The 70,944-nt window shown below is 48.2% G+C and overlaps 4 protein-coding genes across 4 annotated transcripts; all 4 read right to left on the reverse strand.

Annotated features, from left to right (window-relative positions):
* Nucleotides 1-3,846: 3,846 nt before the first annotated feature.
* Nucleotides 3,847-4,942, reverse strand: LOC125136622 (myeloid-associated differentiation marker-like). The gene is made up of 2 exons (XM_047797466.1): nt 4,708-4,942; nt 3,847-4,620 (listed from the first exon to the last, which is right to left on the reverse strand). Exons 1-2 carry the CDS (start codon nt 4,940-4,942, stop codon nt 3,920-3,922), a joined length of 936 nt encoding a protein of 311 aa, XP_047653422.1. The 3' UTR covers nt 3,847-3,919.
* A 5,715-nt stretch (nt 4,943-10,657) lies between these two features.
* LOC125136623 (myeloid-associated differentiation marker-like) lies at nt 10,658-24,004 on the reverse strand. The gene is made up of 4 exons (XM_047797467.1): nt 23,889-24,004; nt 23,582-23,754; nt 12,321-12,602; nt 10,658-11,232 (listed from the first exon to the last, which is right to left on the reverse strand). The coding sequence occupies exons 1-4, from the start codon at nt 24,002-24,004 to the stop codon at nt 10,658-10,660; spliced, it is 1,146 nt and encodes a 381-aa protein (XP_047653423.1).
* A 6,016-nt stretch (nt 24,005-30,020) lies between these two features.
* Nucleotides 30,021-47,038, reverse strand: LOC125136624 (myeloid-associated differentiation marker-like). Its single transcript, XM_047797468.1, is given in 4 exon segments — nt 30,021-30,085; nt 45,325-45,394; nt 45,396-46,172; nt 47,033-47,038. Coding segments are annotated over 4 exon segments (918 nt in total).
* Nucleotides 47,039-56,635: 9,597 nt separating this feature from the next.
* On the reverse strand, nt 56,636-57,574 carry LOC125136625 (myeloid-associated differentiation marker-like). The gene is given in 1 exon segment (XM_047797469.1): nt 56,636-57,574. A coding segment is annotated over 1 exon segment (939 nt).
* Nucleotides 57,575-70,944: the final 13,370 nt, after the last annotated feature.

Raw genomic sequence — 70,944 nt, forward strand, 5'->3', positions numbered from 1 at the left:
CACTCAGCACACAACAACATGTACTGAGTGAGTGGAATTAAAGCCGCTGGGGAGAAGATCAGGTGCACAGAACAGAGGTGGTCTCGGCCCAAGTCCTGAAGACCTGAAACACTCAGACGGTGGGAGAGAAGGAGGGAGAGAAAGATGGAGGAGAGGCTGAGGGACTGGAGGAACATCCCCCCAGGAGAGGTTTGCTGAATTGTGCTGAGAGATCTGGTGATGAGAACATGAATATACCTTGAGTTGCCCAGTGGGGGCTCCCTGGTGACCTAGTGAGTGAGCAGGGCTTCCTTGGAGAGGAGGGAAGAGAAGGCAGAGAGGGGCTTGGAGCAAATGAGAGGAGGGAGAATGGAGAGAGGGGTGTCGGTCATGTTCAAGGTGCTTGTGGAGAAAGGGTGCAAAGCCTATAGCCTGGAGGGTGTAGGGTGGAGGGTTTGCTTTTGTTTGGTTTTCAACTAGGAGATGCTGCCTCATGCCTTGTGCTTGATAGGTGCCTGGTGCATAGCAACCCCTTGATAAATGTCACCAGTGTGTCCCTTGGTCCTCCTGCTGTGCTGGGTGTGATGTGCCCTCAGGGAAGGAGAGGAGCTCTGTCAGGTGGGGAAGAACAGGGAGGGAAGGATGTTCAGGTCGCACACAGACCTCTGGTTCCCGGGTCAGTAAGGATGGACTCATCACTCCTCCTCCCTTCCTTCCATCACTCGCCCATCTCCTCAGTCACTGGCAGAGCAGCGGGTCTGAGGCCAGTTCTGGGAATAATGAGGTGAGCAGTGGAGCAGCCCTGCCCTCAGGGATGTCACAGGAGACAGCAGGGTTAGGGGAGGGGAACCCAGGCAGCTCTGGTGTGAGGACGAAGGAGGGAGATGGTCGGGGGCATCCGGGCAACATCCAGCTCATCCTCCTCCCTGGTCCCCAGGGCCTGGGACAGCCCTCGGCACACAGGAGATGCCAGATCCATACGGACTGAGTGCAGAACAGCTTCATCATCACACTTTGCTATTGTCTTTCAAGCACTTGCTGTGATCCAGGTCCTGGTACATCATTTCATCACTTCAATCACCCTCTGAGGTGGCCATGCTGAAGGGGTAGTCTGGGTTCCAGCCTGCGTTGGGGACAGTGACAGGAGAGGAGTCTATGGGGTTTTCGAGGTGGAACCAGGATGGAGGGGTGCTGGGCATCCAGGGCACAGCCCAGGGCAGCTGGTCCAGGCCCCGTGTGGCTTGGCGGTGCATACTGGATGCTCTTGCAGGCCCCATCAGAAAGAATTCTGATCTAACCTTGTGCCTGTGTGTAGGCATAGGGAAACTCCCAGGCTAGGGGTCTAATCAGAGCTACAGATGCCGGCCTACACCACAGCCGCAACAACACCAGATCTGAGCTGCATCTGAGACCTACACCACAGCTCATGGCAACACTGGATTATTAACCCACTGAGCAAGGCCAGAGATCAACCCGCAACATCATGATTCCTAGTGGGATTTGTTTCCGCTGCACTGTTGCAGAAACCACAAAACCCGTGGCAATGAAAGGAGACAAATAGCACTCAGAGATATGGAAAAGCAGGGCTTATTCAGCACTGGTGCAGGATCAGAGGAGTCACTGCCAGAGTCTGAGCACCAGGTCTTTGTTCTCAGTAACTTTTATACCCTACAAGGTCTTGATTTTCCCATGTAAGCATCCCGGACCTCCCCCATCCCCAAGCAGACAGTGTTCCTCCCTAAGAAACTGAGCAAGCAAGGTTACAGAAGCAGAACTGATAAGCAATGCTGGGTACCTGATTAGCAGGGCTGCTGGCTTGGACAGAGCGCACACAGTTGTTACATTATTACAAGAAGGGTGGCATAGTGACCAGCATAGCTGGAAAGGCTTGCAGCTTCCTTCTTAGCCAAGGGGGGGAGGGGTTGTTCTTTAGTTAAAACTGCATTTCAGCACCATGATGGGAACTCCGCCATTGGAGGATGTCCTAGAGCAGACACTTCTGCCCTTGGGGTTCTGGTTAACACACAAGGCACATGCACAATGCACCCTCCTTAGGAGGCAGGAGGACCAAAGAGCAAAGAAAACATTTTAGGTTTAAATTTTTTGTGCCTTAAAATGTGCATTTTATTTCATTCCTTCTTAAGATGTTCCTGCCATGTGAGGCCCCTGGGTGAGGAACCCCTGCTTCCTCCCAGGACAGGAGTGAGAGGCAGCTGTGAGGGGCCTTCCCCTCCCCTCCCCCACAGCTCTGCTGGCCTGGCCCCTCTGCCCTGCTGACACTGGGATGCTGGCCTCTGAGGCTTTGCACTGAGAGCAGGCAAGGAAGAAGGCTTGTGGTGCCTCGCAGCCACCAGTTCCTGTAAGGAGCTGCTTTCCACACCCTGAGCGTGCACAAACATTTACACAGAGGCCTCCAGGTGCTGGCAGGGCCCCTTTCAGACCTAGGGGGCAGGATGTTGGGCACTGGGGTGAGGCCAAACTGCCAGTGTCCCAGGGCTGGGCCAAGCCCCTAAGACTCTGCCTAAGATGGGAATTGGGAGGCAGTGGGGCAGGCTTGCAGAGATGCTGGTTTGTCTGAGAATGGAAATCTACTCAGTTTCTTCTGAACTCCAGGCAAATGTGGGTCAATGAGGAAAAGTTGATTTTGTGCCTTTGTCTTTTATTTTCGGATTGAGGTTAAAAAAGGACATCACGGCTCTGGGAGAAGGGACAATTCTCTCTCTGATGGACAGCAGAGGCTGATGGGAGCCAGGAGCTCCAGGAAACCTTTTAACAATGATATGCATTTGTATTATTGCATTATTTGGGAGTCCCAGAGAAGCAGGAAGCAGCAGCAGAAAACAACTGGCCAACAAGAAACTCATGTGCGCAGAGCACCGTCAAGCAGTACAAGTACTTTGACTCTTCCCATCCTCCCGCTCCCCCCAAGAGATCTGAAAGATACTGTCCCTTTAAGAGTATGCTAGTTTGAGAACACAGTACTTTTGGCCCTTGTGATGAGAAAAAAGAACAGAAAAGCTACCCAGGCTGGCACCACCTTAAGCCTGGCAGTGGCCATTTCCTCCTTGCAGAGGCAGGGCCAGCTGTCTTGCCACTGAGGCTGGTGGGTCACAGGCTTGTCCCTCACAAACACTTCACACAGTTGTCTTGAAGACAATGCACTCAGTCCTTGGCCAGTTCTGTTTTTGACTCCCCAGAGAGCAGCGGGAATGGAAGGCACCTGCTCCTTGCTACCTTGTAAATGGGCTCTAGTCAGAGCATTTTGAATAAGCCTGCAACAACTCTGGAGCCAGTTTCAGGTGGGACTGGTGTGCTACCAAGCGGGCAGGGCCTCCGCCCCAGAGTTTCTGCTTCAAGCCTCTTGCTCACTGGAAATTATTGACCTCCACAGTTTTTCTTTTTTGTTAATGTTTAAAGGGGAGGTACACTGCACACCAGCCTCCACTGAGAGAAAGGGGGCTGAATTCCTAGCCACCCACCCCCACCAAACACACACCCCCAACTAATGCACAGCAGGGGACAGGCGGCTTTGGCCATGAGGCCCCTCCCAAGGCCCAGGGTAGGAAGAGCTGCACAGGGGCCTGTGTGATGTGAGTTCAGCACCTTAGGGGATGAGGGGGGCAGAGAAGGAAGACGTCTCAGGGCCCCTATTGATCCGAAGAGGAAAGAAGTGTCAGCGCACAGGAGATTAGAAAAGAACAGACGACCAGAAAGAGCCAGAGCAGAACATGTAGAAAAGGTAAGAGCAGCAAGAGGAAGAGGGAGAACAGGATGTGGGCCACCAAAGAAAAGAGGAAGGGAGACAGAGCAGAGGAGGGAAGGGGACAGAAAAGGGAGTGAGACGAGTGGGGAAGGATGGGAGAAGGGAGCGAGGGGAGCCAGGAAGAGGACCTCAGGGGGCATCAGACTCCAGAAAGATACCTCTGGTGAGAAGAGTGACTCAGGAGCCCCTGGGAGGATCTTCAGTCCCCACAGAAACCCGACAGGACCAGAACACCAGGTCAGCCACGTAAAGGAGCAAGTTGATGGCAGTCAGGACGGTCACAGCCAGTCGCTGGTCCCAGGGGCACACGTAGTAGCTGGGGTCACCCATAGTTGAGCAGGTCACATCGCTGGACCGCTGGGGCTGGCCACCCACCTTCTCATCAAACTGGTAGAGAGGCCAGAGGACCAGTGCGCTGGCGTAGAGGCGGACGGAGAGCAGGGTGAGCCCCAGCTGGAAAATGGGGAAGGGGATGGGCAGCCTGTATTCACAGTCCCCCAGGTTCAGCACAAGGACCACGGCGGCCTGGAGGAAGCAGATGGTGTACACGGCCACGCACCACCTCAGGGCCGGCTGCTCCTGGTACAGGGAGGTGTTGCTGATGAAGGCGAAGATGACACAGGCCGTGAAGGTCTCCAGCACCTTCAGCAGGCCTGGCACAGTGAGCACATAGTAGGTGACATCATTGAACCAAAAAAATCTCCAGATCACTCCCACTTCCATGGCATAAAGCAGAAATGCGATGCAAGAGAATACAGTGGCAGCGATGGCCCGGTCCCAGTAAGGCCCATAAGGCGGGAATTGGACGTAGGCGATGGAATCGATGATGGAGGCAGAAAGACAGAGGAGAGCAGCATAACAGGCGAAGGTGCCGGAATGTTTCTACCAGACAGATTTTTTTGGTTCAATGATGTCACCTACTATGGGCTCACCATGCCAGGCCTAACAGGCATAGGTGACAGAATATTTGTACCTGACGGAAGGAAAATCAGACGTGAGGTTCCAAATCTGGAGCATGAGGATGATGAGAGTCACAGCGAAACAGAAGCACCAGATGGACAGGGTCCAGTTACCTAGAGCCCCCCGCCCGATGCCCATGTCAGCCACCAGGGAGAAAGCCACACAAGGGGAGAAGAGCGGACACACTTGGAGGCAGCAGTCCGATAAACAATCACGTTCATCTATCAACCAGGTGGACATGGTAGGTGTGATGTTCAGGCAGGTTGAGGTCACAGGAATGCCAGTGGTCTTTGCTGAGGACCCAACAGAGAAAGATCCACTCTGGAGATGGATTCAGTCAGATGCTTGGAAGAGGCTCAGGGGCCTGTGGTGGCTGAGGCTCAGGATCTGCAGAGTTTGAAGCATTGGCCCAGATGCTTGGCTAATGGCACAGCTGCTCCAGAATGATGGTCCCACTCATCCCCCTTGGCCTTGTCAGGGGACTCGTCTGATCTCAAACCTCACAGCTGGGTTGGGTCTGGCCTCAAACCATGAGCATTTTTTACCTCGTTGAGCTTTTTGCCATTATCTATGGAGAAACAGGGTAGGAGGGTCCTTATCTACAATCCCAGAACTTCAAGTCTCTCAAAACTGTCAATGAATTTTTTCTTTTTAAATTGTTTTGTAACAAATTTTGATCTAAACAGACATAAGAAAATTAATGGTCTTTGTTTGATTGACTTAGTGGGCATTTGCAAAAGGGCAGTTGAGGTAATACCAATGTGTTTTATTACAAGGCACTTTCAGACCCCAGTGAGGTGTTATGTCCTACAGAGTAGAGGAACGATGTCACGTGATGAAGCTGAAGAATTCTCAGTTCGGGAGCATATCTAGAGTAGTGGGTTCTAGGGATAACTCCATTTATTGATGAGAAATCTAAGGTTCAGGAAATCAGTTGCTTTCTTAAGCTCCAAAGGCGAGGAGTGGGCACCCAGATAACGATGCCAATGATATGGGTTTGAGCCCTGTGCTCTCCAGCCCAGCATTGCAGCAGGGCCCATGGGTGCGAGCCCACGACCAAAGCTGGGTGCTCTGGGAACCCAGGACCCACCTCAGGGCCATGGCCTCCTTCACAGCAACCTGAAGGGACAAGAGTCTGGCCTCTCCTCCCTGCAACCACCCCTAGAAGGAGCTGCCACCTCAGGGGACACAGCCCCACCCAGAGGAGGGCAGGTGCAGAGGTGAACAGGGAGAGGTCATGTTTATCTAAAGCAAGAGGTTTGCCTGAGTTTCCCCACCGTCCCTTTTCCATTCTAATCTGTGAACATGGTGAGAAAAGAAATGTTTCCATTTCTGGCTTGCATATAATGGAACTCAAACTTTAGGCTACCAGCCTGTTTGTGACCTATCAAATGTACATTGTACACCGGCTTTAATCATTAAAGCAAAGGGCTCGTTGACCAGAAATAAAGACTCTGGACACTACAAAAAGAGACTAAATGTCCCCCTTCCTGGGACACCAGTGCTGGTTCTCCTTCAGGGACAAGACTCCTTCAGCAAGAGCCAAGGCCATACTGACTCACCGTGTACGTGCTGATCTGGTTTCCTGAAACCTGCAAGCAGGGAATCCCTGGCTTGTTAGATGTTCTCTGTTCTGACTGTGATGAAAACCACGCTTCTCTGGAGCCTTTTCCCAGCCTTAGGAGAGGCTGTCTTCTGGACCGTCATACTCAGTTTGGCTCAATTAAAACTCTTTTGTATTCTTATTAGACATTGTTCATTGATTATTTTCACCAACAATGGATGGTGTCCCCATCGAAGCATATTCTAGACTTGGTCGAGACCTGCCTGCTAAGTAGCCGCCCATGTTAGACTTGGAATACAGTGAGCTGGGATGGCAGTGTGACCAAGCAGGACCCTGTGGGGTCTTCCTGGGACAGACCTCTCCCACCACGTCCACTGCCTGCCTCTTGTTTGCAGAAAGTATTTAGTCTCCCAGCTCTCCCTCAAGTCACAATAGCCTGGTTCAAGAACTAATTATTGATAGGAGGTGAACATATAATGACAAAAAATATCAGTTGGGCCAGGAGGATTGTCAACAATTTAAACAGGAAATCTGTCATTTGGCAGTCACAGAATCTTTGGTTCCTCCCTGAAGTACACAGGTAACAGTATGTGATGCATATTCCAGAGTTCTGTTACAGATACTAAAGTCCCCATGAAACAGAAGTTAACTACATGGTGACCCGGAGTCCGTAGTCCTCAGACTGACTGGTGCCTGAAGGTTAATGCTATTAACCCCTGTTTCCCCACCCTGTGACTTCAAGGTCAACCAGTCAGAGAACTGTGATCAAGCTGATCGCACAAATCCTCTTTCAATTTGCCTTTTAAAAAGCTCTCCTGGAGTTCCTGTTGTGGCTCAGTGGTTAATGAATCCGACTAGGAACCATGAGATTTTGGGTTCGGTCCCTGGCCTTCCTCAGTGGGTTAAGGATCTGGCGTTGCCATGAGCTGTGGTGTAGGTCACAGATTCGGCTTGGATCCCACGTTGCTGTGGCTCTGGCGTAGGCCGGCAGCTACAGCTCCGATTCCACCCCTAGCCTGGGAACCTCCATGTGCCGGTTCTAGAAAAGGCAAAAAGACGGGGAAAAAAAAAAGGCTTTCCTGAAACCCATCTAGGAGTTTGTTTTTTTGGAGCATAAGCTGCCCTAGACCTCTTATCTGGCGCCTCACATTAAACTCTATACTTTCCTTCACCACCACCTGGTGTCAGGAGGTTGGCAAGGGAACACAACTCCCACTTATGTTTAGTAGCACAAATGGCTGGGAAGATAATGACCTGGGCAAAGGAAGAGAGAGGAGGAGGTGACAAAGGGCAGAAAAGGAGGAGAGCATTTGGACCAAATGCCCTTCTCTAGGTCGGAGCTCTCCCCACCTTATGAGTCTCAGACACTGAGGGACCCAGGATTATGACCAGGGGGCCTTGGAGCCATGTGACCACCAGGCCCTAGTGCAGCTGTACAAGCTTTTCTGTAAACTTTTAAAAAATAAGGCAAAGAGTGTGTTTTTCATTTTTGGTATCTAGAATAAAGAAAGAAATTCCACAACTCTTTAAAGACAACACAATTTTAAATTGGCAATCTTCCTAAATATTTTAATACAGCTTACTGATTTAAATGACACAATATAACAACTATAATGGAAAAATAAAAATCAGATATAAAATCAAATGATGCAATATTTTTATACTTCTATAGATATCATAGAATTGTAATTTAAAATTTTTAATTTCTTATTTTACCCTCTGTACAAATTTAAGTCTTGCTCCAGGATTCTGGCCTATGAGAATGGTTACTGTATTCCAAAAATGAAAATTAATGCAAGAGGGAAATGATTTAGATGCACTAAATTCACCTAATCAGTCATTGTGGTACTTTGGAAAAATTTATCAGTTGTACATTGTTTGAAAATATAAGCTGAAATATTTTGCAAATACAGATATGTGAATGGTAGGTAAACACAAAAAAAAGTGCTCAAAAGCATTAATAGTGAGAAAAATTCAATGTATAACCCCAGTAAGATATTAGTTCACCCCTTAAACATATACAATTATTGTTTCTAAAAACAGTGAACAAAAGACAAGAAACATGAGTCAGTACCAAGTTGTCTTAATTTTCACCTGAAGAAACTTGAATTTTATTCTTTAAAAATGTTTGAAATTTTTGAGAAAGGTAATTACATGATTTTTAAAATAAAGTTTCAGGAAGATTAATCTGACATATATTCACAGAATGGCTAATTTAATAAAAATAATATAACATAAAAAATAAAAAGCATAGTACTTCCTTTACTAGAAAGGAAGTATTAAAGTCCCTAAAAATATGGAATATATAAGATAAAGAAGTAATCTGATTGTCCAGTTGATGAGTTTAAAAATTTGGGACCAAAATTATCTTGCCAAATCGTCAGGAGTCTGTTCCACAGTTTAAATATTTTTATAGGACCCTCCCATTAATAACATTTTTACTTTGTTTGCAACAGTTGTTAACAGTTAACAGTTAAATGGCTGGGAAGATAATGACCTGGGCAAAGGAAGAGAGAGGAGGAGGTGACAAAGGGCAGAAAAGGAGGAGAGCATTTGGACTGAATGCCCCTCTCTAGGTCAGTGCTCCCCCCACCCTTGTGAGTCTTATTATCATACTGTAAAAGACAACAATTTATGAAAAGATGCTCAATATCACTAATAATTAGAGACATGCAAATCAAAACTACAATGAGATACCACCCTCACAGTGGTCAGAATGGCCGTCATTACAAAGTCTACAGATAACAAATGCTGAAGAGGGTGTGGAGAAAAGGGAACCCCCCTACACTGTTGGTGGAAATATGAGCTGGTGCAGCCACTATGGAAAGCAATATAGAAGTTCATCCAAGAACTAAAAACAGAATTACCATATGATCCAGGAATCCTACTCCTGGGCATACATTTGGACGAGACTATAATTCAAAACGATTCATGTACCCCTATGTTCATAGCAACATTACAACAGGCAAGGCATAGAAACAACTGAAATGTCCATTGGCAGATGAACGGATAAAGAAGAAGTGATACATATATGCATCACTTATATGCTATACATATAAACATAGAAACAACTGAAATGTCCATTGGCAGATGAACGGATAAAGAAGAAGTGATACATATATGCTCAGCCATAAAAAAGAATGAAATAATGCCATTTGCAAGCAATATGGATGCAATTAGAGATTATCATACTAAGTGAGGTTAAGTCAGAAATAGAAAGACAAATACCATATGATGTCACTTATATGTGGAATCTAAACTATGGCACAAACAAGCCTACTACAAAAGGGAAACAAACTCACAGACATTGAGAACATAATGGGTGCCAAGGGGGAAGGGGTGTGGGGAAAGGATGGACTGGGAGTTGGGGGTGAATAGATGCAAACTATTACATATAAACATCAACAAGGTCCTACTCTATAGCACAGTCACTTAAATTCAATATCCTGGGATAAACCATAATGGAAAAATAATATTAAAAAAGAATGTGTGGGAGTTCCCATCTTGGCACAGTGGTTAACGAATCCAACTAGAAACCATGAGGCTGCGGGTTCAATCCCTGGCCTCGCTCAGTGGGTTAAGGATCCGGCATTGCTGTAGCTATGGTGTAGGCCAATGGCTATAGCTTGTATTAGACCCCTAGCCTGGGAAACTCCATATGCCGCAGGTGTGGCCCTAGAAAAGACAAAAAAAAAAAAAGCTTGTGTTTGTATATCTGTTTGTATGTATGTTTGTATATCTATAAATATAGATATACATATGTATAATGGAATCACTTTGCTGTACAGTAGAAACTAACACGATGGGGTAAATCAATTCTACTTCAATTTAAAAAATTAATTTTCCTAAAAGACAATGTTTTAATGTATTTTTATGTAATTCACATTTTTACCTCTTTACTAAGCCCACTGTTTAGTTTTGCTAACTTTGGTATTTGTCATTAACAAGACATTCTTTTTCTTCTTCTTCTTCTTTTTATAGCTCCACTATTGCCTATAGAACTTCCTGGCCTAGGGATTGAATTGGAACTGCAGCTTTGGTCTACACCACACCATGGCAACTGGATCAGAGATCTCAGCATCCCTATTGACAAAGAGAAGGCAAATGGGAGCAAGAGGCAGTCAGGACACGAGATGAGAAAACTAAGGATGACCAGAAAAGGGCCAAAAGTCAGAAAATATGAGGCAGAAAAAGAGGCAAACAGGATGTGGGCAACCAAAGAGAATAGGAAGGGAGACAGAGCAGAAGAAAGGAAGAAACAGAAAAGAGAATGAGATGAGTGGGGAAGGAGGTGAGAAGGGAGAGAGGGAGCCAGGAAGAGGACGTCAGGGGATGTGGGACATGAGACTTGGTAAGAAGAGGGAAATGGGAGCCCCTGGTCTGATCCTCAATTAACTAACACAAAACAGGTCGATGGAGTACACGAGGTCAACCATGTAAATCAGCAGGTTGATGGCTGTCAGGATGGCCACAGCCAGTCGTTGGTCCCAGACACACATGAAGATCCCACTGCTGCAGGTGGCATTGCTGGACCACTGGGGCTGACCTCCAAACTCCTCGTTGAACTGACAGAGAGGCCAGAGGACCACAGCAGTGAAGTAGAGGAGGGTGGAGGGCAAGGTCTGCCACACAAAACAGGTGAAGAGTGGCCTTATGTCACATTCACACTTGTGTCCCAGGATGGCCACGGACACCAGGATGGAGCAGATGGAGTACACGGCCACACACCACCTCAAGGCAAGATGGTGCTGGTACAGGGAGGGGTTGCTGATGAAGGCGAAGATGACACAAGCCACAAAATTCTCCAGCCTTTTGAGCAGGCCTGGAAAGGAGCAGGAGGCGGCCTCAGTGTGGACACAGGTCCAGACCACTTCTATGGCATAAGCCACAGAAGCGATGCAGGAAAATGCAGTGGTGGCAATGGCGTAGTTCCTGGGGGAGCCATCAGGGATGAACTGAAGGTAGATGATGGGGTGTCGGGAGCCATAAGGCTGCTCCAGTGAAGAAAGCAAAGCCACGGTTGGCACCTGTGTGAGGCTTGTCTGGTTAGCAGAGCTACAGACAAGCTGAAGAAAGAAGAAGGATTGCAGAGCAATCCCTTGAAAAACATCGGCTCCAGGAAAATAAAAATGATATCCCCTAAAAAATATGTTAATCTATTTTTTCTGTGTTTATCCTTCTTTTTCTATCTTTGATTCACAGCTTTCTTACAGTTAAGGATTTGCCCCGGGTACGTAAAACACTTGAACCAAAACAGAGTGAAGTTATTTAAACAATGTAATGGAAAAAGCCTTTGTTTTGGAGTAACAATTTATGGCACCTATTTTGTGAGAGTATACAGGGGAAACTTATGATTTCAGTTCCTTTACTTAAAAAGAAGTTTGGGGCTGGGAAAAATGTTGTTTGGCCTATAAATTGCTATTTTCTATAACAGATATATTTTTTATCAAATAACAGTGTCACCTGTAACTTTCATCCCTTGTGGGGGCATTTGTTAATTTTTGGGTATAATACTCCTTTCAATTGAAATTGGTGGTTTGGAACTTATGTAAATCAGCACAATAGGTTAAATGCTTAGCTTGCTGGTGCCAAATAAATCTTAGTCTCAAGAATGTCGTGAGCCCAAGGCTTTCATGCGTTTTTGTTAACTACATACGCCTTTAGTTAAAGAATGTTAGGTATCATAGTTTATTACTTATTAAAGCTTTGTTCTTAATATAAAATAGAATAGCTACTATTGTTGACCTTTTAAGAAAAATACAGTGTGAAACTTTGTTTGTAATCTTGAAGGAAAATCTAAAGTTGAAAGGAACATGTTTTAACTAACCTTTTCTTTTATCTCAGGTGGAGGGAACAGAAAGGGCTTTAAATCAAATGTTAATGTCAAATCTTACACGAAACCTGATTGTGATATGGTATAAAAACTGATGCTTTTCATTTAATAAATTGGGTCATCTGCAGCATGCAGCTGAGGAATTGGCTCCAATTCTTTCCACGCCATTTGTAGCCCATCCTCTCCTTCGGCACTCCCTGGCTGCTGGGGCTGGACCTCGGCAATGGGGTAGGTGATGGAAGCTGAGAGGCAGAAGAGAGTGAAGTAGCTGGCATAGACAATGAGAAAGCTGTCCCAGGAGTAGAAAGCAGAGTCCAACTCCAATAACTCGACTACAAGGATGACGAAAGTCACTGTGAAGCAGAAGCACCAGATGAACACAGACGAGTTATTTAAATCCTCATTCCAAGCGCCGGCAATGACCACCAGGGAGAAGGCCACACAGGTGGAGAGCAGCTGCAGGAGGCGGAGGAAGTAGCCTATGATGGTCACAGAGTCCAGGCCTGAGGGTGATCACATGCGGTCGTGGTGCTCAGGTGAGCCACTGTCAGCAGAATGGCCGCAATCTTCACTGAGGACCCACCAGAGAAAGATCTGCCTCTGGAGGTGGACGAAGTCAGACACCTGTGGCGGCTGAGGCTCAGGATCTGCGGAGTTTGAACCACTGGCCCAGATACTTGGGTAACAGCATGGCTGCTCCAGAATGATGCTCCCCACCATCCCCCTTGGCCTTATCAGAAGACTGGTCTTATCCCAAACCTCACAGCTGGGTGTGTCTGACCATGAACATTTTTTAAAACCTCTTTGATCTTTTTGCCATTATCTCTGGAGACTCGGGGTAGGATGGTCCTTATCCCAAACTGCAGAACTCCGAACATTGAAGAAGAGTTTTAAAAAATTTTGTTTGGTAAGATCATTTGACCTGAATGGACATGAGACAATTTATGGTGAAAGTTTAAAAGATCAGTTGTGGAAATGCTGCTGTGTTAGATTACAAGGTACTTTCAGACTCCCGTAGGGTGTTACCTTACAGAGTAGATGTACCATGTTACCCGTCTGAAGCTAAAAATTCAGTCTGGAGCATACCTGGCCCCAAAGTTCTCAGGACAGGGAGTGTACGTTGTACTGCTAACCCATTTTACAAGAGAAACTCAGGTTCAGGGAATCGAGTGCCTCCCTAAGATCCCATGACTAGGAAGTGGGCACCCACATAACAGTGCCAAAGCTGTGGGTTTGAGCCCTGTGCTCTCCAGCCCAGCATTGCAGCAGGGCCCATGGGTGCGAGCCCAGGACCAAAACTTGGGGCTCTAAGAACCCAGGACCGCCCTCAGGGCCACAGCCTCCTTCACAGCATCCTGAAGGGACAGGAGTCTGGCCTGTCCTTCCTGCAGCCACCTCTAGAAGGAGCTGCCATCTGAGTGGACACAGCCCCCCCCCCCCCCCAGAGGAGGGCAGGTTCAGAGGTGAGCAGGAAGAGGCCCTGGGGGAGAGCAAGGCAGTGGGGACAAGATGACATGGGAAGTGGGAACCGGTTTGCACCCCTCCCCCCAGGTTTGCCTAACGTGTGCTCTCCCCCATTTGGGAAGGAGACACCAACACTCATTTCATATGTGCACACAGGTGTGTAAGGGTGTCTGCAGATGTTTTTCTTGTTTTATCAACATGAGCCCGTGTCACGCACACTGCATCCTGCTTTTCTACCCCTGCCCCCAGGTGCGGCTGGTCCTCTCCAGTGGCCTGAGTCCTCTCCATCCCCGTTGCTTCTTTCTTTCCTTTCTCCATCCTGTAGGCATTTAGACAGAACACCCTTCTCTAGATCAGTGCTTCCTCCCCTGTGAGTCTCAGACAGTGGGGGACACAGGATTATGACCAGAATCCACGTGACCATCGTGCTCTAGAGCAGGAGGTGTGCAAGCTTTTCTGGAATCTTTTAAAAAATTTTTAATTATAACAAAAGCTTTATTTCATTTTGCCTTTTAGGGCCACACCTAAGGCATATGGAGGTTCCCAGGCTAGGGGTGGAATTGGAGCTATAGCTGCCAGTCTACCACAGCTCACAGCAATGCCAGATCCTTAACCCACTGAGCGAGGCCAGGGATTGAACCCACAACCTCATGGTTCCTAGTTGGATTCATTTCCACTGCACCACGACGGGAACTCCAAGGCCTTATTTTTTCTATATCTGGAAATTCATCTTGGCTTTCATAGCTACTGCAACAAATTATCACAAGCCTATAGGCTTAAAACAACAGAAATTTATTCTGTCACTTTTCTGGACTCCTGAAGTCTTAAATCAAGGTGTCAGCAGGGCCGTGTGGGCGATGCTCCAGGAGAAGGTCCTTCCTTTCCTCTTTTATCTTCTGGAGGCTGCTCAACTCCATCTCTGCCTCCACCTTCACTTGGTCATCCTCTCTCAGCTCTGTGTGTGCAAATCTCTCTGTCTTGTCTTTTGTAAAGACACCAGTCACCCTCAATCCATGATGATTTCCATGTCAATATACAAATTATTTCTGCAAAGGCCCTGTTGGGTACCAGTTTTGTTAACTTCCCAGGCTGGAGTTGTTGTGAGACAAGTAGGCAAGAGTACAGCCATTTTTTGGAAAGGCATGGGGACCAGTCTTGTGCCAAACAGGCCTTGCAAGCTAAAGAACGAAGCCCTGAGGGCCTGAGCCCCAGAGGCAACAGCCTGGCCTGCAGAAGTAAAATATTAACTTTATCTCTGTTATACTAGTGCTATACCTAATTGCCACAAGAAAAGAAGGTATAGCTATAGCTTAAGACCATAAGATGGGTTTTAAAATTTGTGTAGCACAGGAAAATATACTCAATAGTTTGTAATAACCTGTATGGGAAAAAAAGAATGGATATAACTGATTCACTTTGCTGTACACCTGAAACTAACACAACATTCTAAGTCAACTATATTCCAACAAAAATTTTTTTCTTTTCCTTTTTTTTGGGGGGGGCTTTTTAGGGGCACACCCAAGGCATATGGAGGTTCCCAGGCTAGGGGTGGAATAGGAGCTGCAGCTGCTGGGCTACACCACAGCCACAGCACACAGGATCTGAGCCACATGTGTGACCTACACCACAGCTCATGGCGACGCTGGATCCTTAACCCACTGAGCAAGGCCAGGGATCAAACCCGCAACCTCAGGGTTACTAGTCAGATTAATTTCTGCTGTGCCACAATGGGAACTCCTACTGCAATAAAATTTTTTTAAAAATGGATGGAAGCTATTTAAAAAAAAAAAAAAAAAAAAGAAGCCGCAACTATAAAATTAACCCTATCTGCTCTGGTGTTTCTTCAGAACATTCTCCTTCTCCCTCCCACAGCAGCACTCCCTATGCCTCATAGCACCTGTGGAGCCACCTGCTGCTGATCAAAGAAGCTTGATGATTTCTGGGAATTATGTGTGATCATGAGATGAACCCTGCCTTTTGTGAGAAAAGCAAATTCTCCTTGGGGAACTGGCATTTTCTGCTCACCTTCTCCTTTGTACACAAGAGATTTCTTTTAATAAAAAGCTTTGCTAGGAGTTCCCACTGTGGCACAGCAGAAACAAATCCAACTAGTGTCCATGAGCATATGGGTTCGATCCCTGCTCTCGCTCAGTAGGTTAAGGATCTGGTATTGCCTTGATGTGTGGTATAAGTCACAGACGTGGCTTGGATCCCATATTGCTGTGGCTGTGGTGTAGGCCGGTGGCTGCAGCTCCAATTCCATGCCTAGCCTGGGATGGGAACTTCCATGTGCTGCAGGTCTGGCCCTAAAAGGAAAAAAAGAAAAAAAAAAAAAAGCTTTGCTTGCCTAAGCATCTTATGGAAATGATATTCATTTCTACAGTGTTGTTGTCCAAGAATCTGGAAAGGGCCTTAGAGGTCATGCACATTTGCCCCAAACCCAAAAGAAGAGAAGACCTGAGACTTTGATTTCTCTGGTGGAGACTTTAAAAACAAATCCAAAACTCCCATGGAGGCAGAGATCAGCCTTGCCTTTTGCTCTTGCTGAAGAGTGTGGTTTTCCTGGTCTCTCCTTTGCTCTGAGGCTGCAGGCCACATGGTCCTGGCTTTAAGGAATTGTCTCAGCTCCAGCTCCTTACCTGGTGTCATCCCAAAGCCTCCTTCCTGACCCAAGTGGGCATAAAGACTGGCCTTCCATTGGCCAGGCTCAATTCTCCCTTCTCCCTCCTCCCTGCCACATGCAAGCAGAAGTCACAGCAACTCTGCCCCTTGAGATTTGAGATCCTTTAGCAATCATTTAATCGAAAACTCCTTCCTCTTTTCTTTGCCTTCTTAACTCCATTTTTTTCTTTAAGATATCACCTCCTCCAGGAAGTCTTCCTGCATTCCACTGGCTCTATCTCCCATTGTTTCACAGTGACACTTCTAAGCCTTTGCCCTCTGTGAAGCAGCATGCTTGAGCGGGACACCACAAGCTTACCTGGACACGACAAGTGAGATAAGGAGAAAGAGGGATGGTGCAGGAGCAGCAGATAAGGCTCAGCACGGATGGGCCTGGATGAGGGAAGTACGCTGGGTTTTAGCTGTAAGTGAGGCTGCCCTTACCACCTCTAAGGAGGGGTTGCTCAATCAGATGCCCACTTTGGAGCGGACACTCTGGCTGTTAGGAGGAAAATGAAATGGACACCCAAGAATCTGGGTGGAGGCTGGTAAAGCTTTTCCAGAAATGGATCTCTTACAATTCACCTGAGTCAGGAAACCTTCCCTGGGGTGATGTTCCTTCTGCTGCTCAGCCTCTCCTCCGTCTTGCTCTCCATCCTTCTCTCCCATTGTCTGAGCATTTCCGGTCCTCAGGACTTGTGCTGAGTCCACCTCTGCTCTGGGTACCTGCTCTTCTCCCTCTAGACCGTGGCTGTAGAGTCCACACAGTCAGCAAATATTGTTGTGCACCAAGTGTGTGCCAGGCACTATTTGAGGAATAGGATGGAGAACAGAGAACAGAACCAATAGTTTCTGCCCTCATGGAGCATAAGTTCTAGCACAGAAGATGGACAATATCCAAATCAATACGTAATACCATGACATGTGGTGATAAATGTAACAACAAAGGGAAAACAGGGAGCAAGAATTGTTGGAGTGTGGGGAGGTGAGCAAGGCGCTGTATTAGGTGTGGAGGAAATGGGGGGGGGGCTGCTCTATTAATGTGACATTTAAGAAGTTACTGGATGCAGTGAATAGGCTCTATGATGACAACTCCCCAGTGTGAGCCTCCAGAGCTCATCTCTATTGACAGAGAAGGTCATGTCCATCTCTCTCCTGATCTCTCCCTCTGCATAGCTCAGGGCACCTCACACTCATCGCGTCCAGTCCCATCTCTTGAACCCCCACCCCCAACTCACACTGCCCCTTCCCCATCTTTCCCGTCTCAGCCATGGCACCACCTTCACAGATGCTCCTCACAAAACCCTCATGAATCCACCCACTTTTCTTCGTCTCTAGAGCCACCGCCTGGTCCAGATCCATCTATCCCCTCACCTGGACACCTGCCAGAAGCTTCTATCTGATCCCTCCATCTCCGCTCTTTGCCTCAATATCTGATTTGAATGGAACTCAAGCTGAGACACTTTGAAGGCTGCTCTTTCCTTCCTTAGGAGGAAAAACAAACTCCAAAGTTCATCTCCAAAGCCCTGCAAGCTCAGACCCCTCCCCACCACTCCACCCTCATCTCCTCCCTCCCTCCAGACACTGAGAACTCCTTCAGTTCCTTCTGGCCATCTCAGGGCCTTTCCCCTTACATCTCACCTGCCCCCAACCCTGAACTGGGACCAGAGCTCAGCCTGGCACATGTACCCTGTGCTCAGTCAGTGCCAGTCTAAGCCTCGGTTTCCTCATCCAGAAAATGGAGTTAACAGCATCTGCTCTTAGACATGAAAAATCTTGATTCCACCCTGCAGAAAACTTCTCTGGCAACTTAAGCAGAGAACAACTCTACTAGGAGGATGCTGAGTCACTTGGAAAATTATCAGGGAGGGGCCAGCTTCAGAACTAGCCTAGACCAGGAAGAGGGGGTGCTGGGCAGCCAGGGCACAGCCAAGGGCCACTGGTCCAGGCACCGGGGGCCTTGGAAACACACACTGGATTCTACTGCAGGCCCCGGGATTGGGAATTCTGATAGGACCTTGTGTCTGTGTATTGCCTGCCTTTAAGGTGTGTGTCCAGGCCCCACTTATGGGTCAGGTCAAATATTTATCTGGCCTTTTTAGTGTCTTATTGAGGGTGAGGCACAGCTACTCCCCAAGACTCCTGTGATGGGGACATCCTCAAATACGGTGGGAGTTCTGGTTCTCAGTTCTTCCTTTCCATGATGGCATCCATGGGTTGTTAGGAGGATTAAATGGGATGAAACAGGATTCAGTGATTCTCAAACATTTCCCTTAAGACAGAAGGGATGGAATGTACACTGGTCAGGAGTTTCAGCCTGGAACATGGGGCTGAAAACTCCTGTAATACTCACTCTGCAAACACCTCCATGGGCCGGGCCCACTTCTCAGCATGGGGAATGTATCAGTGAACAAAGGAGAAGAATTTCCTACTTAAAGGATCTGTGTTGTAGCATTTATCTTTAAAGCTGTATGTTTTACTGGGAAGTGAGTGCAGAGTTTTGCACTCTGTTTTATAATACAGCCATAACATGTTTCAGTCCAGAGGAATGCTTTCCTACTAACGGGCTCGTGTCTGTCCTGGCCTATTGGCTAAAAGATACAGAAATCTGTGTCTTCATGTGCCTATGTTAGAACAAGTTCTAGCTGACACCAAGAACAAAGCTTAAATCGAATTTGTGGGAAAGGAATAGAGAAAGCTGGGGTGCCAAAGTCTTGGGGAGGGGGCAGAGGGTAAGAGAAATAATGGAGGGGTCTGGAGTCTTGCCAGCCTCTGCCAGGGTCTAGGATCAGAATATTCTGGGAGTTCCTGTCGAGGCTCAGCAGTTAACAAACCTGACTAGAGTCCCTAAGGACGCAGGTTTGATCCCTGGCCTCGCTCAGAGGGTTAAGGATCTGGCTTGCTGTGAGCTGTGGTGTGCCATGAGGCTCAGATCCCAAGTTGCTATGGCTGTGGCTCCATTTGGACCCCTAGCCTGGGAACCTCCATATGCCTCAGATGCAGCCCTAAAAAGCAAAAAAATAAATAAATAGAAAGAATATTCTGAATGCATCTCCTCTTTCTGAAGTACCAGAAAAAGCCAGACTTCTTTCTTTTCATGGATTTTCATAAGGAGTTGTCCCAGACTTGGAACAAGAGTGTTCCTGGGGGGCAGTGGTCTGGGTTGATGAGCAGCTGGCCTCTGCTCATAATGGACTTGCACCACTGTGGTCATCAAGTGTCCTGTGGGATGGCTTCTTCCTCCAGCAGTGGGCAGTCGGGAGCCCCAGGGGCAGGCAGCCTGCAGCCAGGAGAAGGGGAGTCACTTCCCTTGGCAGTAGTGCTAAGAGGGTGATGGTGGCCCAAAGGCTGGTCAGAGTCGAGGCAGGGATGGAAAGAGGCCACAGGGAGCCATCCACCCATGATCAGCCTGTTTGACCAGATGGGTCATTTAAGAGAACTTCGTTCCCTGAAGAAGCTCACTCCCCTTCCAGGCAAAGCACTGGAGGGACTTGTGGAAACAGATGCTGTTTCGATTGGGGGTGGGGATGGGCCTGAACTAAGCTTTCCCCACCACCCACCCCTGCTCAGGAGCAGACCCAGAGAAGACCAACTGGGATCAACCCTCACCAGCCCAGCCTGGCTCTGGAAGAGGCCTCAGATTATAGCTCACACATTCTGTCAGCTCAGAAAGGGTCCCTGAGCCCTGGGGCTGCAGCGGGGTGGTGTTGACACGACAGTTGTGAGAGGTGACACACACAGTGCTCACTGCAGGGCAGGTCTGCTCCAGATGCCCTGGTTCCTCCCAGCAGCCCTGTGAGCCATGTCCTCACTGTCCCCATCTTCCCAGGCACAGGGAGTGTCACTGGCCCAAGATCATATAACTAGTAAGTGGAAGAGCTGGGATTAGAACCCAAGTTGTTGTGTTCAGGATCTAAACTCTGCCTGGCATTGGCTTTGTACATTTTACCCAAGAGGGAAAGAAGCCAATGTTTCCTCAGCTTCAACCCTGTGACTAGGTGACTTGTTACCACTATTTCATTCATCTTCAGGGATATTATTATTGTCATCCCCATTTCATAGGTGATGAAACTGAGGCTCAGAGAGGACATTCCATCATTTCCTCAAGGTCACAGAGTTCCTCCTGACAGAGCCTGGATTTGAATACAAGTCTGTCTCCCGCAAAGCTCAGTGCATAATAGACCCTCAGTGAATGCTGTGCCCCTGTGCTCTTGGATCTGGGAGTCGTCTCCTGGACCCCTGCGTGTTTCGGTCTTGCTGCAGCACTGTCATCTCAGCCAGACCATTTCCTGTTGGCAACCCAATCAGACAATGCCAGAGAGAGAGTGGAAACCCAAGGTGGGGGCTGATTGGAGCCTTGCCGACCCCCCCTGACCACCTGCATCCCCACAAGGGATCTTCAGACAGGAGCCAGCCTGTTGTGGGGTGGGTATCTAGGTGCCCAAGTTCTCAGAAGAAGGCCCTCTTCTCTATTCAAAGATGGATGGAGAAGGCTGGCTCCATGATTTCTCCAACAAGCTGGTCCAGAGCCAGAGAATAAGAATACCTGTACCCTGGACTCTGTCCTGGACATGGCTCAGACTACAGTCTGGGGCATGTGGTAACTGGAGTCATCCCTGCCTGGAGGAAGCTCTGACCCACTAGACTGGGGCTTAAGCAGCTCTGGCTCATTGCCTGCTGGGCTTGGGCACCGGGGGGACCTGGCATCAATTGTGTGCTAAGGGGCTAAGGGAGACCTCAGCCTGGGAACCAGAGCACCTGGTACTGCCTCACTCTGCCACACACAGGGGGCTATGGAAAAGTCCTGCCACCTCCCTGGGGTCAAGCTACACCTTCTCTCCGAAAGAAAGGTGAGACTAATCACAGCTTTCTTTTGAGCTCTTAAGTGAGGAGACTGGACCTTGTCTTGGAATTGGGACAAATGACCCTCAACCCCCACCAAAGACAAAGAATGGAGCAGCTGCCCTCCTGAGCCATGAGGCTTAGACAATGAGCCTCAGTTGAGCCCACTCCTGGGCAAGTCTTTTACTAAAGCATAGAGGCATCGCCATCCTCCTGGGAAGGGTGGTCCCAGGTTGGGTTCAATTTAATTCAGGAAAATATCAATATGGGATTCTGCACCCAGAGTTCTTGAGGTCAGTGCATACTTCTTTTTCTCAATGAAAAAAATTAATCAATAGTTAATCAAAGAAAGAAATGGAAAATCTATTGGAGCCAATCGGAGGATTATAACAGGGCAACAGTCCTTCTGAAAGGCTGAGACCTGTCCCCAAAAGGTGAGGGAGGATGTATGTGATGTTGGCAAAGGGGTACCTGCAACCAAGCACACATCGAGTAGAGTGTAATACTCTTCCCAAGGAGCAACTATCCCAGTTGATGGTTTTAGAGCTTTTCTTAGTATGGAAAGATGCAAGAAACTTAGTTCATGAAAATATCTCCTGAACATATCTGAGGGCTGGTTCTGCCAGTTTTCCCAGAGCACCAAGTGTCTCGTCCTGATCTTCACACTGACTTCCTTTAGGGTGGATGGGAGGTCAGCAACTGCAATGGCTCATGACTTGCTTCTCAGAGAACTGAGCAGTGAGCAACACTCTTTATACCCAAATCCCCTCCCTTTGGTTTTATTTTCAAGCAAAACTTAGGAGGCCTTGTTGACCTATATGTCCCAGAGTTCTGTAAACACTCATCCCGAGATCCATCTAGAATCTCGTTGCCAGGCCACTCAAGGTGCCATTACTCACCTAGTCCTGAGAACAGGAGCAGAAGCCTCTGGACCACCTGTCCTAACAGTCTGTCAGGCTCGAGGCAAGGGTCTCCGCTTTTTGCCTCTTCCTATTTTCGGTCACATTCTTAAAGTCATGGGTCTTACGGAAACACATATCGGGTCAATTGTTTCAAGTCACCTTATCGTCATTATATTTATTGGAGGCTCCCACACACATTTGTTAGTGCAAGAAATGATAATCTTGTAAAATAGGAGGAATACAAATAATACAGCTAGTGACATTAATAAAGTCCTAATTAAGTAGTATCATCTTCTAGGGCCTTTCATGACTGAGGCCAAAAGAAGAAAAAACTTACCTTTCTGGGTGAGTAGGTATTTCTACCCTTGGGGAGGTCTGCTTAAAGATAATGCAGAGACACCATGCACCCTAGAGGGGAGCGAGGAGGCCCAAATGGGCAGAGAACAATTTTCTGTTTAAATTTCCCCTGTCTTGACTTAAAATATGGAAGTTATTATATTAGTTCTTAAGATTTTCCTGCCAAGGGGGCCACCTCCGTGAGCCCTCCCCATCCACCCAGCCTGCCTCTGGGTGGGGAACTCCTGCTTCCTCCTGGACAAGAGGGAGAGGCAGCTCTGAGGGTCCTTCCCCTCCCCTCCCCCACAGCCCTGCTGCCTGGCCCCTCTGCCCTGCTGACACTGGGATGCTGGGCTCTGGGGCTTTGTGCCAAGAGTGAAATAGGAAGAGGCTTGTGGTGCCTCCACAGCCACCAGTTACTGGAAAGGGCTGCTGGTCTCGATGCTCATAGGTCCAAGGGTACATATATACTCTCTCTCACACACACACAGGCACATACCTTCAAAGAAAGGCATCCAGGGGCAGGCAGGGCCCCTTTAAGAGCCCAACCTCTTGCTTCCCAAGGCAGGGCCCCTCCCCAGGATCAGGCTGAGGTCAGGGTGGGGGATGGTGGGAGGGTCCAGAAGAGACCTTGGTTTGGGTGAGGAGGGCAACCTGCTGGGCTGCTTCTGCACTCTAGCCAAATGTGGGGCAATTAGGAATGTGGATTGGGGGGTTGTTTTATGTTATCTTTCTTTTGAAGCTAAATAAAGAATATTATGGATGTGGGAGACAAGACTCCTCTCTATTAGTGACAACAGGGACTGATGGGAACCAAAAGCTGTGTGGAATTAAAAAATACATCTGTAACCAACTGTAATGGAAAAAATAAAAATCATTTAAGTAAAAATTAAATACATGTGTATGTTTTCATTCACACACATGCATATAGATCACATTAAGCTTTGGTTCCAGAGAAGCAGGAAGCAACAGCAGAAAGAGACTTGCACGCAGAAACATGTGTGCCCCACACACTCAAGCAATGTGTTTCCCTTGACTATGGCAGCAGCTATCCTTACCCAACAACACACTACCTACCCCAACAAAATTGAAAAAAAAAGAAACTTCTCCTTTAAGAATTAGGCCACACAGTAATTTTTGCTCTCCAGACAGAAAAAAAAAAAAACCAGAAACTCCAGGCTCACATCAGCTTTGAGGCTGGCAGTGGCCACTTTCTTCTCCCTGCAAAGGCAGGACAAGCTGTTTTTAATACCAAGTGCCAGTGCCAGTCCCAGTACAGGCCACTTCAGTGGCATAAACCACGGAAGCCGTGAAGGAGAGTACAGTTGTGGAGATGACTTGGGCCTGGCAGGGGCCGTGAGCCGAGAGCTGGATGGTGCTGGGGTAGGTGATGGAGACCGAGAGGCAGGAGACAGCTGCGTAGCAGGAGAAGGTGACGCAGAAGGCTTCCCTGGAGAAAGGTAAGCAATCCTTGAGCTCCCATCACTCAGCTATGAGGATGATGGGGTTCATGATGAAGCAGAGGCACCAGTTGAATATGGACCGATCACCTATGGTCCCCCTCTGGGTGTCCGCCCTGAGCACCAGCAACAGGCAGTGCAGATAAGGAACAGCTGCAGCAGGCGGTAGACAAAGCCCACAAGGACTGAGGACGACCACAGAAAAACCATGACAGGGGTACTGGACCCCGCCACCAACATGGCTGTGGCCTCTGCTGAGGACTCGCCAGAAATAGATCTGGCTCTGAAGATGGATTAAACCAGATGTCTGGAAAAGGCTCAGGATCTGTGGAGTTTGAACCAATGGCCCATACGCTTGGCTAACAGCACGGCTGCTCCAGAATGATGCTTCCCCTGCCATCACCCTTGGCCTTGTCAGGAGACTGGTCTTATCCCAAACCTCACCGCTGGGTTGAGTCTGACCTCCAACCATGAATATTTTGGATCTCTATGAGCTGTATGCCTTTATCTACAGAGACATGTGGTAGGATGGTCCCTATCTGTTACCCCAAACTTTCAAGGCAATGAAAATAGAAAAGTAATTTTCTAAAAACGTCTTTGATTCTAAGCTTTGAAATGAAAAGCCATGAGACAACTTAATGGTCTTGGTTTCCCTTAGTGTGAACATCCAAAGGGGCAGCTGCAGAAGTACTTCTGTGCTTGATCACAAGGTACATTCAGTGTCCAGGGGGCTGTTATATCCTCTGGAGTAGATGCACCGTGTCACCTGATTGAAGCTGAATGAGTCTCAATTCTGGAGCACATCTGACTCAAGGACTTGAGGAAAGGGATTGTGGATTATACTGCCAGCCTCGTTTTACAGGCGAGGAAACTTAGGCTCAATGACAAATCATTTAGGTGCATTACATTCGGCTTCTCAGTAATGATGTTGTTTAGGGGAAATGTATAAATTGTGCCAGTCGATACTTGTGCTATATAGAAAAATCAGAATGAATAGAGGAAATAAATGATTTACTTTAATAGCATAGTTTAATTGAAAACAACATGATGAAATATTTTGAAAGACACCTGTGATATATGAATGCAGATAAAATACATGAAAAGGTACTCAAAATCATTAGTAATCCAAGAAATGCAGATTATAACCCCAATGAGATAGCACTACAATTGTATGCAATCTTTATTTAATAAAAACCAGTGAGAACCAAGGCAGGAGACACGAGTCAGTGACAGGTTGGAGAGGATCATAACTGTCGTGTAGAAAAGTTGGAATTTTACCTTTAAGAAAATGTTTGAGATTCCCAGGAAGGGTAATGATACAATTTAAAAATAATAAAGGTTCAGGAAAAATAATCTGACATGTGCATAGAAAGGCTAACTTGAAAACATGATATAAAATTTTAATAAAAAGCATGATGACTTATTCACATGGAAGAATTAAAGTCATTAAAAGTACTGAAGATATAGAATAAACCAGCAAATCTGATTGTCCAGTTGACATGTTTGGACTGAAATGCTGGGACCAAACTTATCTTGCAGAAGCTCAAAGAGTTTGTTCCGTAGTTTTTGTAATTTTATGGGACCGCCACCTCAGTAACATTTTACTTTGTTTGCAACGGGTCATTGATGATTAGCTCCCATATTGTCACATAAGAAGAGAATAGTTTTCAATTGATTGTGTCACTCTTTCTCTAATTCACTTTTTTTAAAAAAAATTTGACTAACCCCACTGTTTGGTTGTTTGGTTTTGCTTACTATTTGGGGTTTTTTTTGTTTGTTTGGTTGGTTTTTTTTTTTTTTTTTGGCAAGACATTCTTGCTGAAGGAGGCCGTGCATTGATGCACTTGCCCAGCCTCCTTCATCCGGATAGTTATTTTTCCTGCCTCTGCAGCTGTGCCGTCATACATGTAAGGATAACCTGACCCCCTTGCTGTACAGTGGGAAAATTAAAAAATTATTAAAAAAAAAAGAAAAAAAAAAAGAACACACTCCTAACACCAAACTTAAACTCTGACTCTCTTCACGCTCTTGTATCCTTGGACAAAGTCAAGTTGCTATACAAGTTTCTAGCTGCTCCCAAACTCTGACTCTCTTCACGCTCTTGTATCCTTGGACAAAGTCAAGTTGCTATACAAGTTTCTAGCTGCTCCCTCTCTCTCTCTGTACCTGATCTCATGGTGGACCAAGAACAGCTTGTGACCAGTACTAACCCACACAGCACAGTGGAGGAGCCCTGTCCATGCTGAACTCTCCTTGGGAGATGATGGGTGGGCCCAGGGTTGGGGTGCAAGGGACAGGGCTGAACAAAAGTTCTCAGGTCCCTCCACCCAGGGATGCTCTGATTCTCTGGCTTGGGAAGGAGACAGTCTAATGCTCAGAGAGGCTACCCCATCTTTCTGAGCATGCTTCTCCTGATGCCAAGGGAAGGAGGGGGTCACTGCTCAGGGGCCAAGCCAGACAGAAGCTCAGATCCATGCTCCCTCACTTACTCTGTGTGGATCAGCAATATTAGGAAACCCTACTTCTTCAGAGCTATGACAGAGCCCATGGAAATGCTTCACCTTTTCTGTACACAAATCCCTTTGAGAAGGTGACTATCCCAGAAACACACATGCACATACACTCAAATATTGCCTTCACTTCCAGGGCTTCCACACACGTCCTGTAATCCACCCATCCCAGGACATTCCATGGGTCCCTGGGTCTCAGGGCAGGATGCTGGCCTTGAAGGAGGAAGTCAGGTGAATCCTACACTACTCTCCCCTCAGGTGTCGGGGTGGTCAGAGTCCTGGACCCATACTCAGGGCTCGCCCTTGAGCAACTCAAGTGCCCATCAACAGACAATTGGATTAAGAAGATAACCCAATTGTCAGAGGTCCCCGAATCAACCAGAGAGCCCTCTGGAGGCATGACAAGGAGTCTGGACCCTAATAATGATGTCCCACACTCATCACCATGGTCCCCTTTTCTTTCTCTGACTCAGGGATTCTGGGAACCCCATCGTATGACCCTAGAGAGAGAGGGTGACTATGAAACCTTTGAAGAAGGTGGATTGCTGTTGTGATCTCCAATATTTGGATTAAAACCCTTTGCTGAGAGTTGATGGTGGTCTGGTGTGTGCACTGAGGAAATGAGGGTTCCTGAACCAGGGCTCTGCTTGCGGGGGGACCGGGGTAGCGGGGGGGGGGGCTGTCTCTTGCTTCAGTAACAGGAGAAGCCAGGGCAGGAAGGACGGAGGAGCACTGTTTATTTGAGTGAGAGGAGACAGGTGGGTTTCAAGATGTGGCTTCTGGCAGGGTCAGGCCATTCACAGCTCTGCTACCACATTAAGCATTTGGGACTCAGCAGGAAGCCACGGTTATGTTGTAATCACGGGGGTGACTTCACTTATAGAGAAGCCTCTGGGATTGCCCAAGTAGGAAAGTGGCAGATGTCCAATGAGGGGTGTTCCAAAAAGTAAGAGAGGAACCCTGAGTTCAAACCGTGTCCACTGTGACAGGTCTTATATGTACAACCTGAGAAGAAGGAGTTACCCACTTTACTCCACTAAGACTGAGGTAGGGGACCTGGATGCGTGTGCGTGTGTGTGTGTGTGTGTGTGTGTGTGTGTGTGTGTGTGTGTTCTGTTCTGTTCTAGCAACAGAGGAAGTTACCTGGGCTGCCTTGGGAAATCACCTGTGATGCACGTATATGGGGGGGGTGAGTAGGGTCCCCTGAAAACAGTTCAGTTACTCAAGGTCAGGACAGGGGCTCAAGAGCCTTACTCCCCAGAAACCCTGTGTCTCAAGAGTCAGAAGGGAAAGGTTGCTGAGCCCTGGGGCGAGTCCCCAGGGAGGAGAGGATGGAGCGGTTCCAGCACTCAGGGTCAGCACCCAGAGAAGGGCCGCCTGTATCCCCTCTGCCCAAGTGGGTTTCAGGAACTAAGGGCTAAGCACCACCAGGTGGCCTCCTGTAGCCAGTAGCAGCCCCGCCCCTGCCATCTGTCTTGGCCACAGGTTCATGCAGAGAGAGGGCACAGCCCTGCAGCCCTAAACAGCACCCAGCATGGATGAGGGACCCCAGGGGAGGGGAAGAACCAAGAGATCAAATCCACCTCCAATTTCCCTGCTTCTCGCTCAGATTGTTTTGCAACGGTGGCGCCTCCATTTGCACCACTGATTTCTGGGACCCTGACCTGGGAGGGTGGGGAGCTACCGCCTGACCTCTTCAGGTTCTCCCTGTCCTGTTTTTCCAGTGTAAGTGTCCTGACCTCTGCTGTGATGGGTTTTCTGAACTGTGGAAGCTGCTGGGCGGGGCTGTGGGTCTGGCTGCGACTGGCCACCAGGGGGAGCCCTTGGGCCATCTCTCCCTTAGGCTGCCTTGCAGGTGGATCCAGCCTGAGGGACACTTTGGCAAGAAGTGTGAAGGTTGCACCATTGACATGGTTAGGGGGCTGCTTCAGGGACCCTCTAAGCTGCCCTCACTCAGCCACTGAGCTGAGGCTCAGAGGGGGCTGGGCAGTGGTGCAGCCTGGCCTGGAAGGTGAACCCAGGCTCCCCAACTCCTGGCCCACTGTTCCTTCCAGAGTTTCAGGCTTCCTGGAAAAGAGAGGAAGCAGGATTCCCAGAGGAATAGCTTTCCCAAAGGATCTCTAACCCCACTTCCCGCACCCGCATCGGGAATTGGATGCTCCTGGGGGGAGAAAACCAGGGGAGGGGCCCCCTACCGCCTAGGTGGGCACTGAGGTGAGGGTGAGGACCCAGAGGGCAGCGTGTGCTGTGGCCCCAGCCCTTCTCCTGGGATCCCTGCCTCCTGTGCAGCCAGCTTCTCTGTAGACAAAGCACAGTCAGTGGGAAGCCCAGAGGTGGAATGTTCTAGAGACACCACCAGTTTAGGTCAGCCGACCTGGCTGGGGCTCAGGGTCCCCACCATCAAAGGGCTGAGAAGGGGAGGGGAGCTCAGAGGCAGGTGTCAAGCTCCGGGCTGGGGGGACCCATGAACAGACCCTTCAGGCCTGAGCCTAATAAAAATGAGCTGGTTCTGCTGCCCCTCTAGACTGCTGACCTACCTGGGTCCTGACATAGCTGGGGTTGATGCTGCAAATGTTGGTTTGTTTTTGTTTTTTGTTTTTTGGGGGTTTTTTTTTTTTGGTCTTTTTAGGGCCACACCTATGGCATAGGGAGGTTCCCAGCTAGGGTTCACATCAGAGCTATAGCTGATGGGCTTCGCCACAGCCACAGCAACATAGGATCCAAGCCACATCTGTGACCTACACCACAGCTTATGGCAACAATGGATCCTTAACCCACTGAGCAATGCTGGGGATCGAACCTGCATCCTCATGAATACTAGTCAGTTCACTTCCAAGAACTATGATGGGAATTCTGCAAATGCTGGGTTTACTCACCTAGGGTATAAAGAATGAAGGCAGGGAAGGTGATGTTTGTTGAGTGGCTGCTTGTGAGTAGCTCTGTGCTCCGTGACTCACACATGTTCTCTTTCCGGGTCCTGCAGTGACCCTGCCTGGGTGGCTTTCTTCCCATCTTACCTTTAAGAAACCAAGCCTGGCTCCTGAGCCCCAGCTCCCTCATCTCCCCTGACCTGCTCCCCGTGGCCGGAGCAGCTCCTCAGCCAGCAGACCAGGGAAACATCCAGAGCCCCGCTGGCCCCTCGTGGCAAGTCCCCCTCAGCGTCCTCCTCTGTAAAATGGGGATGCTCGTCCCAACTCCCAGGGCTGTCACGGAAACAGGCGGGGCCGCAGGGAAACCTACCCCAGCCTGTTCGATCATCAGCTGGCATCTCCTTCTCCCTCCTGGCCTCTGCCCTCAGGTCCGAAAAGGGCAGGTCAAGGTCCAGCCCGGGCAACAGGAAGAAGGGATTGTGGGCCTCTCAGCGCCACCTGGCCTGCTGGTCTCTGCTTCCCAAGCCCTTTAGCCGCCCCCCTTTGCCTCCTCAGGTTAGTGTCCAACCCACCCCACCTTCCCTCTGACCCACCACTGCCAGCGTCCTGCCCTGGGCTGTGCTCCTGGACAGCCGTCGTCACCATCTCCACTCACAGAGCACCTGCCCTGGGTGCCCATCCCAGGTCCTCAACACCCTGGGGCCTGTCTCTGTTGAGGGCAGGGACGCCCGGTGAGTGACCGCTGTCCTGGGACGGTGACAGACCCGGCAGATCACCGTGTGGGGGGGGAGGAGGATCGTGCCCTGGGGGAGGGTGTCCAGTAAGGTGGGGTCAACCTAGCATCCCAGCCATGGCAGGACACCATGTCGTGTGCTGTCACCTGGGCCCATGGGAAGCCACTGCCACCTCCTGTCCTGCCCCAGGTGTGCCGGCGGGTGAACCTAGAGAAAGAGAGGCGATGAGCGTGGTCAGGGCCTCTGCTCCCAGGCTCACAACATAAACCCCAAAGGGCCCATCCAGGAAACACATGAGCCACCCAAGCCCCGAGGTTTGTCAGAACTGGGAGTGCGGGCCCGGCTGCCCTGGGCAGGTGCCACTCAGCCCGGCTGGTGGTGGCCAGGCAGAAAGACTGGCCTGTGGGAGCATCTTCAGGGCTGTGCCTGGACCAGTCTGAGGCCTGAGCCCTCGTCCACCTCCCACCTGCCCCTGGGGGCCAAGTGCCCTTGGCCTGGATGTGTCCAAGGACAGAGGACTCCCTGTCTGGAAGGCCCTCCCTCAGAGGGCCAGGGGCCCGGGTTTAGGCAGCCAGGTCTTCCCCACCGAGGCTTCCTCCAGGATAAAGGCCACCTCACCGCTACATGGTGACCTGTCCCTATCTTCACACCGCAGTCTTGTCCCCATCTCGACGCTGAGTCTTTGACTTTCAGGTTAAAGGTCCCCAGCTTCTCCATTGTTGTCCCTTTATGTGACTCCCACCTCCACTCTGCCTCACCATACATCCCAACAACGACCTTCTGGTCCCTTCTCTGCCCACTTCCCCCAAAGCCCATTCTCAGTGGGTTCCTCTTTTGTTTTTTTTCTTTTGTTTTTTTTTTTTTTCCTGTCTTTGTCTTTTTAGGGCCACACCTGCGGCATATGGAGGTTCCCAGGCTAGGGGTCTAACCGGAGCTGGAGCTGCCAGCCTACACCACAGCCACAGCAACGCGGGATCCAGTCCTCATCTGCGACCTGCACCACTGCTCATGGCAACACTGCATCCTTAACCTACTGAGCGAGGCCAGGGATTGAACCCATGTCCTCATGGATACTAGTTGGGTATGTTAACCACTGAGCCACGATGGGAACTGCCCTCAGTGGATTCTTATCAAGTGAAGAAAAGTGGGAAGGGAACCAGGATTCAGCTGAACCCAGGGAAACAGCACAGCCCTCAGGCCAGGGCTGGCTTTGGAAAGACCTGCACTTTCTTGCTACTGTGACAGAATGAACTAAGACACAGGGACAGGATCACCTCCTGCCACCTAACCCTGAAGGCATCAAGGAGAATCTGGAGTGTCTGAAGAGGGACACTCTAAAATGCCCCTGACTGAGTTCCCATTGCAGCTCAGTGAGCTAAGAACCTGACTAGTGTCTGTGAGGATGTGAGTCTGATCCCTGGCCTCACTCAGTGGGTTAAGGATCTGGCATTGCTGTGGGTCATAGGTGCAGCTATGATTTGACCCCCATCAGTGAATTTCCATATGCCTCAGGTGTGGCCTTAAAATAAATAAGTAATAAAATAAAATAAAACAAAATAAAATGAATCAAAAATGGCCCCGCTTCGCTGAGCACACCTGAGTCACCTCTAATGCAGAACTGTTTGCTGCTGAGGGGTTTGGAAAGGGCGCCTACCCCCTTCAAACCCCATAGCCCTGCCCCCGCCCCTGCCCTCCTCCCAGCCTGGGTGAAGAAACGTGCATCTATTCAGGAAAGGAATCTCTAGGACCTGCTCACTGTCTTCAGGCACACGCCCCGCCCCTCTCCCCAGGGGCCCAGCCCCATCCCAAAGCCTGGTCTGGTTCCAAGAGTGGTAGCCAGCCATGCCTGCTTCCTGCCCAGTGCACTCGCTGCGATCCAGGCCAGGCTCCAGGGCCAAGAAGCTTACTCACTGGTGGAACAACTTCTCCTCTGTATGGAAAGAATATAGGCTTTTCCTGCTGGGGGACCAGTGTCTGAGTAGCTTTGCTGAGACGTGGGGGAAAAGGCACACGTTGGCCTGGCCCCTGCCCCCTGATTTCAAGCCGTGTGCTGTGGTTCCTGGTGGAGCCCACTGGCCTCTGTTCCCAGGTGCTAGGGGAGGCCCAGGAAACGCTGGTCAGGACCTTGATTTCAGGGCACTGGGCTGGTCCCTTGTTCGAGACGGGATGTGCTTGTCTCTTCATGGTCCTGTTCCATCCCCAGTGTTTAGGGCTCGGACAGAGGGAGAGGCTCTGTCTCTGCCAGCCAGTCCCAGCTCTGCCCCCGGCTGTGTCCTCCCGGCTCTGCTTGATGGACACCCCCACCCACCCACCCACAACCCTCCGTCTGGAGGAAGAGCTTGGGCTGAGGGGGAGCTGGTAGGGCCTGTGGGCTCAGATCTAAATGCACCCGGGCCTCACTGTCTACAGAAAGGCAGAGTGGACTTTTAATACAAACTCTCTCTTTGTGAGCTAGCATCTTTCCTCTAGGGGAGGGGAAACGGCTGGAAAACAGCCCCCGCAGCTGAAGCCTCTTCCTGCAATTCGGAAGCCCCAGGAGCCCTACCCAAAGGGTAGCTGTAGAAAGGGCAGGACCCTGAAGGCAGGGGGCCAGAGGCCAGCCCTGCTCAGTGGTTTCCAGGCTGGGAGGGCCTGAGCGTTGCCCTTCGAGGTCCAGCTCATGATCTGTTTATTGAGGATGATAATAACCCTCCCAGGGTTACCGCAGGGGGTCGGAGACAACGAAGCACACACAGAGGGGCGTCCAGTGACAGGTAGCCTTGAATACGGATGCACCACAGCTTTGCTTTGGAGCAGGGAGTGGGGACCGGCTGCCTCAAGGATGGAGGATGGCACCAGGTCTGGAAATAGTAGACCAGCTGTTTCTGGGTCCTCCAGGAAGGCGACACTTTCACCCCAGCTCTGTCAAGCCTGCCCCTTAGACAGTGATTGAAAGATTCCAACTACACAACTTGTGTGTGTTGCCAGGACCCAGTGTTTTAGCAGTTTGGGCTGCTAAACAGAATAACATAGAGTGGGCGGTTTATACAACAGACATCTGCTGTGTATAGTTTTTTTTTTTTGTACTTTTATTTTTTAATTTATTTTTATTATAGTTGATTTACAATGTACAGCAAGTTGACCTAGTTATACATCTATATTGCATCCTTTCGCTCACATTATCCTCCATCATGTTCTATCACGAGTGACTGGATATAGTTCACTGTGCTGTGCAGCAGGATCTCATCGCTTATCCACTCCAAATGCAATAGTTTGTAAGCCAAAACTCTCAGTCCCTCCCAGTCCTTCCCCCTCCCCCTAGCAAACAGAAGTCTGTCCTACATGTCCGTGATCTTTTCTGTTTTGTAGATAGATCATTTGTGCCATATTTTAGACTCCACATACAAGTGCTATCATATGGTGTCTGTCTTTCTCTTTCTAACTTCACTCAGTATGAGAGTCTCTAATTCCATCCATGTTGCTGAAAATGGCATTATTCTGTCCTCTTTATGGGTCAGTAATATTCCATTGTGTACATGTACCACCTCTCCTTCATCCATTCATCTGTCGATGGACATTTAGGTTGTTTCCACGTCTTGGCTATTGTGAATAGTGCTGCAATGAACATAGGGGTGCATGTATCTTTTTCGATCAAAAATTTTTTCCAGATATTTCCCAGGAGTGGGATTGCTGGATCATATGGTAGTTCTATATTTAGTTTTCTGAGGAACTTCCATACTGTTTTCCATAGTAGTTGTACCAATTTATATGCCCACCAACAGTGAAAGAGGGTTCCCTTTTTTCCACATCCTCTCCTTCTCATAGTTCTGAAGGCAGGACATTCAAGCTTGAAGCACCTGGGACTTCCTATTGTGTGCAGAAGCAACAAACCCAACTAGTACCCATGAGGATGTGGTTTTGATCCTTGGCCTTGCTCAGTGGGTCGGCATCTGGTGTTGCTGTGGCTGTGGTATAGACTGGCAGCTGTAGCTCTGATTCAACCCCAAGCCTGGGAACTTCCATGTGCTGCAAGTGCAGCCCTAAAAAGCAAAAAAAAAAAAAAAAGATTGAAGCTCCAGCAGCGTGGACATCTGGGGAAGGCTCTCTTGCTGGTTTGCAGACCATCCCTCTGGTCTCGTGTATAAGGGCACTAATCCTATACATGAGGGCTCCAACCTCATGACCTAGTTACCTCCTAAAAGCCCCTCCTCCAAATACCCTCGCATTAGGGATTTATGCTTCCAACTATGAATTGTGAAACAAATATTCTGCCCACAGTATTCGTTAAAAAAAAAAAAAAGACACCAGTGAGTTTTAAATGTTGGTGGAAAATCTTCTGCACTCAGGATTGCCTTGCCCTTTTCCTTCAAGTCCAAGGGCCAGGTCATGAACCGAAAAGGATCAGAGTTTATGGTCAGATTCTGCCAATAAAAAGTTCTTTGAGGCTAGACAAGTCAGCTCCCCTCTCTGAGCCCGTTTCACCCAAGCAGAATATCAGAACCACACCAGCCTTACATCCCTCCAGCACGGAACTCGCAGTGGCCACCCAGAGAGTGGTTGCAGTGATGAAATGATGACCAGGACCTGGATCACAGCAAGTGCTTGAAAGACAATCGCAAAGTGTGATGATGAAGCTGTTCTGCACTCAGTCCATATGCATCTGGCATCTCCTGTGTGCTCAGGGCTGTCCCAGGCCCTGGGGACCAGGGAGGAGGATGAGCTAGATGTTGCCCAGGATGCCCCTGCTCATCTCCCTGCTTAATCCTCACGCCAGAGCTGCCAGGGTTCCCCTCCCCCTCCCATGCTCTCTTGTGACATCCCTGAGGGCAGGGCTCCTCCACTGCTCACCTATTACTCCCAGAACTGGCCTCAGACCCGCTACTCTGACTGTGAGCGGGGAGACGGGCGAGTGATGGAAGGAAGGGCAGAGGAGGAATGAGTCCATCCTTACCTGACCCGGGAACAAGAGGTCTGTGTGCGACCTGAACATCCTTCCCTCCCTGTTCTCCCCCACCTGACAGAGCTCCTCTCCTTCCCTGAGGGCACATCACACCCAGCACAGCAGGAGGACCAAGGGACACACTGGTGATACTTATCAAGGGGTTGCTATGCACCAGGCACCTATCAAGCACAAGGCATGAGGCAGCATCTCCCAGTTGAAAACCAAACAAAAGCAAACCCTCCACCCTACACCCTCCAGGCTATAGGCTTTGCACCCTTTCTCCACAAGCACCTTGAACATGACCGACACCCCTCTCCATTCTCCCTCCTCTCATTTGCTCCAAGCCCCTCTCTGCCTTCTCTTCCCACCTCGCTAAGGAAGCCCTGCTCACCAGGTCACCAGGGAGCCCCACTGGGCAACTCAAGGTGTATTCATGTTCTCATCACTAGATCTCTCAGCACAACTCACCTGAGTCAGGAAACCTTCCTTGGGGGGATGTTCCTCCAGCTGCTCAACCTCTCCTCCATCTTTCTCTCCCATCATCTGAGTGTTTCACATCCTCAGTACTTGGGCTGAGACCACCTCTGCTCTGTGCATCTGCTCTTTTTCCTCCAGGCCAGTGGCTTTAAGATTGTACAAAGTCAGTGCATATTATTGTGCTCCAAGTGTGTGTCAGGCACTATTCTAGGCACTGGACAGAGAGCAGAGAACAGATCTGATAGTTTCTGCCCTCATAGAGCTGACACTCTAGTTCAGGAGATGGATAATAAGTGAACCAATATGTAATGCTAGGTCAGTGGGTGATAAATGCCATGATAAATGGAAACCAGGTAAAAAGACAATTATTGGTGTATAGGGGTTAGGGGGACAGGGGAAGCTGCTCTATTGATGGGGCATTTAAGGAGATGCTGAATGAAGTGAATGGGCCCTGTGGTGACAACTTCCCATTCATGTATCTGGAGCTGATCTCTATTGACATCAAAGGTCATGTCCATCTCTCTCCTGATCTCTCCCTCTGCATTGTTCAAGGCACCTCTCACTCATCATGTCCAGTTCTGTCTCTTGAAACCCCACCCCCAACATACACTGCCCCATCCCCATCTTTCCAATCTAAGCCAAGGCACCACCTTCACAGATGCTCCTCACAAAACCCTCATGAATCCACCCACTATTCTTCATCTCTAGAGCCACCGCCTGGTCCAGATCCATCTATCCCCTCATCTGGACACCTGCCAGAAGCTTATCCCTGATCCATCCATCTCTGCTCTTTACCTTAATATCTGCTTTGGACTGAGCTCAAACTGAGATACCTTGAAGGCTTCTCTTTGCTTCCTTAGGAGGAAGTACAAACTCCACAGGTCACCTCCAAAGCCCTGCAAGCTCAGACCCCTCCCCACCACTCCACCCTCATCTCCTCCCTCTCTCCAGACACTGAGAACTCCTTCAGTTCCTTCTGGTCATCTCAGGGCCTTTCCCCTTACATCTCACCTGCCCCCAACCCTGAACAGAGATCAGAGCTCAGCCTGGCGCACGTAACCTGTGTTCAGTCAGTGTCACTCTAAGCCTCAATTTCCTCATCCAGAAAATGGATATAATAGCTTTGGCTGTTTGACTTCAAGATTCTTGAATACACCCTGCAAAAAACAGCTCCAGCAATTTTTTTTTAATTTATTTTTCTTTTTAGGGCTGCACCCAGGGCATATGGAGGTTCCCAGGCTAGGGGTCGAATCAGAGCTGCAGCTGCCGGCCTATACCATAGCCTCAGCAACATGGGATCCAAGCTGCATCTGCAACCTACACCACAGCTCATGGCAATGCCAGATCCTCAACCCACTGAGCCCAGGGACGGAACCAGCATATCCTCATGGATACTAGTCAAGAGGAACTCCTCTGGCAGTTTAACCAGAGAAGGATGCTGGGTCACTTAGAGAATTATTAGTGAGGGACTAGCCTGAGAACAAGCTCAGACCAGGACAGAGGGATGCTGAACAGCCAGGGCACAGCCCAGGGCAGCTGGTCTAGAAGCACATACTAGATGTTACCACAGGCCCCAGAAAAAGGGGTTCTGATGTGACCTTGCATTTGTGTGTCACCTGCTCCTGAGGTATGTGTCTAGGTCCCACGTGGGGGGCAGGTCAAATATTTATCTGGCCTCTTACAATTCTTGTTAAGGGTGAGGCCCCTTCTCCCACCATGAATCACAGGATAGAAACATTCTCAAATCTGGCGGGGAGTTCAGGTTCTCAGGGGCTCCTCTCCAAGGAGGCGAAAAGGCCATGGGGTTGTTAGGATTAAATGAGATAAAACACGATGAAGCAATTCTCAGATATTTCCCCTAAAGGCAGAATAAATGAGTCAGGAGGTCCAGGCCACAGCTGGCATCTGTAAGCTTGTGTTATATTCATTCAACAAACATCTGCCTTGTGCTAGCCCCTCTTCTCAGCCTGGGAAATACATCCATGAATAAAGGAGACAATACTCCATCTTAGTGGATAGATATTCTAGTGTTTACCTTCGAAGGCTCATATTTATTTGAAAGTGAATGCAAAAGTTCACATTCTATTTTACCATAGACTGTAAAATAGTCTACTGTAAGGTAGAACTTGCTAGGCTTATTTAAATATAAAAGTAATGGCTTCCTACTAATGGGCTGGTGCCTCAGCTGCCCTGTTTGCTTGAAGATACAGAAAACTGTGACTTTATATGCCTATACTTGAGCAAGTTCTGACTGGCATCAGGAATAAATTTGTGGGAGTTGAATAGAGAAGCGGGGGTGCCAAGGCCCTGTGGGAGGGGACAGAGGGTGAGAGAGATGATGACGGGATCTGGGGCCCTGCCAGCCTCTGCAAGGTCCAGGAACAGAATATTCTAGAAATCTCTCCTCCTATCGGAAGCACCAAGAAGAACCATAGACTTTAAAAAAAAAGGATTTGCAGAAAGTGTGGTCCTAGACCAGCAACAAGAGTGTTACTGGGGAGCAGTGGTCTGGGCTAATGGGCAGCTGGCCGGCTCAGCATGGACTTGGACCACTGAGAGGATCAGGTGGCCTGAGGGATGGTGCTGATGGCAACAGTGGGCAGCTGAGAGCCCAAGAGGCAGACAGGCTGCCGCTGGGATCCAGAAGTGTCTTCCCTTGGCAGTGGTGCTAAGAGGGTGATGGTTGGTCAGGGTCAAGGCAGGGAGGGAAGGAGGCCATGGGGACCTATCCACCCATGAGCAGCCTGGTGGACTAGATGGGTCATTTAGGAGAACTTTGCTCCCTGAGGAAGCTCACTCCCCTTCCAGGCAAAGCACTGGAGGGATCTGTGGAAACAGATGCTGGTTGGAGTGGGGGGTGGGGATGGGCTTGCACTGAGCTTCCCCCACCTCCCACCCCTGCTCAGGAGCAGACCCAGAGAAGACCAACTGGGATCAACCCTCACCAGCCCAGCCTGGCTCTGGAAGAAGCCTCAGATTTCAGCTCACACGTTCTGTCAGCTCAGAAAGGGTCCCTGAGCCCTGGGGCTGCAGCGGGGTGGTGTTGACACGACAGTTGTGAGAGGTGACACACACAGTGCTCACTGCAGGGCAGGTCTGCTCCAGATGCCCTGGTTCCTCCCAGCAGCCCTGTGAGCCATGTCCTCACTGTCCCCATCTTCCCAGGCACAGGGAGTGTCACTGGCCCAAGATCGCACAGGTTGTAAGTAGAGCAGCTGAGATTTGAATTCAAGCTCTTAGGCTCAGGATCTTAAACCCTGTTTGGCATTGAATTTGTATATTAAACCCAAGAAAGATAGAGAAGTCAGTATTTTTTAGAAGTAGCTGTCTGTCTAGGTGACTAAACTACCTCTATTTCATTTATCATCATGGATATTATTATTTCATATGTATTTAATAGGTGAAGAAACTGAGGCTCAGAGAGGACATTCTGTCCTTTGCTCAAGGTCACACAGTTCCTCCTGCCAGAGCCTGGATTTGAATACAAGTCTGTCTCCTACAAAGCTCAGCACAGGATAGACCCTCAGCGAATGCTGAGCCCCTGCCCCTTCTCTGGGGGAGGAGTCGATCCCTGGACTCCTGTGTGTCCTGGTGGGGCCTGCAGCAGCACCCCCATCTCAGCCAGACCACTTCCTGTGGGCAAGGCAGCCAGAAAATACCAGAAGGAGTGTGGGGAGCTCAGGCAGGGGCTGACTGGAGCCGTGCCACCCTCTTTCCACCCACTCACCTCTGTAACTTTGGACAGGAGCCAGACAAAGACAAGGGCTGTGTGGATGGGCAGCCAGTGCTGCCACCCCCAAGCAGGGCAGACAGCCAGGTGCCCAAGACCACAGCAGAGAAGAGCACCTCTTCTCTCCACTCAAAGGTGGATTCAGGAAGACTGGCTCGATGATTTTTTCCAAGAAGCTCGTCCAGAGCCAGAGAATAAGAACATCTGTGCCCTGGGGCTCTGTCCTGGATGCAGCTCAGGCCACAGTCTGGGGCTGGAGGCAGCTGGAGCCACTGCTGCCTGGAGGAGGCTCTGACCCGCTGGGCTGTGGGTGGGGCAGCTCTGGCTGCCTGCTGATGAGGGAGCCTCTGGCCACGGCCCTGGGAGACAGGGAGCCTAGGCCAGGCAGGAGCAAGGGAAGTGCCTGAGGCCTGGACCCAGGGCTTCTCCATCAACTGTGGTGCTAAAGGGCTGGGGGAGGGCCTGGCCACCCAGCAGGTGGGCTTGGGGGCCACAGCTCCCCCTCCCCAGAGCCCTGGACCCCAGGCCCCTCCCTTCCCCTGCCTTTGGAGACAGGCCTGTGTGGGCATCTCTTAGCCCCTCCCCCAGCCTGCCCATCCTGGAGGCAGGGACTATGGAGACCGTCTGGCCAACGAGCCTTCCCCTGACCTGCTTCTCCACTGGGTGTATTTTTCACACTGAAATTTTGTCTCCTCAGAAAGGTAATGTACTTACATCGTTCCAAATCTGCATGCTCTGATAAGCCAGAGAGTGAGAAACCTCACTTGAAGCTAAGTCTCCAACCATTCTGCCCTCAGCTTTCCTCCCCCACCAACACCAGGGAACTGCTCCACTGGACTCATGGGAAAACTTCCAGTGTTTCTTAATGCATGTCAAATATTATTATTATTATTATTATTATTATTATTTGCCTGTTTTTTAGCCACACCGATGGCATATGGTGGTTCCCAGGCTAGGAGTTGAATTGGAGCTGTAGCTACCGGCCTACACCACAGCCACAGCAACACAGGATCCAAGCAGAGTCTGCAAACTACACCACAGCTCACAGCAATGCTGGATCCTTAACCCACTGAGCAAGGCCAGGAATGGAACCTGCATCTTCATGGATACTAGTCAGATTCATTTCCACTGAGCCACAATGGGCTTGACTCCAATGCAAGTCAATTATTTATAGATATATTTATTTTTATTTCTCGCCCTTTTCTTACATTAAAAATGATATGCATATGTGGTTCTGCATATTACTATTTTTACTTATATATCCTGTAGATACTCCCTTATCATTATTTTGAGAGCACCCTCATTTTTTTCCAGCTGTATAATATTCCCTCTTGTGGCTGCCAGCATCCTAAGGATTAAAATGTTGGTTGTTCAGTTGTTTCCAGTCTTTCCCATCTCATTTTCAAATGAGATTTTGAGTGGGAACTTTATTCCTGCCAGGCTTCTCTGGTTAGAGAAAGTGGTGGTTAAGTCAACATCTACTGGTGCAGAACTAGGCGGGATGGAGCTGATGCCAGCCTGGAGGATGCTGTTGCCACTCTTGGAACAGGCAACGTGGGCAGTGGAAAGACCCCACCACCTCACCAGAACCATAGGGGTCCAGAGAACACAGCTCAAAAATGATGATTTTAGCCCAATCTGCTCATTTTATAAATGGGAAGATGAGGCTCAGAACAGGGACAAGACCCATCTGTGATCATAAGTTGTCTTACGGCAGAACTGGAACGAGACACCTGATCTCTCGGGCTCTGCTCACAATGCTCCTCACGTTGCATCTCCAGTGCGACCCGAACAGGGCTGCGGGGACACTTGAGTGGAGTCAGGAACAGATGTGACTTGGACCCAGGGATGAATCCTTGGTCTGCTTCTCTCACACTCTGGGCTTCTATTTCCTCTTCTCTTGGGATCAGCCCCTTTGCACCCTCAGCAGAAAGGACTTTGGGTTCTGTAAAGGAAACGTGAGCTCCCCACACAGGACCAGAGCCCTGGGGCTGCTGAGCTGGACTCTGAAGAAGTGGAAAGTTGAGGATGTGCACGAACAAGGGAGGCTGGGAGACCTCAGACTCTGGAGGCACTGGAAGCACCTTGTGTTTTTGAGAAGAATCGCTGGGGAGTTGGACCATTGTAAAGTGACTGAGAAAACAGGTGTTGTGAGACATACGTCAACTGTCAAGCAAGGGTCCTGGGGAAGGAGGGTCTGTCTAATCAGGAAAGACGTGACCCACAAACAGGAGTCCAGCAGCCAAAGGAAACAAGCAGAGAGGGTGAACGCAGGGAAGGGAGGCAATTCCCCTCTCCATGCCTGAGTCTTCAAGACCTGCCCTAGCCAGGGGCACCGGGAAGAGGTGGGTATGGGAGGGGACCAGGAGTCTCTGGCACCCTCTCCCCCATCCTGATGAGGAGGGAACTCACCCCCCAGAAGTGAGTGACCCTTCAGGGTAAGGTGGCAGGTTGGTGCAGAACTAGGCGGGATGGAGCTGATGCCAGCCTGGAGGATGCTGTTGCCACCCTTGGAACAGGCAACGTGGGCAGTGGAAAGACAGCTGCCTGGGAACCAGGGCACCTGGTCCCACCTTTACTCTGCCACACACAGGAGGACTGTGGACAAGTCCTGCCACCTCCCTCGGGTCCAACTGCACCTCCTCTATGACCACAGGGTGGGACTAAGCAAAATGCTTTTACACTTTCTTTTGAACTCCAGAGTGAGGGGACTGGATCTTGCCTGGGAATTGTGACAAATGACTCTTGACCCCCACCAAACAGGAGGGATGGAGCAGCTGCCCTCCTGAACCATGAGGCTTGGACAGGGAGACTCAGCTGAGCCCACTCCTGGGCAATTCTTTTGCTAAAATACAGAGACATCGCTGTCCTCCTGGGTTGCATTCAATTTGATTCAGAAAATATATGACTATGAGATTCCTTGCACCGAGACTTCCAGAGGTCAATGCCTTCTTGCTTTTGTTGATGAAAAATGAATCAATAGTCAATGGAAGAAAGAAATGGAATCTTCTATCGGAACCAACATGAGGACTATGACTTGGGAGACAGTTGTTCAGAAAGTTCTGAGAAGTGAGTACTCTGAAGAGTTACAGAGTGAGGGGGTCAGTGTGTAAGTGATTTGGGGAAACGGGTACTTGCACTCAAGCACACCAAGCACTAGGATGCAAGAAAGTGAGTTCTGGCAAGAACTCATTTGCATCTTGAAGATGCAAGAAACCAAGTTCATAAAAACTTCTCCTGAAAATATCTGACTATCTGATTGCTGATTCTGCAGTTTTCCCAAAGCACTAAGTACATCATCCTGATTTTGTTTCCAGTTCCTCTCTGGGTGGATTGCATGTCAGCAACAGCAGTGCCTGATGACTTGATTTTTTTTTTTCTGTCTTTTTGTCTTTTTGTCTTTTTGCCTTTTCTAGGGCCGCTTCCCGCGGCACATGGAAGTTCCCAGGCTAGGGGTCTAATCAGAGCTATAGCTGCTGGCCTACGCCAGAACCACAGCAACACAGGATCCGAGCCGTGTCTGCAACCTACACCACAGCTCATGGCAACGCCGGATCCTTAACCTGCTGAGCAAGGCCAGGGATCGAACCAGCAATTTCATGGTTCCTAGTCGGATTCATTAACCACTGAGCCATGACAGGAACGCCGATGACTTGATTCTTATTGAACCAGGTAACGAACACCATTCTTTATATCACATTCCCCTCCCTTTCATTTATAATTGTGAGCAAGATGTGAAGGTATGTTGCGACCAATTTGTCCCAGGGCTCTAGGATTGCTCATTCCCAGGTCCATGGATTTCACTGATAGGTACTCACAGGGCTATTACTCATCTAGTCATGCTAACAGCAGCCAAAACCTCTGCACCCCCGGTCTCACTGGTCTGCTGGGCTCCACGTAATTATTCCATCACGTTGCTTCTTCCCACATGTAGAGTCACACTATAACTATCATTGATGTCATAGAACTATACAGCAGGTCAATCATTTCAAGTTACCTGGTTATCACTATTTTTACAGGCGTCTCAGTCACACGTTTGCTAATGCGAGAAACAAATCTTGTAAAAGAAGCCAGAGTAGGAGTTCCCGCCGTGGTATAGTGGGTTAAGGAGCCGGCCTTGTTACAGCTGGCGTGCAGGGCACAGCTGGGGCTCAGATTCCCTCTCTGGCCTGGGAAACTCCCATATGCCATAGGTGGGGCCAAAAAAAGGGGGGGGGGGTGCAGAGTACAAATAATATAGCCAGTGATGTTAATAAAGCCATAAGTAAGTAGTATCTTCTAAGGATTTACATGGTGGGGGCCAGAAGAAAGAAAATTGGTCTTTACCGGGCAGCCCTTAAGGAGATCTGGTAAACATATAATACATACACACAGTGCACATTAGAGGGGAAGGAGGAGGCTCAAACACAGAAAATTTTTTGTTTAAATTGTTCCTGTGGAGTTCCTGTTGTGGCTCAGTGGTAACAACACCGACTCATATCCAAGAGGAAGCAGATTCGGTCCCTGGCCCCGCTCAGTGGGTTAAGGATCTGGCATTCCCCGTGAGCTGTGGTGTAGGTCACAGATGCAGCTTAGATCCCGCGTTGCTGTGGCTGTGGTGTAGACCGGCAGCTACAGCTCCAATTGGACTCCTAGCCTGGGAACTTCCATATGCTGCAAGTGAGGAACTAAAAAGTCAAACACAAAAATTATTCTTGTCTTGCCTTAAAAATATTAATTTTATTTCATTCCTTCTAGATTTGCCTCCTCCGGGGACCCCCTCCTGTGAGCCCTCCCCATCCACTCAGCTGTGCACGCCCAGCTGCACAGTGAGTGGCAGCTGTGCCGGTCGTTTCCCTCCCTCTCACCCCCACAGCTATGCTTGGCCTGGCCCCTCTGGCCCTGGAGAAACAAAGGAGGCTGGGCTCTGAGCCTTTGTGGCTGAGAGGAAGGGAGGAAGAAGGCTTGTGATCCCTTCACAGCCACCATTAGTAAAGGGCTATTGGGGCTAATGCCGGTGTGCACAGCGACGCACATGCACAAACACAGGCAAACACATACACCCAGCAGGTGCTCGGGCACACACCTTCAAAGAGAGGCCTCCAGGAGCTGGCGGAGGCCTTTTAAGAGTTGGAGACCGGATGTTACCCCCTTGGGGGTGGGGCCTAACTCTAGTTTCCCGGGGCTGGGCCACTCCCTAAGCTCTGCTGATGTGGGGGAGGGGAGGGAGTGGGAGGGGCTCCCAGGGAGGGCGCTTTGCGTGAGGAGCGGAATCTTCGAGGCAAATTTGAGGCAGTTAAGTTCTGTTGATTTGAAGGAGGGGAGTGGTTTTTTCCTTTTGTTGTGTTTGTCTTTTATCTTTACATTAAGATTAAAAGTAAAGTACTTTATGGATGTGAGAGAAGGGAAAAGACTTCTCTCTCCATGATTGACAGCAGGGCCTGATAGGATCTGGAAGCTCCTGGGAATTAGATATAGATACATATATAGTTATACTTTTTTTTTTTTTTTTTGCTTTTTAGGGCCGCATAAATGGGAATGGAAATTCCCAGGCTAGGGGTCGAACCGGAGCTGTAGCTGCCGGCCTACACCACAGCCACAGCAACACAGGATCCCAGCCGCGTCTGTGACCTATACCACAGCTCATAGCATGCAGGATCCTTAACCCACTGAGGGAGGCCAGGGATCGAACCTGCAACCTCATGGATCCTAGTTGGGTTCTTTAAAAGATTCCTGCCACTAGAAATTATCGACCTTCAGAGATTTTTTTTAAAACTCAAATGGGAGGTACACCATGCATTCTGCTCCAGTGGAGAAAGGGGGTCCTAAAACTATCCACCCTCTACACCCCATGCACAGCCGGGAGGGAAGGCACACTTTGGCACCGAGGCCCCTACGGAGGCCCAGAGTAGGAAGAGCTGCACATGTTGTGACTTGAACACCGTAGGAGGGAGGGGGCAGGGGCAGAGAAGGAAGTAGTCTTGGGGCCGATTACGAGAAGGAAAATGGGAAGACGGGGTCAGGACACAGAGGCGAGAAAACAAAGAATGACCAAAAAAGTGCCAAAGAGCAGAAAGTGTAGAAAAGATGAGAGCAGACAGAGAAAGAGGCAAAGCAGAGTGTGGGCAGCCAGAGAAAAGAGGGAGGGAGACAGAGCAGAAGAAGAAAAGGGAAGGAAACAGAAAAGAAACTGGGATGAGGGGGAGGGACGTGAGAAGGGACAGAGGGACCCAGGAAGAGGACGTCAGGGGACATCAGAACTCTGGAAAGTTACCTCCATTTCCAAGAGGGACTTAGGAGCTCTTGAGCAGAACCCGAGAACCTGATTTTTAAAATGACAGGCCAGGTTCATGAGGCCAACCACGTAAAGCAGCAGGTTGATGGCTGTCAGGGTGGCCACAGCCAACAGGATGGTCCCAGGTGCACCTGTCGTAGGGGAGTCTATGTCTGCAGGTGGCATCACTGGACCGCTGGGGCTGGCCACCGAACTGCTCGTCAAACTGGTAGAGAGGCCAGAGGATCACAGCCGTGGTGTAGAAGAGAACAGAGAGCGAGGTGAGCCCCAAATGGAAAACGGGGAAGGGGATGAGCAACCTTCTGCCCCAGTCACACCAGGGCAGCAGGAGGGCCACAGCTGGCAGGAGGAAGCAGATGGCATACACAGCCATGCACCACCCCAGGGCCGGCTGGTGCTGGTACAGGGAGGGGCTGCTGATGAAGGCAAAGATGGCACAGGCCACAAAGATCTCCAGCCTCTTGAGCAGACCCGGCAAAGTGAACACATCACAGGAGAACTCACCAGTCAGGACACGGGTCCAGGCCACTTCAGTGGCATAAGCCACAGAAGTGATGCAGGAGATGGCAGTGGCAGCCATGGTGAGGTCCCTGAAGGGGCTGCGTGGCAAGAACTGGATGTAGGTGGTGACAAAGTCCATGGAGGCTGAGAGGCAGAAGAGGGTGGCAGAGCAGGCACAGGTGATTAGAACGCTGTCCCCGAAGAGGGGGAGGCAGAACGGGAGCCCACAGAGCTCGCCTATGAGGATAATGAAGGACAGGATGAAGCAGAAGCACCAGGTGAACGTGAACCAGTTACCTGTGGCCCCCCCCCCACTCCAAGTGCCCACACTGGCCACCAGGGCAAAGGTCACGCAGGTGGGGAGCAGCTGCAGGAGGTGGAAGACCCATGACTAGGAGTGGGAACCCAGATAACTGTGCCAAAGCTGTGGGTTTGAGCCCTGTGCTCTCCAGCCCAGCACTGTAGCAGGGCCCGTGGGTGCGAGCCCAGGACCAAAGATGGCGGCTCTGGGAACCCAGGACCCACCACAGGGCCACAGCCTCCTTCACAGAAACCTGAAGGAACAGGGGTCTGGCCTCTCCTCCCTGCAGTCACCTCTAGAAGGAGCTGCCATCTCAGGGGACACAGCCCCACCCAGAGGAGGGCAGGTGCAGAGGTGAACAGGGAGAGGCCCTGGGGGGAGAGCAACGCAGTGGGGACAAGATGACATGGCAGGGGGAACCGGTTTGCTCCCCTCCCGCCAGATTTGCCTGGACATGTGCCTCTCCCCCATTTGGAGAGGAGACCCCAAGCCCATTACTCCAAGGTGGAGCCTCATGGAGGAAACGCAGACTCCATGGACAGGAAGTCTGGCTGCTGAGCCCCAAAGCTGCCGTCCAGGTGGAGGTCTGGAAAGATCTTGAAGTAGTACCAGCTGAGGGGGGGGATGTGTCTGGCCTGGGAGACTGGTTAGCAGCTTCCAAGCTGGGAAGCAGGGATTGGAGATGAACGAGGATGTTGCATCTGGATGACGTGTGATGTGGAGCCGTTCAGGGCATCCCAGGGGAGCGGGTGGAGATGGACGGATGACAAGCCCCATTGAAGGTCAAAAGCTGAAGAGGAGGCACCTGCTGGACTTTGGGGACAGCCCTGAGCATACACCAGGACTGGGGGAGCGGGGGCGGCAGAGTGGAGATAGTGGGAGAGGGGAGGTCTAGAGTCTGTGTAGCCCTGGGGCAGCCCAGGGAATATATTCTGATTCAGAAGGGACACCGGCATGGTGCCACCTTCCCCACAGAGGAGGGGCTTGGGATGGACCTGAGAGGGAGAACAGAGGGTGTTTCGGTCTTGTGACAGGGGACACAGGGTGAGAGTGGCAAGGACCATGGAGATTATGGAATTGCACAGATCATGCTCTGAAATCATGCATACGTGTTTCCAGTGCATATTTGCATATATTTTCCATTTTATAGATGAGCCCACGTCATGCACCCTGCATCCTGCTTTTCTCCCCCTCCCCCAACAGATGCGGCTGGTTCTCTCCAGTGGCCTGAGTCCTCTCCATCCCCGTTACTTCTTTCCTTCCTTCCTCCATCCTGTAGGCATTTGGACTGAACACCCTTCTCTAGATCAGTGCTTCCTCCCCTGTGAGTCTCAGACAGTGGGGGACACAGGATTATTTCCAAGGGGCCTTGGATCATGGGACCTCCACACTCTAGAGCAGGTGTGCAACCTTTTCTGTAAACTTTTAAAAAATAAGACATGGATGCTATTTTTCATTTCTGGAAGTTTATCTTGGTCTCCCAGGGCTACTGCAACAAGTGACCACAAGTCTGATGGTTTAAAGCAAGAGAAATTTATCATCTCACAGTTCTGGAGGCCACATCTGTCAAGTCAAGGTGTGAGTAGACTGTGCTATCTCTGAGGTGCCAGGGGTGGGTCCTTCCTTTCCTTTTTTAGCTTCTGGAGGCCCTTAGCTTATGGCCCCTTAAGTCCCTCCATCCCTCCACCTCCACGCACTCATCCTGTCACCTCTGTGTGTGCACATCTCTCTCTTCTCTTATGAAGACACCAGGCATTGGCTTGCAGGCCCGTCCTCCATCCAGCGTGATTTCCATCACTTGATCCTGACCTAAGTATGTCTTCAAAGTCTGTGTTTCCAAATGAGACCCAATCTGAGGCTCCGAGCAGTTCAACCCATCACAGTTCTCCCTCCCCTCTTCCTGTCCTTATTTTGTGGCATCTGTGTCTGATGTGCGTGTCATACTGGGGGTATTTGCTTGCTGTCACTTTCGGGTGGGCGTCTGTTCTCTGGAGCTCTTGTGACTCACATGGATTGTCCCCTCATGTGCTTTGTCATTAAGCCGTGAGCCCAGTCTTACAGGAGCCTTTCCCCCTGAGGATCTTGCTGCTGGGTTGGGAGCCCTCACCCAGACTAACTGCCTTTGCTCTGGCTCAGGATCCTCTGGGCCAATGGCCTGCTGGGCACCGACTATGTTAATTTCCCAGATTGGAGTTGTTGCAGCTCAGATATCATGCACGTTTGGGCCCCAACACACAAGAAGTGATGACCTGAGATTATTTCTCCTGGGGAAATGTAAAGATAAAACCCAAAACTCTTACAGAGGCAAATAATCACCTTGCCCTTTGCTCTCACCAAAGCTCCTAGTTTTCCTTTGTCTCCCCTTTGTCCTGAGGCTGCAGACCACGTGATCCTGGCTTTACAGAAATATCTCATCTCCAACTCCTTACCTGGTGCCATCCCAAAGCTTCCTTCCTCATCCAAACGAGCATAAAGACCAGCCCCCAGAGTTCCACGCTCCATTCTCCCTTCCCAGCCCTTCCCACATCCAAGCTGCTGACACATCAACTCTGCCCCTGAAGAGTCTTGAGATCCTTGAACAAATCATCTAATCCTAGATCTCTTCCTCTCTTCTTTGCCTTCTTAACTCTTAACTTGTCTTGACTCCAGCTCCAGCTTCATCTCCCACTGTTCCCAGCCTGACACTTGTCAGCCTTTGCCCTTATGTGAAGCAGCACGTTGTGAGCAGAGACCACAAGCTCCTGCTTCTTCTCTGAGCGAGGCAGGGAGGAAGGGAGGCAGAGAGGCTTTGCAAGAGCAGCAGATACGGCCCAACGTGGATGGGCCTCAACACCAGAGACAGAAGTTGAAGTTTAGCTGTAAGTGATGATGCCTCAGTGATATACCCTAAAGAGGAGCCATTCGGTCATTTGCCCGCTTGGGAACTGTCACTCTGGCTGTTAGGAGGAAACAGAACGGAGGAAGCTGAGAAGCTGGGTGGCCAGTTTGGTTTTGGTTTTTGTCTTTTAAGGACTGCACCTGCAGCATATGGAAGCTCCCAGGCTAGGGGTCGAATTGGAGCTGTAGCCGCCAGTATACACCACAGCCACAGCCATAGTGATGCCAGATCTGAGCCGTGTTTGTGACCTACACCACAGCTCACGGCAACCCTGGATTCTTAACCAACTGAGCAAGGCCAGGGATTGAACCTGTGTCCTCATGAATACTAGTCAGATTCATTTCCACGGAGTCACAATGGGAACTTCCAGTTTGGAGGTTAATCCCACAGTCCAAGTGTGCAATGATGTGTTCTGAGCAAAGACACCTCAGGGGTGGAGGGCGGGGGCTGATTTAGGAAATATTTAGGGTGCAAATATTCACCTGGTCTTGATGATGCTGAGAGACCAGAGTGGCAGTCATTTGATGCCCCCAAGGACAGCTGTGACATCACTCCCTCCTTCCCTTAACCACCTCAGACCTGTCCCAGGTGCCCCCAGCACCCCTCCCCTCCCTCTGGGCGCCCAGCACCGAGGGGCTTTGGGAAGGAAGCCTAGGGAAGGGGACGCAGGCTGGAGCGACAGGGAGGCAGACTCTGGTCCCCTAAAGAGCAACCAGAAATGTGTCCCTCCTTCTTTCTCCTGCTCTGGGTGCCAAGCCTGTGCACTTATAGAAGCTCTGATGTTTCTCAGGAAATTAGAATTCTCTGCCAGGCAGGCCTATCCCAGTGAATGACCACACAGAGAAAGGCGACAAGGGACTCTCACGGGCCCGACTACACTGCGCTGGCCAGGCGGCCAGAGCCAGCTCCTCAGGAATCAGCCTCTGTTAGAGGGTCAGCTACTTGAAGGCTCGCTCTGTCCCTGGGAGCACGAATGAACAGGGACAGGAGGCTCTATGGTAACAGTGGAAGCAGCACCTGTGTTGTCTTGGGTGACAAGTCTCCAAAATAGATTTTATTTTAGTAATACAAACACGTGGTTCTCTGTAATCTATGTCCACATAAATTGTTGTTGTTGCTGTTGTTGTTGTCTTTTTAGGGCCTCATTCGAAGCATATGAAAGTTCCCAGGCTAGAGGCAGAATTGGAGCTGCAACTGCAGGTCTACACCACAGCCATAGCAACATGGGATCCAAGCCACATCTGTGACCTACACCACAGCTCATGGCAATGCCAGATCCTTAACCCACTGAGCGAGGCCAGGGATCGAACCTACATCCTCATGAATACCAGTAGGGTTCGTTACAGCTGAGACACAAGAGGAGCTCCCACTATTTTTACACTATTTTAATTGTAATCATGTGATTTTGTCTTTTTAAACGTTATATTCAATTTTCCATGTTACCATATAGGATTCCTAACCACGTTTTCATTTTTTAAAAACTATTTTTGAGGTGTAATTGATGTCTAAACAGGTATAATTGATGTCTAAATTTGCTGTGTATAAATTGGATGAGTTTGGGGATAAACATACCCATGAAACTATTAAGGCCATAAACATATCCATCAGCAACCAAAGTGTCCTCCCATCCCCTTTATTGTAATTATCTTGTGTGTGCATGTCTCCCTCTGATGATGACTGATATTGGTTGTTCATTTGTCCAGTACATACTGGTCCACGTTGTGCTGAGGACAGACTGGCCCAGAAACCCAGAGGTGACAGCAGAGACTGGTAGCCGTCCGCATGCAACACAGCTCCAGTGAGAATGTCAGACAACAAAGCAATAAGCTTGTTAAATACTCCAGGAAGGTACCTTCAGGTAGTGACAAGCACGATGAAAAAAGCACAACGGGGACCTGGAATGGAGCATGCTGGGCAAAGGTAGCTTTGGAAGATCCTTCCACAAAGGTGACTCGACAGGGAACTGAAAGACAAGAAAGAAGTGGCCACTCCCAGGAAGAGGGAACAGCTCATGCAAAGCCCTTGAGGTGGGAACAAGTTGTCATCACGATATTATATATGAGTTGAGGGACCTGGAGAGCTAAGTGTCCAGGAACAAGGAACACTGGAGACTAAATGTCACAGGAAACGTGTAAGCCACCACGTGTGGCTCCACAGCTCATCAGTGGTGGCAGTCAGGGTGGTGCAAGGTCTGGAGATGGGGGTACAGCTGAGGTGTTCCTGAGAGAACTGGGGTAGATGCCATTCATTTGTGTTCTACACAACTATTACCACGTGTCTGCTGTGTGTTGGGCACTGCAGACTCCACAGCAAAGTCCAGTTCCTGTCCTGAAGGAGCACCTGGCTTAATGCTGAGAAAATCCGTCTGGTGGATGAGAGGACAGGAGACACAAGGACACTTGAGGACTTTTGAGAGGATTCTCCAGTCAATAGGGATTGGGATGCTCTGTGCAGCTCCAGAGAGCAGGGTAGGTGGGCTTTGCATCCCCTAAGGAATAAACCCGCTCCCAAATGAAATGGACCACCACGCGGAAAGGGATTTTGTTAGAGCCTTTTGAGTCAATGCTGACCTCTCTGGGGCGAAGATGTGACTGATGGTTCCCAAAGGGTTTGCATGGAACCCTGGTCCATGATGCTCCATGAAGAAAAGACCTCCCTGATCATATAAGTTTGAGAAATACTTCCTGCTCTATATCTCTTTTGGTAATTTTATAATGCATAGCTCCTCTATTTAAGGTCCTAGGATGTTAACTTTTTAACCCAGTCCTAAATATATTTGGCCAAATACATTTTTTTCTTGTCTTAACTTAAATTATGAATTTTATTTCATTCCTTCTTATGATTTTCCTGCCATGGGAACCACCTCCTGTGAGCCCTCTCTATCCACCCAATCTGCCCCTGGGTGAAGAATTCAAGTTTCATCCCAGGTCAGGAGTGAGAGGCAGCCCTGAGGGTCCTTCCCCTCCCTTCCCCCACAGCTCTGCTGGCCTGGCCCCTTGGCCCTGCTGACACAAGGATGCTGGTTCTGAGCCTTTACATCTGAGAGCAGAAGAAGGTTTATGGTGCCCTTCCGGTCAACGGTTACATAAAGGGCTGCTAGTCTTAATGCATGCCTGCACTCGCTCTCGCTCTCTCTCTCTCTCTCTCTCTCTCTCTCTCACACACACACACACACACACACACACACACACACACACACAAAGCGCACACCTTTAAAGAGAAGCATCCAGGTGCTGGCAGAGCCCCTTTAAAAGTTAGGTTGCTTTGGATTTCCAGTCAAATGTCAGGCAGTTAGGATCTGCGGATTTTGTTGGTTTCATTTTTTTTTACCTTTATACTGAGGTTGAAAAAAAAAAGAACATTATGGAGTTCCCATCATGGCTAAGTGGTTCACAAACCCAACGAGTATCCATGAGGACTCAGTTTCGATCCCTGGCTTTGCTCAGTGGGTTAAGGATCTGGCATTGCCATGAGCTGTGGTGTAGGTCACGGTCATGGCTCAGATCCTGTGTTGCTGTGGCTGTAGCTTAGGCTGGCAGCTACAGCTCTGATTTGATGCCTAGCCCGGGAACCTCCACATGCCAAAGCTGCAGTCCTAGAAAAAAGACAAAAAGACCAAAAAAAAAGAGCATTATAAATGTGGAAGAAAGGATAAGATTTCTTTCTATGCTCATAGCAGGGGATGATGGGAACCACAAGCTCCAGGTAATTAAAAAATATATATGTATATTTCTACATTTATATAGATCCCATTGCATGAGAGAATCAGGAAGCAGCAACAAAAATCAGCTGGTGCATGGAAACACATATGCATGTGCACCACACACTCAAGCTATACAATTCCTTTCACTATGGCAGCAACAACCCCCACTCACTCAAACCACCTTCCCCCCAAAAGTAAAAAGAAACTCCCCCCTGAAGAACAGCCATCACAAAGCAATCCTGGGGTAAAAGAACAAAGCAGGGGGTATAACCCTCCCAGACCTCAGCTAATACTACAAAGCTATAGTAATCAAAATAGGGTGGTATTGGCCCCCAAATAGACATATGGATCATTGGAACAGGATAGGGAGCCCAGAAATAAACTCACATACCTATGGTCAACTAAGCTTCTTTTTTAATTCAATGAATTTTATTGCACTTATACTTGTACATAATGGAATATTACTCAGCCATAAAAAGGAATGAAATGATGGTGTTTGTGGCAACATGGATGGACCTAGAAATTATGCTAAGTGAAGTTAGACAGTGAGATCTGGCCAATTGAGCTTTGACAAAGGAGGCAAGAATATACAATGGAGAAATGACAGTGTCTTCAGCAAGTGGTGCTGGAAAAGTTGGACATCTGCATGGAAATCAATGAAGCTAAAACACACCCTCACGCTATACATGAAAATAAACTCAACATGGCTTAAAGACTTAAAAATTAAGACATCATAAAACTTCTAGAAGAGAACATAGGCACAACATTCTCTGACATAAATCATACCGATGTTTTTTTAGGTCAGTCTCCTAAGGTGATAGACATAAACCAAAAATTAAAAATGAGACCTAATCAAACTTACAAACTTTTGCACAGCAAAGGAAACCATAAACAAAACAAACCCACAGACTGAGAAAATATTTGCAAACGATGCGACTGACAAGGGCTTAATTTCCAAAATGTGCAAATAGCTCATCAACTCAATAAGAAAAAAAAAATTTTAATGAACATAAAAAAAGAATGAAATAATGCCATTTGCAGCAACATGGATGGACCAAGAGATAATCACATTAAGTGAAGTAGGTCAGACAAATATCATACAAAATCACTAATATGTGGAATATAATAAAAATGATGCAAAAGAATTTATTCACAAAATAGAAACAGACTCAAAGATTTCAAAACCAAATTTATGGTTCCCATAGGGGACACATGGGGAGGGATAAGTTGGGAGGTTGGAATTTACTACTCTGTATATATGTACTACTATATACAAAATCGATGAGTAAAAAGGACCTTCTTATAGCACAGGGAAATCTACTCCATATTCTGTGATGGCCTATATGGGAACAAAATCAAAAAAGAATGGATATATGTATAATGTATATGTATAACTGATTCAGTTTGCTGTGAAACCTGAAGCTAACACAACATTGTAAGTTAACTATACTCCAGTAAAAAAATTTTAAAAGGTCAGATGAACGAAATAGACATTTCTCCAAAGAATACACACAGGTAGCCAAAAGGCACATGAAAAGATGCTCAGCATCTCTGATTATTAGAGAAATACAAAGTAAAAACTACAGTGAGGTTCCATCTCCCACCATCAGAAGGGCAATTATTAAAAAGTCTACAAATAACAGGAGTTCCTGCCATGGCAAAGCAGAAATGAATCCTACCAGGAACCATGAGGTTGTAGGATCGATCCCTGGCCTCGCTCAGTGAGTCGAGAATCTGGCGTTGCCATGAGCTGTGGTGTAGTTCGCAGACGCGGCTCAGATCTGATGTTGCTGTGGCTGTAGCATAGGCTGGCAACTGTAGCTCCGATTTGACCCCTAACCTGGGAACCTCCATATGCCTCAGGTGGGGTCCTGGAAAAAAAAAAAAGACAGAAAGAAAAAAAGTCTACAAATAACAAATGCTGGAGAAAAGGGAACATTCCGACACTGTTGGTGGGAATGTAAATTGTATGACCACTATGAAAAACAGTATGGAGATTCCTTGAAAAGCTAAAAAGAGTAGTCACATTATCCAGATATCCCACTCATGAGTATATATCCAGACAAAACTATTACTTGAAAAGATATATGCACCCTTATGTTCATAGCAGCGCTATTCTCAATAACCCAGACATGAAAACCACCTAAATGTCCACTGACAGATGAAAGGAAAGAGAAGGTGTGGTATTAATATACCACGGAATATTACTCAGCCATAACAAAGAATGAATGGCCATTTAAAGCTACACTGATGCAACCAGAGATTGTTGTACTGAATGAAATCAGGGGAAAAAAAAGATAAATGCCATATGATAACACTTACATGTGGAAATCTAAAATATGACACAAATGAACTTTGTGAAACAGAAACAGACTTACAGACATAGAATGGACTTGTGGTTTTCAATGGTAGTGGGTGGGGGAGGGTTATATTGGAAATTTGGGACTAGCAGATACAAACTATTATATATAGACTGGATAAACAATAAAGTCCTATTGTATAGCACAGGGGACTACATTTGCTATCCTGTGATAAACCATAATGGAAAAGAATATGAAAAAGAATATATATGTGTATATATACACACATCTGCATGTGTGTGTGTGTGTGTGTATATATATATATCTGAATCATTTTGCTGTATACCAGAAATTAAAACAGCATTTTAATTATATTTCAATAATAATAATAGAAAAACTGAGCCATCCCGTAATTTTTGCCCTCCTGACTAGAAAAATAAAGAAAAAAATCCCAGGCTCACATGGGCTTTAAGGCTGGCAGTGGCCATTTTCTTCTCCCTGCAAAGACAGGACACGCGGTTTTAAACACAGAGGCAGGAGGGCCACATCGCTGCCCCTGACAAATCCTTCAGACAGTTGTCTCCAAGACCCTTCAGTCTTTCACCAGCTCCTTTTTTGCTTTTCCAGCAAGTAGCTTCCTCTAAGAGGCCTCTAGGCAGTGGCTGCTCAGTAAGCCTGCACAAACTCTAGAGTCCATCTCAGGTGGGGACTGAGCACTGAGCACTGGGCACCTGGGGATCCAGGGTCTCTGCTCTAAGATTCCTGCCACTGGAAATTATTGACCTCCAGAGATTTTTTTTTTTTTTTTTACTTAAAGGGGAGGTGCATTGTACATCCTGCTCTACTGGGAAAAAGGGATCCCCACCCATAGAAAAAGGGGACCCCACCCCACCCCCTAAATCTACACCCAAATACTAACTAAGGCACAAATGGGGGGGACAGGCAGCTTTGGCAGCAAGAGCCCTCCAGAGGCCCAGGGTAGGAAGAGCTGCACAGAAGGCTGTGTGATGCGCATTCAGCACCTTAGGAGGTGGGGAGGGGGCAGTGGGGCAGAGAAGGGAGAAGTCTCAGGGTTCCCACTGATCAGGAGAAGGAAAATGTAAAGAGGGGATCAGAACACAGAAGACAAGAAAACAAAGGATGGCCAGAAAAAAACCAAAGAGCAGAAAATGTAGAAAAGGGAGTTCCCATGCTGGCACAGTGGAAACAAATTCGACTAGGAACCATGAGGTTGAGAGTTCGATTCCTAGCCTGGCTCAGTGGGTTAAGGATCCGGCATTGCTGTGAGCTGTAGTGTAGGTTACAGACTTGGCTCGGATCTGGCGTTGCTGTGGCCAGTGGCTACAACTCTGATTCGACCCCTAGCCTGGGAACCTCCATATGCCACGGGTGCATCCCTAAAAAGACAAAAGACAAAAAATAATAATAATAATAAAATTTAAATGTAGAACAGATGAGAGGAGCAAGAGAAAGAGGAGAAACAGGACCTGGGCCACCAGACAAAACAGAAAAGGGGGCAGAGCAGAAGGAGGGGAGGAAAGAGAGGGAGATGAGGGGGTCCATATGCCACGAGAAGGGAGGGAGGGGTCCAGGAAGAGGCCCTTGGAGGACGTCAGAACTCGATAAAGAAATTTCAGATGAGAAGAGGAATCGGGAGTCTCTGGGCCAAACCTCAGTCCTTTACAAAATTCAGGGCCAAGAACACTAAGTCAGTCACATAAATCAGCAGGTTGATGGCAGTCAGGATGGCCACAGCCAGTCGCTGGTCCCAGGCACACATGGAGTAGATGGGTTCTTGGCTGCAGCTCACATTGCTGGAGCGTGGGGGCTGGCCACCCACCTTCTCATCAAACTGGTAGATAGGCCAGAGGACCAGCGCGCTGGCATAGAGGAGGACAGAGAGCAGGGTCAGCCCCATCTCAAAAATGGGGAAGGGGATGGGCATCCTGTTCTCACATTTGCCCAGGTTCAGCATGAGGACCACGGCTGCCAGGAGGAAGCAGATGGCATACGCGGCCACGCACCAGCCCAGGGCTGGCTGATGCTCGTACAGGTGGGGGCTGCTGATGAAGGCGAAGATGACACAGGCCACGGTGGTCTCCAGTCCTTTGAGCAGCCCTGGCACGGTGGCCATGTAGCTGGTGATCGTGTTGGGCTGGGCCCTGGTCCAGGCCACTTCCATGGCATAAGCGGCAAAAGCGATACAGGAGAACGCAGTGGAGGTGATGGCGTGGTCCCGGGAGCGGCTGTCAGGCAAGAACTGGATGTAGGTGATGGGGTAGGTGATGGAGGCTGAGAGGCAGAGGAGGGCAGAGTAGCAGTTGTAGGTGGTGAGAAAGTTGTCCCAGGAAAAGAAGAATCGATCCTCAAGCTCACATAACTCTATGATGAGGATGATGAAGGTCAGGACGCAGCAGAAGCACCAGATGAACATGGGCCAGCTACCTAGGGCCCCGCTCCAAGTGCCCACACTGGCCCCCAGCAAGAAGGCCACGCAGGTGCAGAGCAGCTGCAGCCGTCGGAGGCAGCAGCGCATAATGGTCGGGGAGCCCAGGCCTGAGGAAAATCACACGGTGGTCACGCTGGTCGTGCCGGTCACTGCCACCAGCATGGCCGTGGTCTTCACCGAGGACCCACCAGAGAAAGATCTGGCTCTGGAGGTGGATGAAGTCAGATGCTTGAAAAAGGCTCAGGGGCCAGTGGCTGCTGAGGCTCAGGTTCTCTGGTGTTTGAACCGATGGCCCAGACACTTGGGGAAGAGCACAGCTGCTCTGGAATTAATCTCCCCACCCGTCACCCTTGGCCTTGTCAGGAGACTGGTCTTATCTCAAACCTCACAGCTGGGTGTGGTCTGGCCTCAAACCCATGTACACTTTGGATCGCTTTGTGCTGTGTGTCATTACCTATGGAGACACAAGATAACATGGACCCTGTCTGCACTCCCAAACCTTTGGTTCTGAAAACAGAACAGGAATTTTTAAACATTTGTTTGGTGACAAAATTGGACCTGAACAGACATGAGAAAATCTATGGTCTTTATTTACTCTGCTTCCAGTGAATGTTCCAAAGTTCAGCTGCAGAGAGACAAAGGTGTTTGATGACAAGGTACATTCAGACCCCAGGGGGGTGTTACATCATAGAGAGGAGATGTACCACGTCACATGATTGATGCTGAAAAATTCCGAATTCTGGAGCATATCTGACACCAAGGGATTCAGAAAAGGGATTGTGGATCACATAGCTAACCTCAGTTATTGATGAGAAGACTGGGGCTGTGGGAATCAAGTGCCTCCCTAAGGTCCCATGACTAGGAGTGGGCATCCAGATAACTGTGCCAAAGCTGTGGGTTTGAGCCCTGTGCTCTCCAGCCCAGCACTGTAGCAGGGCCCGTGGGTGCTAGCCCAGGACCAAAGATGGCGGCTCTGGGAACCCAAGACACCCTCTCAGGGCCACGGCCTCATTCATAGCAACATGAAGGGACAGGGGTCTGGCCTCTCCTCCCTGCAGCCACCCCTGGAAGGAGCTGCCATCTCAGGGGACACAGCCCCACCCAGAGGAGGGCAGGTGCAGAGGTGAACAGGGAGAGGCCCTGGGGGGAGAGCAACGCAGTGGGGACAAGATGACATGGCAGGGGGAACCGGTTTGCTCCCCTCCCGCCAGATTTGCCTGGACATGTGCCTCTCCCCCATTTGGAGAGGAGACCCCAAGCCCATTACTCCAAGGTGGAGCCTCATGGAGGAAACGCAGACTCCGTGGACAGGAAGTCTGGCTGCTGAGCCCCAAAGCTGCCGTCCAGGTGGGGGTCTGGAAAGATCTGGGAGTAGTACCAGCTGAGGGGGGATGTGTCTGGCCTGGGAGACTGGTTAGCAGCTTCCAAGCTGGGAAGTAGGGATTGGAGATGAACAAGGGTGCTGTGTCTGGAAGCTGATGTGGAGGCTTTCATGGAGCCCCTTTGTACAGAATGCCTATTAACACACTAAGGGACTTGTGTGATGAGAATTTGAGAGTTCCTCAAAGTACTGTGATGAAAGATACTTTGCTTTTTTCCCACCTACCATAGATCTATACTTTTGTAGAGGCAATAAAATGAGTTACTGGAAAAATGAAATAAAAAAGACACAAAATACAGTCTAGATTTTTTTACTAGATTTGAGGAACATAAAATTCTATTTTAATAAGTATAATCAGAACAGAAATATATAAAAATAATTGCAAAACTTGTGTTTAGACAATTACTACAGAGAACTGCTGTTCTAGTTACATCTGTTTTGTTGTTCCACAATCATATCTGAGGAACAAGTTTTGATAATACTCACACTTATATGGTCAATTGATTTGTTTGTTTGTTTGTTTAGGGCCACATCTGTGACATATGGAGGTTCCCAGGCTAGGGTTTGAATCAGAGTGGCAGCTGCTGGCCTTCACCACAGCTCACGGCAACGCTGGATTCTTAACCCACTGAGTGAGGCCAAGGATCGAACCTGTGTCTTCATGGATGCTAGTTAGATTCGTTTCCACTGAGCCACGATAGGCACACTTGTGGTCAATTGATTTTTAACAAACGTGCTCATGCAATTCAGTGAGGAAAGAGGAATCTTTTCAAAAAAAAAAATGGTGCCGATCAACTGGGTGTTCATATGGAAAAAAAGAAACCTTGCCCCCTACCCGACACCATGCACAGAAATTAGTTCAAGATATATCATGGAACTAAAAGTAAATGCTAAAACTATAAGGCTTCCAGAAGAAGTGTAATAGAATATATTCATAGTTCCAGAGTAGGCTAAGAACACGGAAAGCAATAACCATAAAAGAAAAAAAACTGATAGACTAGATCTTATTAAACTCAAAAGCTTCTACTCATAAAAAGACACTGAAGAAAATAACAAGCCACAGACCAAAGAAAATTAACTTTATGACATGTATCTGACAAGAACCAGTATCCAGAATGTATCTAGAATTCCTACAACTCAAATAATTAACAGACAAATAACACATGATTTTTAAATGGCCGAACTTCCTAAGCTATCTTAGTATGTTTCCTGATTTAAATGTGACGATAATTTTTAATATTTCCTTAGATAACAGAATTATAACTTTCACTTGTTTTTTGTTTTGTTTTGTTTTGTTCTGTTTGCTTTTTGGGGCCGTACCTGCAGCATATGGAGGTTCCCAGCCTAGGAGTCAAATCAGAGCTACAGCTGCCAGCCTACACCACAGCCACAGCAACGCCACATCCTTAACCCACTGAGCGAGGCCAGGGATCGAACCCGCAAGCTCATGGTTCCTAGCTGGATTCACTTCCGCTGCACCACAGCAAGAACTCCTAACTTCACATATTAATTTGGTGTTCCTTGTACTCAATGTTAAGACTTGCTTCAGAGGTGCTGAGTGTATGAGAATGGTTACTATTTCAGAAAAAATAAAACTTATGTACAAGATAAATTATTTAAATTATTAAATCATTCTTAGTAATTGTGTTGTTTTGGGGAAAAAATGTATAAATTGTGCAATCAATACTTGTGCTATATTGGAAAAATGAGAGTTAAAATTAGAAATAACTGGAGTTCCCATTATGACTCAGTTCCCATCATGACTCAACTATTATCCATGAGGATGTGGGTTTGATCCCTGGCCTCGCTCAATGGGTTAAGGATCCGGTGTTGCCATGAGCTGTGGTGAGGTCGCAGATGCAGCTTGGATCTGGCATTACCGTGGTTTGAGGCATAGGCTGGTAGCTACAGCTCTGATTAGACCCGTAGCCTGGGAACTTCCATGTGCTGCAGGTGAGACCCTAAAAAAAAAAAAAAAAAAAAGAATTTAAAAATTAAAAAAAAATAAAAGAAATAACTGACAGTTTAAATGACATAGTTTGGGAAAAAAATAAGCTGGAATATTCTGGAAAGAGATATATGAATGGTGAATAAACACACGCTAAACTGCTGAAACTCATTAGGACTCAGGGAAATGCAAATTATAACCTAATGAGATATCACCACACACACAACAGAATAAATAACATCAGAGACACAGTATAGTGATCATGTCAAGTGACTGGATCTCGCATAGATGCTGGTAGGAAAACTACCATATGAGCCAGCAAACCACTGCTAGGTATTTTTCCAACTAAAATGAAAGAACACTCTACAAATCTGGTACAAGAATGTTCATAGCAGCTTTCTCATAATAACCCCATGGTGGGAAGAGCCAATGTGTCAATCAACAGGAGAATAAAACAAACACTAATATATTCAAACACAGAATATTACTCGAAATACACAGGAAAGTTTTAACAATAAAAATAAAAATAAAAAATATAAATAAAAAAATAGTAGGGAACAGGAAAATATAGAAAAAAGAAAAATGCAATCTGATTTAGTACTTATTCTTCATTTAACTATTCTAGTTAGCAAAGAAATTGTGAATAAAAATCTATTTACTTTTTTAAAAAATGGAAAGGAATGCAGTATACATCTACACAAAGCATCTCAGGAAGCTTATGCTGAGTCAAAGAAGCCAGACACAAAAGCATGTATATTGTAGGATGCAAGATAGGTTAAAGTAATGTACGGTGGGGAAAAAAAAATAGAAGTGAGGTGGGGGCGTGAATTGACTCAGAAAGGACACGAGGAAATGTTCTGAGAAGGTTATACTGCTCAACATTTTGACAGTGGTTTCCAAGACATTTGTTGAGACTCTTTGACTGGCACGCTATCAATCTGAGCACATCATTGTGTATAAATGACCTGAAGGAATAAAAAAAGAACCATCAACAAATACAGAACTCCAGTTAACGCTAGGGATGCTGAAGTACTCAGGGCTGAAGTAAGGAGTACTGATGCATACAGTGTACTTTTAAGTGACTTCTAAAAAGCTGGAGTCATGGATGGAGGGAGAAATGGGTTCATGGATATATACGTGGTAGCGTACACACAGATGTTAATTGAAGAACCTAGGTAATGGGTGTATAGATTTTCACTGCATGAGTCTTTCAAGTTTGAAAACTTTTCATCCCCTCTTTTCCCTCCAATACATACATTTATGAACACAAATCTTATATATTTAGGTTGGATTGATGATAATGCTAGTCGCAGGAGGAAAAGGATCTCTGAATTATTACTGTGTTTTGTTCTAACAAGCCATTGTATAGAAATCAGTCTCACAGGAGTAAAATAGGGATGGACAAAGAGATTTTAAAGAAATTTCATCAAGCTCAGGGTATTTCTTTTTTAACTATTATCCAAAGCAAGGTAAATGATGCAATTTTTAAAGTCATGTTCAGTGCTTCCTCGGTAGCCAGTTTCAACAATTATCCTGTAAAGTTACAGTTAAAATTTTTTAATGTAAGAAAGGGATTCTGGAATTTCCTGTGCATGGATTTCCTTTTAATACAAAATTCAAAATTTTCTATCATTCCATAAAGTATTTGATAACTTTTTACATAATGTAATAGCAATACAGGCATAAGTTACCTTGTGGATAATGTTTTTCATGACTGAACACATTATAACAATCTGTTGAAATTCTACTTTTCCAAATTTCTAAATTTTTTTGTTTTCACCCTTTGATCTTATCTGATCTTAAAAAGCATGGCAATAGGGAAAAACGAGTATTCATCAGTGGATGATGGAATAAGAAATTTACACACACACACACAGACACACACAGAGAGGAATATTATTTAGCCCTACAAAAGGAGATCGTGATGTTAGCAACCACATAGATGAACCAGGAGGACACTATATAAGTGAAATAAGGGAAACACAGAAAGAGATAACCTGCCCGACCTCACTTATATGTGAATCTAAAAAAAAACAAATTCATAGAAGCAGAAAGTAGAACAGTGGTGTTCGGGGGTGGGGGTGGGAGAAATGGGGAGATGCTGTCAACAGATACAAAGTTGCAGTTTTGTAGGATGAACAAGTCTAGGGATCTAATGTACAGCACAGGAAAATATTTCACACTGTATTGAATACTGGTCATCTGTGTTTGTTTCGTTTTGTTTTTCTTCTTATGGCTGCACCTGCAATATATGAAAGTTCCTAGGCTAGGGGTCCAATCGGAGTTGCAGCTGCAGTAACACCAGAATCCTTAACCCACTGAGTGAGGCCAGGGATGGAACCCACATCCTCACAGACACTATGTTGGATTCTTAACCTGCTGAGCCACAACGGGGACCCTGGACACTTGTTAAGAGAGTTGACGCCAAGTGTTCTCATCACACACAGAAGGTAACTACGTGAGAAGATGGTATGTTAATTAGCTAGACCATAGTGATTATTACTATATATGTACATCAAATCATTATGTGGTGCATCTTAAATACATACAATGTTTACTTAAAAAAAAAACAAACAGTGAGCACAAAGGCTGGAAACACAAGCCAATGCCAAGTTGTAGAGGATCTTAATTGTCACACAGAAGTTTGAATTTTATCTTTCGTGAAAATGTTTGAGATATTTGAGAAGAGTAATGACATGATTTACAAAACAAAGTTTCAGGATTGTTGGTAAAGTGGTGGAGAAAAGGGAACCCGTGCACGCTGTTTATAAGAAAGCAAATTAGTGCAAGCACTGTGGAAAACTTTATGGGAGTTCCTCAAAAAACTAAAAGTAGAACTACCAATAAGAGCTAGCAATTCCACTGTTGGGTCTATATCCACATAAAAAGAAAACACTCAAAAAAAGAAAAAAGAAAAAAAAACCACTAATTCAGAAAGATACCTGTACCCCAATGTTCACACCAATGTGCATAGAAGTCAAGATGCGGATGCAACCCAAGTGCCCATCAACAACTGGATTAAGAAGATATATATATCATATATATATATATATCATATATTTTATATATATGATAAACACATACACACACAAAATGGAATACTGCTCAGATGTAAGAATGAAATACTGCCATTTGCAGCAATATGAATAGATCTAGAGAATATTACGCTTTGTGAATTAAGTCAGAAAGACAAATACTGTGTGATATCACTTTTACGTGAAATATTTAAAATATTTCAAACAAATATATATGCAAAAGAGAAACAAACTCACAGATATAGAAAACATACGTGGCCAAAGTGGAGAAGAAAGGGAGGAGGGACAAGTTAGGGATATGAGATTAATAGAAAAAAAACCTGCTATGTATAAAATAGATTGGCAATGGAGTTCCCTGGTGGCTCAGCAGGTTAAGGATCTGGCATTGTCCCTGCTGCAGTGCAGGTTCAATCCCTGGCCTGGAAACTTCTGCATGCCGCAGGTACAGCCTAATTAATTAATTAGATAAGCAATAAGGATATACTTTATAGCAAAGGGATTTATACCCATTAATCTTATAATATCCTATAATGGAGTATAATCCACAAACATGCTGAATACCTATGCTGTACACCCCAAACTAACATAATATTCTAAATCAACTGTACTTCAATTTAAAAATAAAATATCTGGAATTCCTGTCGTGGCTCAGTGGTTAACCAATCCAACTAGGAACCATGAAGTTGCGGGTTCGATCCCTGGCCTCGCCCAGTGGGTTAAGGATTCAGTGTTGCCCTGAGCTGTGGTATAGGTCGTAGATGCGGCGTGGATCCTGAGTTGATGTGGCTGTGGCGTAGGCCGGTGGCTACAGCTCCAATTAGACCCCTACCCTGGGAACCTCCATATGCTGCCGGTGCAGCCCTAAAAGCCAAAAAAATAAATAAGATAAAATAAAACATTAGGAGGATTACTCTGATGCACATAGAATGGCTAATTTAATTAAAATTACAAAACATGAAAAAAAACTTAAAAATGTGGTGACTTTCATTACTAGAGTGAAAGCATTAAAGTCATTAAAAATACTAAAGATAGGAGTTTCCATCATGACTCAGCAGTTAACGAACCCAGCTAGCATCCATGAGGATGCAGGTTTGATCCCTGGCCTCGCTCAGGGTGTTAAGGACCGGGCGTTGCCGTGAGCTGTGGTGTAGGCTGGAGGCTACAGCTCCAATTGGACCCCCAGCCTGGGAACCTCCATATGCCACGGGTGTGTCCCTTTAAAAGACAATAAATAAATAAATAAATAAATAAATAAATAAAATATACTAAAGATATAAATAAGAAAATCTAGCAGTCCAATCAACATGTTTAAAAAGTTGGGACCACACTTACATTGTAGAAGCTCCAGGAGTTTATTCTATAGTTTGAATATTTTTACAGGACCTTACCCTTGATGATATTTTTACTTTGTGTGCAACAACAGTTACTGACAATTAGCTCTCATATTATCACATAATAAAAGAAAATCATTTTCGATTTAATGCATTAGTCTTTCAGAAAGACTAACACATTACCTCTTCCCTAAGCTCACTGTTTAGCTTTGCTTACTTTTTTGGGTTTTTTTGGCAAGACATTCTCGCTGAAGGAAACAGTGCATTAATTGGCCCAAACTTCTCCATCTAGGTCATGACTTTTCCTGCCACTGCAGCTGTGCCATCAGAACATACTTCTACACTAAACTTCAACTCTGAGCCATGTTTGCTGACTCTCCTCATACTCTTGGATCCTTGGACAAAGTCAAGTTGCTATACAAGTTTCTAGCTGCTCCCTCTCTCTCTCTCTTTCTGTACCTGATCTCATGGTGGACCAAGAACAGCTTGTGACCAGTACTAACCCACACAGCACAGTGGAGGAGCCCCATCCATACCAAGCTCTCCCTAGGAGATGATGGGTGGGCCCAGGGTTGGGGTACAAGGGAGAAGGCTGAACAAAAGTTCTCAGGTCCCTCCACCCAGGGATGCTCTGATTCTCTGGCTTGGGAAGGAGACAGTCTAATGCTCAGAGAGGCTACCCCATCTTTCTGAACATGCTTCTCCTGATGCCAAGGGAAGGAGGGGGTCACTGCTCAGGGGCCAAGCCAGACAGAAGCTCAGATCCATGCTCCCTCACTTACTCTGTGTGACTCAGCAATATTAGGAAACCCTGCTTCTTCAGGAGCTACGACAGAGCCCGTGGAAATGCTTCACTTTTTCTGAACACAAATCCCTTTGAGAAGGTGACTATCCCAGAAACACACATGCACATGCACCCAAATATTGCCTTCACTTCTGGGGCTTCCACACACATCCTGTAATCCACCCACCCCAGAACATTCCGTGGCTCCCTGGGTCTCAGGGCAGGAAGCTGCCCTTGGAGGAAGAAGTCAGGTGATTCCTGCACTACCTTTCCCTCAGGTGTGAGGGGATCAGAGTCCTGGGCCCATACTTGGGGGTCCCACTTGTGCAACTCAAGAGCCCATCAACGAAGATAATCCAATTGTCAGAGGTCCCCAAATCGGCCAAGAGTCCTCTGGAGGCATGACAAGGAGTCTGGACCCTAATAATGACATCCAACACTCATCGCCATGGTCCCCTTTTCTTTCTCTGACTCGGGGATTCTGGGAACCCCATCGTATGACCCTAGAGAGAGAGGGTGACCTTTGAAGAAGGTGGATTGCTGTTGTGATCTCCAATATTTGGATTAAAACCCTTTGCAGAGAGTTGACGGTGGTGTGGTGTGTGCACTGAGGAAATAAGGGCTCCTGAACCAGGGCTCTGCTTGCGGGGGTGTCTTCTCACAATACTCGGGAGAAGCTGGGGGCAGGGGGAACCGAGCAATGTTTATGAGAGAGAGGTGGGGGGAGAGGACGGAGGGAGAGAGAGCACACAAGGTGTGGCTTCTGGCAGTGACAGGTCAGTCACAGCCTTGGGTCGCACACTGCACATTTGGGACTCAGTGGGATGCGTTGTTCAGATATAATTAGGGGAGTAATTCACTTACAGAGAAACCTCTGGGATTTTCCCCGAGGATAAGAAAGTGGCAGATATATTCAATGGGGGAGTGTTCCAAGAAGTGAGAAAGGGACACTGACCTCAAACCATGACTGCTGTAACCAGGCTGTGTCTCTGGTCAGCGGGTATGACCTGAGAAGGAAGAGTTACCCCATTGAACTTCGCTATGACTGAGGGAGGGGACGTGATGGGGGGTGTGTGTGTATGTGCGTGCATGTGCATACGCATGCTTGTGTGTGGGTGTGTTTTAGCAACAGAAGTCACCTTGGCCACCCCTGGGAGATCATCTATGATGCAACGCATACGGAGAGAAAAGTAGGGTCCCCTGAAAACAATTCGGTTACTCTGGGTCAGGACAGGGGCTCAAGAGCCCTACTCCCCAGAAACTCTGTGTCTCAAGAGTCAGAAGGGAAAGGTTGCTGAGCCCTGGGGTGAGTCCCCAGGGAGGGGAGGGTGGAGCGGTTCCCAGCACTCAGGGGCAGCAGCCAGAGAAGGGCCGCCTGTATTTCCCTCTGCCCGAGTGGGTTTCATGACACCCGGCTAATAGGCAAAGCCTGTACAGTTTGAAGCCTCAGGCTGAGTCCACATCTCACCCCCCCTGCCCGCCCCTGCCCCTTGGAGCAGGATTAGGTGACTTCCTCAGGAGCACTCAGTCACTTAATTGCAGAATCAGAACCCAAACCTGGGCCTCCAGCATCCAGCCCACTGTACCCCCCCCCCCACCCTTGCACCGCTGGGAGCCCCAGAAAAGACTGCTCTACTTCCTGGGATGAAAGACCTGCATCTGTAGGGAAAAGCTGCCTGAGCAATCAAGGCTAAAGCAGCCTTACCACACATGCAGTTTCAAAGCACATGCAACCCGACGGAGGTACAAGGGCAGAGTGGATGGTCAAAGACCCCACAGGTACCCAGCATCAGGTCAGCTCAGGGCAATTGGATGCAGGACAGAAGTTAACCCAAATCTCCATATGCACTGAGCTCTGTCTGACTGGGGAGTCAGATAACCAGGTGTTTGTGTGGTAGGGCATCCACCCCTCAAGGGAGCCCATGCAAGCCTCTACGTGTCTGAAATGCTCTGTTGTGAGCCCCATGGATGTGTCCCTGGACAGCCACAGGCCATCTTTGCCACCTCACCTTACAGCCAACGTTCCACTCCTTTGAGTCACTGTGAAGGCTCCCATAGCACCACACACCCTTGGGAAACCCTTACAGACACAACAGAGCCAGCCTGGCCTCTGGGACACAGCGTGGTTTAAAAGACTCATGCCAGAGCTATTACTCAAACACACCGCCAATCCGAGGGCCGGAGTAGCAGCAATTATTTAAGTATTCTTGGAAATGCTGAAATTGTCTTTCTTTTAGTTTGTACTAATTTTTTCCTCTGGGCTTCAAAACAGACTTGCATTGTCAGCACAATGGGACAGACTCCCTTATTCCACCCTCCCTTCCCCCCCGAATACACCATCACTCCCTCCCCCAACACACACCCTCCTCTGAAAGCCTGACACACACACAGAAACCTAAGCAGGCAGGGTCTTGTGTGAGTTTATGGGGAGCTTAGGATCCCAGGGAATTTGCGCCCTTCCTCTGTGACACCTGTCAGTGTGGTGGAAGCTAGCTCCCCTGCAAGATGCAGCAGGTGGAGGAGCCAAGGCTGGTGGAGGGGGATGGTGTTGGGGACACAGCTGGAGAAGAGGCTCCTCTTCAACCTGTTCTAAGCCCCAAGAAGCAGTCCTGCATCTTCAGCTATGGTTTCTTTGCCTGCAGTGGAGGTAGAGCCCCTTGATCTCCTAGGCCAGTAGGTGGCGCTCTTGTATCTGTTATTCAGCTTGAGGCCCCCAGAATCTCCCATCTCCGCCTGAGCCTTGTCACTCAGGTGCCTAGCCCATAGTGAGCCCTGAGGACCCCTAGCTGCCACATAGAACCAGGTGTTCCAGACGCAGCAGCCCCACGTCCCCCTCCATCACTAGCTATCAAGTGAGGGCTCCGTTGGTGACAGTTGACAGTCACCAGGCTTTTACCTGGGGTCTCCAGTGACATCATTTCCTCCCCTTCATTCAACCATTTTCCAGCCTTTGTGCCCAGAGCACCAGTTCTAATTGAAACAAGACATGGACTCTCGTGTTAAAGTAGCCTTCAGCTGGGAGGCAAGGGCCGCTTCTGGAAAATGTGAATGCTTTCCTGTTGGATGCCAAGCCGCTTGGAACTAAGCTTCAAACGAAACCTCATCTACAAAATGAGGGGGTTGAACCATCGCAAGGAGCCATTCTGGCTCTGACAGTTTATGCTACTGGGAAAAAACTCCAACTGAGCCCCGGCTGGAGGAGCCAAGGGCAACTTCTGGTTGGCAATGGTGTTGTCACAAATAAAGTGGTTGTGAATCCGTTTTTATTTTAGGCCTTGCAGCTGATAGATTCATTTCTATTTTGTGGGCCATACTCTGCATAATTCCAAGAAAATCACTCCATCAGAGACTCCACTGACATCACCAACCACCAGATAGGAGACTCCTGACGGGCAAACCTCAGGCTGAGTCACTTTCTGAAGACTTGGCTCCAGGTGGGGAAAAAAAAAAAAAAAAAAAAGGTTGTTTATGGTTGGGACCCCTAGTTGCCATGGAGACCAAGTTTCTCCCTCTCCATCCACCTTCAGGAGATGTGAGCTTCACAGAGTTTCCCATCTGCCCATGCCCAGGACTGAATTTAATAGGTCCAGTCTTGGGTTAGGCAAATCCAGCATCCCTGAAGAGACACTGAAAACAGACAAAAGCTCTCTTTTCCGGAGAACTGGCCAAGCTGAATTTAGGAGGTGTGGCTTTCATTGCCGTATCATTTGGGCTTAGAGGTTTATTGTTTGTTGGTTTATTTCCTTAATTACTTAATTATTTCGTATGGGTTTTCTCCTTCATAGGTACAGTGTTCCTATGCCCTCCTAAGCTCTTTATTTGGAAAAGAAAAGGACCCTTAAAAAGAGAGCACGAGACGGAGGAGAGGGGTTTATAGTTATTTCAGTTGGGAGGCCAGAATCACTGAATAGAGAAAGGCGTTGAGGCGATCAGCCAGGAATGAGATGAACCACAGGTCGACCAGCAGACAGTTTTTGAATTGACAAAGCAAAGGGCTTTCTTGTTGCTCCAGGGCTACATGCTTTAGAATCCTGGCATCTCCACACTGAAAGAGACCTCAGACATCACCTAGTATAAGCACCCAGCCTGTAACAAGCTCCTGTCCTGTTCTTGGCAGTCGTCACCTGCTCTCTGCTTCCCTGCACCGTCATTTCTATATTCCTATAAACTCGGTTGAGAAAAATCTTCTGAAGTTCTTAGAGTGAGCTGAAATCAGCCTTCCTGTAACTTGTGCCTTGCCAGTCAGAGGTTTGTTCTAGGGAGGCCCATGCAGAGAAAAAAGTACGAGGTCTGGTCCAAGTTAGCTTAGACCACACCGTCTGCAACACCCCTTCAAGTGTTCACAGCGGCTCTCACGTCCCCTTCTCTTCTGCGGAAGACCCCTCGTTCTTGTAACCACTCTTCATTTTCAGTCATTTTCAGACCCTTCGCCCTCTTGGCCACTGCTCTCTGGATGCTTTCCGAGCTGTCACCTTCCTTGTAAGACACTGCGGCTGGGGCCTGGGTAGGATGCTCCCAGGTTCTGTGTTGATGGGCTGATGGATGTAGGGCCACACATCTATTTGAAACTGCAAAGCCACATGCAGGTGTCTCGCCAGAAACTGGCAGCAGGGAGAGGTCCTGTCATCAAGGACAATTTTTTTTTTGTCTTTTGTCTTTTTAGGGCCACAGCTGCGGCATATGGAGGTTCCCAGGGTAGGGGTCTAATTGGAGCTGCAGCTGCTGGCCTACAACACAGCCACAGCAATGCTGGATCTGAACCACGTCTGCGACCTACACCACAGCTTGTGGCAATACCGGATCCTTAACCCACTGAGCGAGGCCGGGGATCGAACCCACAACCTCATGGTTCCTAGTTGGATTCATTTCCGATGCACCACGACAGGAACTCCCAAGGACAACTTTTGAGTAGCTGGCAAACACTATGGTACGTTGTCTGCCGTGAGAACCACACACTCTCTATCCTTTAATGTGTCTTCTAGAGAATCTATAGTTGGAAATCATTTCTTTTTCCTTCAAAGAACACTTAGAATCAACCTCCTAAGATGCTATC

The sequence above is a fragment of the Phacochoerus africanus genome, chromosome 9 (assembly GCF_016906955.1).
Source record: "Phacochoerus africanus isolate WHEZ1 chromosome 9, ROS_Pafr_v1, whole genome shotgun sequence".
NCBI classification, from domain to species: domain Eukaryota; kingdom Metazoa; phylum Chordata; class Mammalia; order Artiodactyla; family Suidae; genus Phacochoerus; species Phacochoerus africanus.

What these genes read in the sequence shown, in the direction of transcription:
- LOC125136623 (XM_047797467.1), bottom strand. Translation starts at nt 24,004, where the DNA reads ATGTTGGTGGCGGGGTCCAGTACCCCTGTCATGGTTTTTCTGTGGTCG. An exon ending in TTATGCCACTGAAGTGGCCT is followed by an intron (nt 12,603 to 23,581) that starts GTACTGGGACTG and finishes GATCACCCTCAG; the next exon opens with GCCTGGACTCTGTGACCATC. An exon ending in TTCCATCACCTACCCCATTG is followed by an intron (nt 11,233 to 12,320) that starts CCGAGGTCCAGC and finishes GACACCCCATCA; the next exon opens with TCTACCTTCAGTTCATCCCT.
- LOC125136622 (XM_047797466.1), bottom strand. Translation starts at nt 4,942, where the DNA reads ATGTCCACCTGGTTGATAGATGAACGTGATTGTTTATCGGACTGCTGC. An exon ending in TCCTTCCGTCAGGTACAAAT is followed by an intron (nt 4,621 to 4,707) that starts ATTCTGTCACCT and finishes TCTGGTAGAAAC; the next exon opens with ATTCCGGCACCTTCGCCTGT.